The sequence below is a fragment of the Microtus pennsylvanicus genome, chromosome 5 (genome assembly GCF_037038515.1).
Source record: "Microtus pennsylvanicus isolate mMicPen1 chromosome 5, mMicPen1.hap1, whole genome shotgun sequence".
Taxonomy (NCBI): Eukaryota; Metazoa; Chordata; class Mammalia; order Rodentia; family Cricetidae; genus Microtus; species Microtus pennsylvanicus.
In genome coordinates, this window is record NC_134583.1 from 72232922 (window position 1) to 72304775 (window position 71854).

Consider the following 71854-nt stretch of genomic DNA (forward strand, 5'->3'; position numbering starts at 1 on the left):
GCAATCTGGGAGTCTTTCAAGTTTAAAATGTTTCTCAGAGAGTCACAGGGGATGATGCCGGTGACACTCTCAGAGTCAAGCCTTAGTGTCTCTTAGGCGGATGTGCTTATTTGTGTGGTTGTGATAGCAGGGTGCACCTGAGAAGACAAACCAGAATCCCTGGTATCTGGAGTCCTTCCCCGTCCTCCAGCACTGCTTCTACTTGGCCCTGCTCTCTAGACGTGCTAAATAACCCCAGGGCAGAGCTGCCAATCCCATGTCAGTCTCCCTGTTAACTGTAGCAGCCTAAGAAACTGGAGTAAACTACTTAACTTAATGGTTCACAGTGATGGGGCCAGTCTGTGGGCCAGACTTTACCTGTGTTATTTCATTTAAGACTCCCTAGGAAACCATAAAAAGAAGAGCTATTATCCCCTCCATTTACAAAGAAGCAATGTTAACACTCAGAGAAGTCAGGTAATGGGCCAAGATGGCCCAGCTGGTCAGTGCGGATGGACTGTAGACCCAGGTTCCTTGTGGTCCTTTCCTGGGGTGGGATAAGGCAGCCATGGGATTGCGATAAAAGCTGTGTTTTTCATGTTCTCTTTATTGGGAAGCAGATCATAGCATGCATTTACCCCTCTGGTTTTACTGCATTTACTCGAGGTCTTAGTTCTCATTGTTGCTGAATTCTAATGATCACTTCTGGTAAATGGTGAGACAGATGGGAAAAGCCGGCGACCTCTGACTGCAGCTGGGGTGTGGTTGTAGTGGGGGCAAGCACGTGGCAGTGATCTAAGGAGGATTTCCTACAGGCTGAAAAGCCTATGATACCAAGATAGAACTGTTCCCAGTTCCCCGAGTCTCTCTCAATTTTCTCTGACAAGAGCCTTCACCTTCAAGAATGTTCTTTACCTTAACATAGCAATGAGCAATTGAGACATAGCTGTATGGTGAGCTTGAACTCAGAAAACCTTGCTTTTCAGGTCTGAATGACACATTGGAGCAAGAGGCCACATGCTTGGCTAACACACAACAGTCTGAGTGCCTCAATTTTCGGGCTTACCTGCATCCTAGAATCACCAAGTGTGGTTAGGAGGATTAGACTATGTCATAACCAGATGTCTCATGTGGCTAGAAGCTCCTAGACCCCAGAGATCACAGAGTGACTGGGCACTTTGGGCACTCTGGTGGCACTAGGTGATTTTACGTCACACTGATCCAGATGTGGAGGGCTATGTTCTTTCCTGGTTGCCTGACTGTCAGCAATCTGGAAAGACTTAACTCTGCTCTCTCCAGGTGTCTGAGCTGGTCACCTGCGCATGCTCTCTCTTCTCTGTGGGCCTGGGATTCTGGCTGGTTGCGGACCCACTTGGAAATTTGACTATTCTCACTGGCACCAGAGCAGGCACCAACCCAGGATAGTCCATCACATTCATTCTCAGAGCAGGGCTGTGCTGAGCAAGACGTGGCTTCTGAAGGAGACTCCAGCCACCTCATTTGTAGTCTAGGCAAGTCCCTTAGCCCGAGCAGCCCTGGGTAATTACCAGGAACCTTCCTCCCTATCACTAGCTTGTTGCCAGGTGTGTGGGTGTGGCGGCGAGCCAGGAGCCAGCTTCACCACTGGAACTGCAGAGACAAAACCCCGATTCTCTCCTGCCTCTACTTCTACGTTTCTACTGAACATTAAGGAAAAGTTGTGTTCTTTGTTTTTTTTGTTTGTTGGTTTATTTTTGTTTTTTAACTCTCTGATTCCGAGTTTCCAGAGGGAACACAGGACAGAGCTGGGTTCAGAGAGCGTTCCATCCCTGTCTAATCCTTGCCCCACCTTGGCCCTGACTTCTGGCTAGACAGGGATTTACTTCAGGAATTGTTTCTGTGGTTTGACTTGGAATTCTGACTCCAGCAGGAAAGGCTTGTGACATTGTTTAGCACACGTTTCTGTTCAAGACACTCAGAGGACAGCATTGAATTAAACATGGTCAGGGGAGGGCTTCTACTCTAGTGGGACGGGAGACAAATATGACCAGTGAGGTATGTATGCAATGGTCTTCTCAGGTTTGTAGAAATAATACATGAGCACCGCAAAGGAGAGGAAGTAAAGGCAAAGAAGTGAGGTGTGAAGTGCTCCCGGGAAAGGAAGTCAGAGATTGTCAAAGAGGGGATGGCATCCAGTCACACCATCTGCAATGGGACCAGTTTCCTGGCTTCTCTACTCCAGTCTCCTTGGCTTTATCAGAGGGGCCAAAGTCTTGCCCTAAGTGTGTGGAGAAAGAAGCCAAGGCGTATTTGGAAGAAAAGGCCCAAGGGCGTTATCCATTTGCAGTGTGGTGATGACGGGCCAGCGATGCTTCAGAGGGGAATTACAGAGCCTTGGATGGAGACTGGATCTATGAGGTATCTCGGCATGCCTCGGTTCTTTCACTGGGCCCACTTTCAGACTCTAAGCTTGCTCTAATCTTGGCGGAGGAGTAGTTCACATACTTATGCTTTTTTTTTCTTTAAATAACACTGAAAGTACTGTTATGTAATGAACTGAAAAATGGGGGGCAGTGGAAGAGCAGAGAACCTTCTATTACCTACACTTGCTTCCCCCCTCCACCTTAATCTTTGCACTTAGAGGCAGATCAGGAGTTACCAGGTTTTGGCTGGCTCCCAGTCTCGAAGTAGCCCTGGGACTACTCTGCTGTGTGTCATGGGGCAAATTGAGTCACTTCTCTGGTTCCTGTCATTGTGTGTGTGTGTATCTCAAAGCCAATGAGCTTTAGGGTTCATTATGCCATGCACACTACTTAGTTAAATGGTAATAACAATCAGGAGAATAGCTCTCTGGTGGATAACAGAGGAACAGAGGGACTGAGAACCTTACTGCTATGATGCCAATCTGATCTCCGGGTTAGGGTTTTCATGAAAAGACACCGAACTTGTATTTGATTTTCAGATTGTGTTGGTTGATCTTAATTGCTAACTTATGGGGGAGAGAGAGAGAATACTACCTTAGGGCATATCTATGAGGGAATTTCCAGAGAAATGTAACTGAGGCGAGAAGACACACCCTGAATATAGGCCACCTCATTCCACGGGCTGAGGTCCCAGAAGGAAGATGAAGTAGAAAGAGAGCCGAGCACCGGCGCGCATCTCTTTCGGCTTCCTGATCATAGACACAGCGTGGTGAACCATCTCATTCTTCTGCTGCCATACCCTTCCCCGTGACCATACCTCCAAACTGGGAACCAGAATAAGCCCTTCCTAACTTAGCGGCCTCTCTCGGGTATTTTATTACGGAAGTGCAAACAAGCGTTCTGTTGGATATGTCCTAATGACTCCCAATGGAATCTTCTAAGGCTCCAAGAGCTGAAAAGTCAGAGATTTCTTTCAGATCTTTGAGAAACCAAGGAAGGTGGTCTCAAAAGTCTGGACAAATCAGATAGGTGATGTCTGGATTCCTATGTGAAAACTTTTTAAAAATGTCGTCTACACATTCAGTTAAATCAGCAAAAGTCCTGTGCACGGACCAAATAAAAGTGTCGGCTCTGGCTACTTTATAGATTCTCTCTGCCATTATGTAGATGAGGAAGGGAATCCTCTGCTTCCACCCTAAGAAGAGACATATGGCCCTCAGCAAGGCTGTGCAGCTGAGACTTCTCAGAAGGTAACAGGCTGACTCTTGGATGGTCAGCAGCTGGTGATGAGGAGCCAGAGAGTCAGCAAGGGGCAGTTTGCCAGTTCTTTCTCACCTCCACCTCTCAGCCCACTCTGAGACGAGCACATCCTAAGGGTTGTCTCATGTACACCACGGAGGAAGGCTGTCATGAGAAGCCTTGAGAAAGATTTCTTACTGAGAGGGCATGATCCACAGCTGTGCAGAGAGGGGATACGAAGGACATAGAACCCATGAACGTTTATCGAGAGTCTAGAGTGTGTCACTCACTGTGAAAGGGGGGGACATGTAATTCTCTCCCAGTTCTTTGCATATTTGAATATTTCTCCTCCTTCAGGTTTCAGCTCAAATATCTCTTCCTCGGAGAACTTTGCTGGATAGGACATCCTTTCTGAGGAAGCCCGACTCCCCTGTCTCTGAACCTCACTCTTCTCTCCCACGTATAAATATAAGGACTGTATTTTTGACAGGTCTACTTTTCCTTATGAAACAAAGGCTTCATGAGGGCAGAGACCTCATACACTGTAGCTGCTCAACAAATATGCTGACTATTTCTAACTATGTCCCTGAAAGGGTTTTGAGCAAACCTTAAATTTCCTTTGGCCTTTTGCACTATTAACACCATTATAAAGATGAGTTGAAATTGTATTTCGAGAAAGAAATGGTTATGATTGAAAAGCTGATGTGCAACCGGTGAATTTTATGCTTCTTAGACCCACTGTGGGACAGCCTGAAAATTATCTGCAAAGGAACCAAACCTATTTTTAAGGATCCCTGCGCCTTGCAGCTCTAGGCGATGACATCAGAGAACCCGGAGTTCCACGTCCCAAGCCAAGCCTCGTGATCCTCGAAAACTGCAAGCCCCAGGATGCAGCGCGGCGCAGGGACCCAGCGCCCCGCGCGGGCCCGCGAGCCACCGCCCTGAAACTAGGAAGACGCCCGATTCCTTTGCCCGCCACGCCGCCGGGCGTGCGCGGAGCCTGCCGGGACTTGTAGTGTCCTTGGCTGGGAGTGCCCGCTCCGGAATCTCAGTCGCCGTCTGGTGGGGTAGAGGCGGCGCGTGCACGCGTGCGCAGTGCGCGGGCGGGCCGTCGTGGGCGCCGCTCCCGGCAGCTGAGTGCCTGAAGGAGCCGGGTCCGCGTCGGCGCGGGTGCTCCGGGCGGAGGCCGCGGTAACGTGGGGCGTGAGGCGCGCAGCTCGGGTGTGGGTGTGTGGAAGGGGAAAGCGGGGTGAGGGACGCGAAGCTGAGGCGAGTGGGAGGCGGCCGCCGGCTGCTGAGGGAGCGCGGGGCCGCGCCTCCTCGCGCGTCCGCGGGCGCGCGTGCACCTGGGCGAGGCCGGGCTCACCTGTGCGCGGGCTCCTTCGCGCCCCGCGGCCCGCCCTGGGGGTCCCCTCCAAGGCCCACGGCCCCGCGTGTCCTCGCTGTCGCCTCCGCGGCTCGGCCCCTCTCCGGGATCCCGGTGGCGACGCCTGTCGGAGCGGCACGGCTCCTGGGCCGTGTCCGCCTCATCATCCCCGCCGCTCGCTCCCGCACAGTCCGGCTTCCCCGCGTGTGCGGACGGCGGGTGGCACGATTGGGAGTGCCTCGGCCAAGGTCACGCGGGTGGGACCCGGGAGGTGCCCGGAACCGGGGCTGGGGACTCGCAGGAGGACAGCGTCGGGGGGCGGCCCTGCCCGGCTTGTGGTTCCTTTCTGATGCTTTCTATTGACCCTCCCGGGAGAGCGTCCGGGAAGAAAGTGGTGTCAGGTTGAAAGCGCCCTGCTGTGCGTGCTGCTCTGCCTTTGCTAGAATCCCCGTGCTGCCTGCTGCGACACCCCAGCGGAGCCTCGACCGAGGGCCAAGTCAGTTCAGAAAGTGACTTGCTGGTTGGGGTCAGATCCCGGGGACAGGTTTAAGGAACAGATACCCAGGTAGTTGATGGCATTTAGGTTTCTAGTTCGCCTTCCCATTCTTTCTAATACTTGCTTGGATAAGTCGGTCGTTATCTATTGTAATGGGATTTTCTGTACTGTAATGAAGTCGTTGCCCTTTGTAAATTAGTTTTCTACCTAGAAAAGCTTGTTTCCTGTGTGTTTAATGACCGGAACAAATAGCCCACTCCAAGGTTTATACCATTGTCTTATCTTAAAACTGTAGAGCAGTTTGCTTTATTTCCCTCCGAGGAGCTAGCGTCTATGCTTTTCTTCGCTGACTACCACTGGAAGAATCTACTGCAAAGTTTATGAGAACGTTAAGTGACTCAAGCTTTGGAGGCAAAACTGAAAAACCATTTTTAGTTTACTGCTGGACTTGAGGAACTATTACTTCAAAAATAGTAACATGCATTTTGAATGCAATGCGTGCGTCTTAATTTTTTTTCTTGCCGACACACTTGTGGCAAAGCATTTTTCCTCAAAATTTAATATTCCATATTTTGTACTAACTCTCTTCTTAGGGAAAGTTAATTTTTTTTTAAGAGCAGAGGTACGTTTAAACTGGAATACTAAATCAGACAGAATTCAAATTAATAGTTTATTTTATAGTGTTATAAACCACACAGTGTGCCAAGTGACAGATTTCTCCTGAGAAGTAACCCTGTGTCAGGGGATGTACGGTGAATCTGGGCTTGTAGTAAAGGGTCAATAGCTTGCCACAGCAGGGAAGTGGTATATACATGTTGCTTTCTATCTCCCTTATCCTGTTCGCCAATAGTTTCACTGTTGCTGTTGCGGGGAAAGGAGCAGGTTTGTATCTTTTTTTTTTTTCTGTCTGGGTTTAGCAATGTAGCAAAATAGGAAAGAGGTCTTGTATACATCTGTTTGGCGGAGACTGAGACAGCGGGACAGGATAAGTATACAATTGTGAGGAAGCGGCGGTGAGTTCATAAGCAGGAAGGACCTTTTTAGAAGTATTTAAGGATGTTAAGAATAGCAGTGGATTCTTTCTAAACAGTTATTGTGGGCAGTGTTCAGAGATGGGATAAGATATTGTGGGCAATGCCCAGGAAGACACTTGAGAAAGGTGGAAGCTTCCATCTCTGTGGACTTTTCTACTGATAACATGACTTCTGGGCCTAAGGCTGAGCGAAAGTTCTTTACTGTTATGCGCCTAGTTAGATTGCAGACCCCCCTCCCCCCCATATTTCCTAAGCCAGAAGGAAATGTAAGAAATAGTTAATTAGTATGATTCAAATCAGACTTTTATCATGGTCATGTTGTGTGGTGTGCACGTGTCTTGTTCTTGTTTAGAAGCTGTCATGTAAGAATGAGGAAGATGGCTTTTGGTAGATTGTAGTGACCGTACAGATGTGCCAGTAGCTACTCTACTCTGACTAAGAAGTTTCAAGACTGTGGTAGTGATGCTTTTAAGCATCTACTGAATGCCAGCTGTGAGCTGAGCATACATGAATAATCACTTTCCATATGCCCAAGCAAAAAATTGCTTCGGATCTGTAATAATAAAATAAGATGGGTCCAGTAGGAAATAAACATCAAATTTTAGTTTTATTAATTTACTCATTTATTTCGACTATTTATGAGTATGCAGTATTTGAGAATGGATTGAAATTACTTCATGTGGGAGAAATAGTCAGTAGCTTTAGATGCCTGCCTGTAATACTCAGTTGTTTTAAGAAATGCTTGTATGAATGTTTTCATACAAGAAAAAGACATCCCCTTGAGGCTGCCTTTAAACTCAGCACTTGGGAGGCAGAGGCAGGTGGATCTCTGTGATCAGGCCAGCCTGATCTACATAGTGAGTTCCAGGACCCAGGACAACCAGAGTCACATAATAGAACTTGTCAAATAAATAAATAAATAAATAAATAACTGACATCCTGTGGATAACTTGCCACATAACTAGGGCTCTGTAACAGTTAAAGAGTAACTAAGCAGTAGAAGGGTTAATAGTTTTCCTTGTAGTTTCTCTATGATAAAGAATATGTACATTTGTGATTCCTAGAATATATTTAAGTGAACATTTGTTTGATGAGCCATTGGACAAATTGAATAGCTTTGATTTTTAAATGATAGTGCTTTGGCAAATTTTATACCATACTTTCTTTGAACATGGAATTTTTCTTGCATGTAAAAGAAAATTAGAGTCATTTAGGATTTGAATGCCTTTTAGAATAAAATACTGTTTGAAAATGAAACTCTTAATTTGACTTGTCAGTCTGAAAGCTTTACACTCCAAAAGTTGTGGTAATGCCTTTAGGCAACTGTGCTTTTTATAGTTTAACCAGTGAGTTCTTGGTTCTGGATTCTGTTTATCCTTTTCTTGAAGAAAAGATAGTCGTTAGCAGTGCCAGAGTTAGGGGTGATCTCAGAGTGCTTCTGATGCAGCTTTTTAGCAGGTATAGTAAACGCTCCCTGAGAATTTCCATGTCGGGTGTTCCCTTCCATTACTAAGGGTGGTTATGCAGGTCCATAGGCTATTGTATTATTGAGAAGTCTGAGCTAGTGACAGTAAACGTAAGACAGTTTTAATGTTCATTGGTTTCAGTCGTGCTTGAAGGATCTTTCTTTTTTTTTCTCATACCCCAAGATTAAGGCTAGCTTTTCTATCATTTACAGCTATTAAAAGCTCAAGTCAGACAGAGCTGGGCGTAGTGGCTTACTCCTTTAATCCCAGCACTTGGGAAACAGAGTCAGACAGATCTCTGTGAGTTACAGAACAGTCTGTTCTACATAGTGAGTTCCAGGACAGCCAGAACTACATAGTGAGACCCTATCTAGGACCCCCCCCCCCCCAAAAAAAAAAGCTCTAGTCCAATCTATTCCAATTTAAAGCATCTGTCCGATATTTAATTTAGAACTACTTTCCTCTCTTACCCAGAGTCTGGCCACTTACTGCCTGAAGCTCTTGGGATACAGAGGGATTGCTATTTATTATTATGTAGCTTTTGCTGTACCTCTTTGGGGATCTGCTTGGATAGGGACTGGTCAGAAGAATGGAAAAATGCACTTATTCCTTATCTGTTCCTCCTTAATTAATGGTGGCGGGTCTGACACACAAGCTGATATTACTGGTGAGTTTTTGCATGGTGACTCCCTGCTGCACAGTTCCTGCATATGAAATTTCTCTGGCCAGGCCTTTTCCATTTCTCACACCACCAGCTTGTTCCTTTTAGTGTGTAGGGGTGAAGAGGGTTAAGGATCTTTTTCTTTATAGTCAAGTTTTTTGATGATGCCAAGACTGCTTGAGTACCACTATGCCTGCCATTGCTGTTCAAGCCACTGGAAACTCACTTCTTTGCTTGCGGGCTGCTTAAGACTGCCTTTCTGTGCCTGCTGCTTTCTTGGAGGCAGAGCCTGTTGCATAGTCTGCTGTGCAGGCTGAAAGTGAATTGGAACATGCAGTGCCAGTCTCCCTGTCTCCTAGGCATTCCAAGTTTTAGTGAATAGAATGTCTATTTGCTGGTGAACACTTTCTGTCTTCTCCCTGAAGACATGGGACACTTCCCTCTCTCTCTGTCAGTTACTTCTACTGAGGAAAAGGATGTTAAGGAGGTACTTGGAGTGCCAGAGCCTTGAGAGCTGTATGTGGCAGGTAGGTGAAGGCCATGCCTAATTGCACAGCTGTCTGTACAGTGTAGATGCTATCCCCCAAATGAGCTACCTATAGTTTAAAAAGATTTCATCATATTTCATGCATGTACAGGTTTTTTCTTGTCATATTGTTGCATTAGCAATCGTGTATATATATTTACTTGTATGTGTTCAGTGTTGTAAGTAATCTAGGGGTGCTGTGCAGCAGAAGGAGAAGGCCTGAGTTATATGAAAATACTGTAGGTTGTTGAGCAGCACAGACCTTGGTATCAGTGGGAGTCCTGAAACCAATCCCCATGGGTAAGGGAGAACAACTGAATGTTCTCTGCTCCGTCTGTGTGGGTTTCTGGTCCATACAGCATCTGATTAACAAATAGTATGACATTCTGTGGCCTGAGGTCTTTCAGTGTAAAATTCACATTTTCCTTCCTTTTTCTTCTGTCTGTTTTTTGTTTTGTGTCTTAAGAGCCTTGCTTCTTTCTACCCAGCTGATGAGATGGCAACTGAATGTTAATTTGTGACTGAGTTTTAAATCCATCTATGCCTCAGTACATAAATCTAGCTGAAGAGTAGATGTGAGGCCGTGGGCTGATCTTGGAATTTTATGTTTTTTTTTTCTGATGCTTTCTTTACTGAGAATATAAATTCAAATGGGAATCTAGTACCAGGGCCTTTTTTTTTCTGTCATCTAAACAAACCAGTTAAATCTGCTACATGACTTTTTATCTGATAAAGGAAAAGCAGCTTTGTATCTGGAAATGCAGTAATTATGGGTAGTGACTTCACACTTCATTCAGAAGGTAGTTTGTGAACACCTTCCACCATGCTGTTGTAGGTTTTGGAGAAATGGAAGTGAGTTAGCAAAACAAAAGTCCTGCCCTCAGGAAGCTCGCACTGTTAGGTGTTGGATGTGCTAGAGTGCAGCAGGGAGAGAAGACGAGAGGTGGGCTTGGGAGGTTCTGCAACTTTAGCTAAGGTCGTAGGGAGGTCTCCACTGAAGGAAGCGAAGAGGCCCTGCCCTGCACTGCACGGGGAGCTTGTTTGGTTAGTCTGCTGACAGATGATTGAGTGGGTGGGTGGGGGTGTACTGGGATGGCAGGGAGTAGGGAGGTGGTGAAGCCTTATAGATCTTTGTAAAGGCCGTCCCTGGTTTTTACTGAGTGGCATGGGATCCTGTTGAAATGACAGTGTTTCAGCCTTGGATGAACAGGAAGGTACTGGTCACTGGGTTCAATCCCAGAATTTCCTCTAGAGTTGGTCTTGAGAAGGGGTGGAGTGGGGCGTCATCTGACCATCCAAAGCGTCAGAGTTTTCAGAAACTCAGAGTAATTCTACTGAACAGCTGGGGTTGGCATCCACTTTACTGCAGGTTTTTGAGTAGTAGGAGATTCTGTGTAGTGTTAGGGGACACGGGCTCCCCTCATTTGAATTCCGGCTCTGTCTCTTCCCAACCCTGTGCTTTGGGCTTTGATTCTTCTCATCTGTAGTATTGTTGTTATAAAGATTAAATTAATATTTAGAACAGCATCTAAAAAGAAGTAAATGTCTTTGTTTTTATTGAGTAAACTCTTTTGAGTTGTGTTTATTCAATTATGGGATTGCTTTGATTGTAGTGTTGAGAACGGGTTGCAGTGGGGCAAATACTGAAAAAGCAAGGCAGTCCGTGCAGCAATCCAGGGAGCAGCAAGAATGGAAAGTGGAAGGAATCTTTATATATTTAAAACACAGAACCAACAGGATTTATTGATGTATTGGACATGGAGTGAGAAAGGAGAACTTTATTCAAGCATGACTCTGTGAGGTACTTTGCTGGAACTATTGAAAGGAGGACATGGTGGTTTTCTTAGATGGACAAGACACGAGAGTCAGGTTTATGAGGGGAGTGTCTGGGTTTAGTTCTGTGAGTTGCAGATGTATGTTAGGGAAGTAAGTGGATTATATATTGTGGGCCGTGCATCCATGAGTCTATAGAGTTCAAGGATGTTTAAGACTGAAGGTTCCAGGCTGGCGCTCTACTGTTTTAGACATGTGAAAGTGAGCTCACCAAGAGACCAGGTTTAAATAGAAGTGAAGCCTTAGACCTTCATTCATAGATCTGGGAGAGGAAATGCCCCTGAGTATTTCTGATACTCTTTAGGATGAAAGACAATTATAATTATTTCATTTTAAAAAGAGACTTTATTGAGAGATAGCCCAGTATAATTCATCTGCTTAAAGTTAGTTCATTGATTTTTAGTGTATTTGCAGCTGTATAGCTGTTACCAAAATTTTGAATATTTGTATCATTGCCCCCCCCAAAACCCCACATACTTCCCATCCTCATGTCTTCATTTCCTACCTACCCTCCTGTAAGTAGACAGCTGCTGATCTACATGATTTACATGTTTATTCTGGATATTTCATACCAGTAGAATCCTATAGTGTGCTTTACTAAGAGAGAAGCCATATCCATTAAGACCAAGTGTCTGAATTCATTAGATTTTAAAACACTTGGTAAAGGTGGGGCTAGACGATCTCTTCATTGAAAAGATACATTTTCCTCTTTGTGATTAGTAAGAAAATTGTGAGGTAGTATTTTGAGGCTATTTGATTTTTTTTTCTCCGTTTCATTTGGTGGTTGTAATATCCGTTGGGATGTTTGCATCTGATCACTCAGTGGTGGCATTACATACAGTGATGATTTGCTGTTGCTGTCATGTTTCCAAAGATCTAGAGTTCACAGAATTTCAGATTCAGATACATTTGTGCAGAGGTTTCTTTTTTCTGTTTGCCCTTTTTTAGGCTCTCAGGCTATAGTACTTTTCTGTGAGGAAGCACACAAAGTCTGATTGTATCTTTTTCTGTGCATTATCTATTCATGTCTGAGTCATTTTTTGTTGAATTTTTGATATTTTTTTTATATTTCTTGGCAATGGAAAATAGCCCTTTGTGGAATAAGTTGCAAACATACTCTGTTAACTTTGATTATGCACGTTAATTTTTGCCATCCAAATTTTTAAAAAACATTTATTTATTTGTTTATTATGTATATAGTATTCTTCCAAATTCTTTTAAAATTATTTGTGGTTATTTATCAGTGATTTCTTGAATTGTTACTATTTTATTTATTTGTTTATTTATTTATATATTTAAGATTTATTTATTTATTATGTATACAACATTCTGCCTCCATGTATGCTCACACGTCAGAGCAGGGTGCCAGATCTCAGTACAGATGGTTGTGAGCCACCATGTGGTTGCTGGGAATTGAACTCAGGACCTCTGGAAGAGCAGACAGTGCTCTTAACCTTTGAGCCATCTCTCCAGCCCTTATTTATTTATTTTTGAGACAGTGTCTCTCTCATAGCCCTGGCTGTCCTGGAACTCACTTTGTAGATGAGTTTAGTCTTTAACTTAGATCTGCCTGCCTCAGCCTCCCAAGTGCTGGGATTAAAGACAAGTGCCACCACACCAGGCTCAAGATTGCTGTTAACCTTTAAATTTGCTTTTTGATGTTAATCTTCCCCCTTTTGCCCAGTTCCAAGTAACTGGAGTTGTGTTGTTTATTGTGCAGCTTTTTGTGCCTGCCTTTTTTCTACTTGGTATAATAATGATTTTGAGATTAATCCAGACTGTTACATGTCAGTAACTACTTTGTACTATAAACCAGTGTTCCATCATTTAGCTGTGCTGCATTTATTGTCTGTTCATTTGCTGAGGAGCATCTTTGTCTCTAGTTTATAGCCTGTAAATGAAGCTGCTCTGAGCATTGTCAGTCTTTCTATGCTTGTTTTCATTTCTCTTGGGTTGATATGTGGGATGAGATGGGTAGGCTACAGGGTAGAATGATGTCTGAAGTGGCTTATTATTTTATATTTCTCATCAACAGTGTATACATAAATTATGAATGTTTTATGTTCTTGATACATTGTAATGTCAGTCTGCTTCATTTTAGCTGTTCTCTGGAGTATATGTGCTACTATTTATTTAAGCTCGGGATAACTGAAATGTTATTTACATGCAACCAATTTTACCCATTTTAGCATACAGTTCTGTGAATTTTGGCATAAGAATGCAACTGTGTAACTAGCACAATCAAAACGTGCCCCTCAAAAAAATCCTGAAAGTGTTTGTAGTTGGTCCTTTCCCTAGCCGTGTATCTTTCCTACATGGTGGGGTGGCTGCTTTCCTCTTTACTTTGCAAGAAGTTTATTCTTTTACTATCTTTTTTTTATCTTTTACAGTTTCATACATATATACAGTGTATTGTGATTATATTCACCCCCATTACCCTCTATGATCCACTTTCTTTTCTCTTTCAACTCCTTATTCTCCTCAGCTAGTCTCCTAGTGGCTGCAGGAAAGCTTGTCAGGAAAGGATGGAGCCCCATAGGTACTTCCTGTGTCTGTGATGGAATGTTGAAGGGCCCAGTTTGTGAAGGTAACCATAGCTGCTGTTTGTAATTGCAGTGGCAGTGTCATGTCTTGATGGCAGTATTTTGTGGCACTTCCCCTACTCCCTCCAGTTCTTTAATTCCCTCTTCACTTCTTCAATGGACCTGGAGAGGTGATGGTGATGTATATATCCTGTTTAGGACTGAGTTCTCAACAGTCACTGTTTCTTGACATTTTGATCAGATATGAGCCTCTACATACGAGAGATGAGCCTTCTGAAAAAGAAACTTCTTGGTCCTAGGCTTCCAGTGGCACTAGTCTGTAAGTTTATGGTAGTTTGACAGCATGTCCATTTAGGGCAACAGTGGTGAGGTAAGCTCTCCCTTTGGGTCTCTGGCTTTGATCGGGCTGTAATACCAGATGTATATTCCTTCCTGTGGAGCAGGCCTCCAATCCAATCACAAAATGGTTGGTTATCCCCAATACCAATTTAGCTACTGTCGCTGCAGGGGGCGTAGCTTGCCTGGTGCCTAGTATTATAGCACACAGGTCTACAGGTGGGTAAAATTATTGATTGTGTTTTTCCTTAGCAGCCTTTATAGCACCTTCCAGCACTGTGAACTTAATCAAGCTGGTGGGGAAGGACCCTCCAGCTCAGTTCCAGCTTGTTTTCTCTGTCCTGTAGCATGTAGACTTCATAGCTTTGATAAGCGCCTAGTTCACCACAAGTAAGGTATAAGACATTTCATCACACCCAAAATTTACCATTTTGAAGTCAGCCTTTTCTTTACCTGGTAATCTGTTCTGACTCCACAGCATGTTTAGTTTGCCTTCTTTCACTTAGCACATACAGATGAGATTTCCGTTGCTCTGTGTGTCAGTAGTTCAGCCCTTTCCAAGTAAAGCTCCATTGCACTGTGCTCACTCGGCCGCCGGTCAGCGGGTTGCTTCTGATTCTTGACACTTAGGAGTAATGCTGCCGTAAACAGTTGCTTACAGGATTTTGAGTGAACAGACCTTCATTTGATTTGGATAAATACCCAGAAGTGGAATTTCTGGTTTATATTGTGTGTATTTTTAACTTTATTAGAATCTGTTGCTAACTTGTTTTTCAGAGTTGCTAAACCATTTTGCACCCCGGCAGTGTATATGAAAGTTTGCTTGTCTCTACTAGGATGAGGGGTCCCCGCAGTGATGGGACTGTTGTGTTTCTGGACCCTATCATGGTTCTAATACTTGTCTCTCATCCCCAACAGTGGGTATTAGGTGCTTTGTTAGTTCTCTTCTAAGAATAATTGTAATCTTCAAAGCAACCCTATGAATAGTCATCAGCATTTCCACTTCTCAGAAGTCAACAGTGACTTCTGAACTTGGCACCTGCCCTGCTCTTCCATGTGCACATCCCCATACCCAGATACAGGCACACACACAATTAAAAATAATATCAGTCGAGCGTGGTGGCACATGACTCTAATCCCAATACTCAGGAGGCAGAAGCAGGAAGATCTCTGTTAACAGGAGGCCAGCCTGGCTATATATTGAGTTTTAGGCCAGCCAGAAATACATAGTGAGACTTTGTCTTAAACAAAAAATCAATCTTTTTATTTACTTATTTTTTTTTCTTTTTAAAATTTATTTATTTAACTTTATTATGTTTGTTGGTGTGAAGGTGTCAGATCTCATGGAACTGCATTTTCAGACAGTTGTGAGCTGCCATGTAGGTGCTGGGAATCGAACCCGGGTCCTCTGGAAGAGCAGTCAGTGCTCTTAACCGCTGAGCCCTCTCTCCATCCCCTATTTACTTATTTTTTAAATTGATTTTATTCAGCTGTGTTTTTTTTGCTCCCCTCACTTCCTCTCCCGTTCCCTTCAGTCTTCTCCCATGGTCCCCATACTCCCAATTTACTCAGGAGATCTTGTCTTTTTCTACTTCCCATGTAGATTAGATCCATGTGTGTCTCTCTTAGGGTCCTCATTGTTGTCTAGGTTCTCTGGGATTGTGATTTGTAGGCTGGTTTTCTTTGCTTTATTTTTAAAAACCACTTATGAGTAAGTACATGTGATAATGTCTGTCTGGGTCGGGTCTGGGTTACCTCACTCAATATGATGTTTTCTAGATCCATCCACTTGCCTGCAAATTTCAAGATTTTTTTTTTCTGCTGTGCAGTACTCCATTGTGTAAATGTACCACATTTTCCTTATCCACCATTAGTCGAGGAGCATTTAGGTTATTCCCAGGTTCTGGCTATGACAAACAATGCTGCTATGAACATAGTTGAGCACATGTCCTTGTGGTACAACTGAGCATCCTTTGGATATATACCCAAAAGTGGTATTGCTGGGACTTGAGGAAGGTTGTTTCCTAATTTTCTGAGAAATCGCCATACTGATATCCAAAGGGGCTGTACCAGTTTTGCAGCCAAAAAAATAAATCTTTAAAAAAATTAAAACCATGAATAATCTTAAAAGGTAGTTTATCTTGATTTATGAGGAAATTAAAGTTTGAATGGGTAATTTTTAGCACACTTGATTTTATTTTAGAAGGAAATCAAGTGAGTTATTTAATTGAGTAGATGGCTCTTCTTGGTCCACACCAGTTTGAAGTTGGATTTAGTGGCACATTTGTGGCAAACTTAAGTCCTAAATACTTTCTGCCAGTGCGTCCAATGTTGGTGTGAGCTCCTGTTAACTGGTCTCATCTGTAGTGGGGTTTGTGCTGCTTGTGGAATAGACTGAACTGTCGTCCAAGTTTAATCTTGATGTTTGCTTAGAAATTACTCTTCCTAGGGCTTACTGTTGCTGTTTTCATTCTACAGTGTAATGTTCAAGCCCAGAAATGCCTTATGTGGATCGGCAGAATCGCATTTGTGGTTTTCTAGACATTGAAGAAAATGAGAACAGTGGGAAATTTCTTCGACGGTATTTCATCCTGGATACCAGAGAGGACAGCTTCGTATGGTACATGGATAATCCACAGGTTTGTAAGAGCCCAAATCACCTTATAACAGCATAAAGAGTTGTATTTATTAGTGTTTGATGTAGATTGTGAGTTTGTCTTCCTGAACAGTTCATATTTAGATTTATTTCCACTGGTTTAACTTTCTCCCCCTGTTGGTACCTGTGACCTCTACTCCTATTTGAACTTCAGAGGATAAAATTAAGTTTATTTGATTGAAATTAAAATTTATCCTTGTACATGTATTTTCTCCCTCTTGTGAGGGAAGTACTCTTTTTGTAGAAAAATGTTGACTAATCACAGATTTAAGATACTCTGCCTAAGATTGTGAGTGTTCCTGTTTGGAAAACCCACTGGAATTCTTTGACACTCCTGGGCTCATGCAGTTCTTTCATCGTGTGCTGCCCCTTTGAGTGTCAGTCACCGCGATGAGTCTGTGACGGAAGTTGACTTTAATTTTGTTGTTTTCTTGAAAACTTTTGGCTAGATGTAAGAAGTTGAAAAATAGAATACTACTTTTAATTACTGAGAGATGGCTCAGTGAATCAAGGCACTGTGGCCAAGTCTGAGGACCTAGAATCCATATGGTAAAAGTAGAGAACAGACTCCCAAAACTGTTCTCTGACCTCCGCATTTGAGCATGATGTGCACGCCCTCCCTCCTGCCTCAATAAATATAAATAGAATATAAATTTAAAAAATCCCAGTTTCAAGATCAGTGAGAGATCTGGAATTAAAAATTTTCTGCTGAATAGTTGAAAACTTCTTGCCTGTGGAGCTCTTCATTTCAAATCAAAATTATTTTAAAAGCTAAAAATGGAGGTGTGTGTCATGGTGAAGTGAAGTATGTGGAAAGTGAGGAATGGGTCTGGCCAGCTTCCTACCCAGGGCGTTGATTGTATGGCCTGGATAGAGCAGGAATTTTAGAAAGGTCACCATAACCAGAAACAGGTCCCCTGTAACTAGTCTTTAGTTTTCATTATCTGTACTGATGTGATAAAATGTAAGTATTCATTTATATAGATTGGGGGTTACAGATGACCTTAGTATTAATTCAGTCTCCTCAATTTCTTCAATTTAGATATAGCTTGAATGACACACAGCTAAAAAGTATGTATCATATTTGAAATTGTCAATTATTATTTTTGCCAGAGCTAAAATCCAGTTCCTTGACTTTTCTCACCAGTCTTGACTTTACTCTCTGATTCTCTACCATGTAGGTTTAGCCCTTTATTTACAGGTAATCTTAGAAATTTGGGTGCATGGGATGGGTTATATTTTAATTCAGCTTACATTAGCTGTGTACTCGCTTTGTATGGTGAGACGTTTTAGCAGGCGGTAGCATCCTCTGTCAGTGTCCATGCAGAGCTTACTGACACTGTGTTACTCTTTTATCCCTGAGTCTAAGGACCGTCCTCAGGAGGCAGTTACCTGGCCGAGCAGGCAGCTGCATTGTTATTATCTTCATCTCCTTGGTCTGAGTCAGTGAGAAATAACAGGGCAGCAGGAATCAAAAGTTCATGTTGATTCCTTTTCCTCAACATATGAATCAGATTCTTGTCTTTTATGGTCTTGTGTGTTTAGCTGGAACATGATTCCCTCAGAAATAACATTGAATCTTCTTCGCAAGATCTCAGCTATTGGATCCTGCAGAGCCAGGGTGTAGGTTGTCAGCGTTTTACCCTGATTGACCTCTTTACAGAGGACCTTACATATGGTTCTTCTGAATTCCCCATAAAACCCTTTGTTATTTTTTTTTTTAATTCTTCTGCAGATTTTTCTTAAAATTCTCCCTTTTACCAAAACTTCTCAGTTAACAGATATATACAAAGCTAGATAAAAAAGGAAGTGTATTTGTTATCATGTATGAAACACAGACTTAGAATCAGAAAAAGGCATAGTTATAAAAAGCAGAGGGAGCTGACATTATACTGGAGATGGTGACATTTAAGATTGGATTTGACTTTGGCCCAGAAGTGGAGAAGAGATGATCCCTGGATTCAGGGTAGCAATGGCAAAGGAGTCACTGTAGGTCTCTACAGAGTGTTTGGATTAGTAATCCATCTTGGTAGGGAGGGGTCTTCTAAACTTCGCACTCAGCTAGGTCTTTTCACACTTTTTGTGCCTATGGGGGTGGTTGTAAGGCATGTGCTGGTGATTGCCCCCATTTGTACTAAGCTCAGGCTATCCCACTGAGAGCTAAACTTTTAGCCTTTCGTTTGTTGTTGCTGTGTTTTTTAAACAGGGGCACATAAAGCCCAAGCTGGCCTTAAACCCTTGATCCTCCTTCCTCTACCTCCTGTGCATTGGAATTACAGGTGTGGAACACCACACCCAACTCACATGAACTTTTTAAAAGACATTTGTTTTTTTTTTGTAATTAGTATATTGAGTTTTCTGAATATTGTATAGAATTCAAAGTCTTTTTTCAGTCCTTTTTTTTTTTTTTGAGTTTTTCAAGATAAGATTTCTCTATGTAACAGTCCTAGCTGTCCTGGAACTCACTCTGTAGACCAGACTGGCCTCAAACTCACAGAGATCCACCTACCTCTGCCTCCCAAGTGCTGGGATTAAAGTTGTGCGCCACCACCTCCTGGCTCCTTACAGTTTTTTTCTAGCTTAAGTGAACTTTTTAAAATCTTGTTTCAGTCAGTCAGTATAGTAGTCATTAATACCAAGTTTGTTTCACCTTTAAATATAAGGACTAAGCCATATGAGATTGTCAATTTAGAGCCATTTTGAATGACTGAGAAGTAGTAGCAACTTCAAATGGTTCCATTTCATCGTATATGTCCAAGTGCTTAAGAGCTTTGGTCAATAAGCAGTTTGTTTCGCCTCTCCTTGGAGAGCCACTTCCTTTTTTCTACTGCTTTCTTTGTCACTAGACTTCAGTCTACAAATCCACTCGAGTCTATTACAAGGACTCATTTTATGGCGATGTTTTGCTGAGGAAGTTGATAACGATACAGAATTAATGAAGTATCTATCTGTACTAGGAAGTGAATTTGAAGAGACTTGAAAAGTTTGGTATTTGGCTGAGGACTTCAAAGTATACACAGCACATTTCCATCAAAAAGGGAATGAGTTAATATTTTTGAAAGATAAAAAGCATTACAGTAGTTTATAGCATAGCACTTAAACCATTTAAATGATGTGTCCTCTGGCTGTTACACTCTTTCTACCTACTCTTCTTTTGGGTTCCCTGAGAGGAGGGATTTGATGGAGCCATCTTGTTTATGGCTGAGTTTCCAAGGTCTCTCACTGTGCACAGTGTCTGGCTGAGGGTCTCTATATATGTTCCCATCTGCTACAGGAGGAAACTTCTCTCAGAATGGCTGAGCAAGGCTTGGATCTACTTCCTGCTTGGGGTCAAGAGGCCAATATTCTTAAAGAGATATATTTGATAAGTTTTACTAGATCAATGTTAAATGGATAGTTTTTAAAAACTAATTAAAACTATATTGCTTTGTGTCTCTAAATATTCTCCCATTGCTTACATAAACAAAATTTGATCTTATAAATCTTTAAGCTCACAAAAGAATATTAGTTGAGCTACAATGAAAAAGACATCTCTTTAGCTCTAGGCTATACCATGATGGAGCATGGAGACTCACTTCCTTATCCCAGTTGTCATCTTTTCATTTTGTTTCACTTTTTTGCCTGCAGGGATTAGAACCTGTGGCCTCACAAATGCTAGGCTACCACAGAGCCACACCCACAGTCCTGTTCTGTTATCTTGATATCAGGTCTAGTAAATGTGTAAACCAAATGAAGTATATTTATAAAATGTTATTTAAAAATTTTCAAATGTTTTTAGTACATTTGAACTATATTATACAATACATAAATAATGTTGGGTAATAATTGTATTTTAATATTTATTTTTAGAACTTGCCTTCGGGATCATCACGGGTTGGAGCCATTAAACTTACCTACATTTCAAAGGTAGACTATATATTATTTTTAAAATTTAACTTTTTTGTTCTTTGGTGTTTCTGAGAAAGCCTCTTAACTATGTAGCCCAGGCTAGCCTTGAATTCTCCATCTTCCTGAGTGCTGGGATTATAGGGGTGTGTCATCCTGTGCAGTTTTCATTGCATTATTCTCATGTGAATTCCTGTCCCCAGGTGGGAGTGTGAACAGATCAAAATAGCTTCTCTCTGTCATTTAGCAGCGATGCTCAGGTTCCAGTAATATTGAAGATTGCCCCTGCTTACTGTGACTAGTTCTTTAAGTTGATGAAACTGGAATAAATATGAGAGTAATTTATAGAATATGACAAATTAGACAAGTAATATTAATTTTTATGATCGGTACGTGGATGTCACAAAAGGGAGAAATTGCTGAGGACAGAGGCGGAGTTGTACTGCTGGCAGCAGCAGAAGTGGAGGCAGGATTGCTAGTTTAAGGCCAGCTTTGGTTACCAGCAAGACACTGTCTGAAAATTAAATAATGAACAAAAAGACCGTAGAAAAGTCAGCTAACGGGTTCTGTCTTGAAGTTCTAGGAAAGAGTTGTTAAGTTTATATTACTTTTTAAAGGTTTTTTTCCCCCCAATTTAAAAAATTTCATTGCCCGACATTTTTAAGATTTTATTATTTGTATGTGTATGTACATACACATATTGTGTATGTGGGTGCCTGCAGATTTCAGAAGAGGGCATCAGATCCCCTGGAGCTGAAGTTAGATGGTTTTGAGCCACCTGACATGGTATTAGGAACTGAAATTGGGGCCTCTGAAAGAGCAGCAAGTGCTTTTAACCTCTGAACTCTCTCCACCCCCTATGTTTTATTTTGAGAAAAATGTGCACTGTCATCATGTTGAAGGAATGATGATGGTTTCTCCTTTTTATTTTGCTTTTACTGATTTCTGTTTCTTAAAATTGATTTTATGCCAGGCAGTAGTGGCACATGCCTTTGAGTTCAAAGCCAGCCTGCTCTACAGAGCAAGTTCCAGGACAGCCAGGACTGCTACACAGAGGACAGCCAGGACTGCTACACAGAGTAACCCTGTCTTGAGAAACCAAAATGAATGAATGAAATAGATTATGTAGTACTAAATTTTAGTTTTCAAAAATTTAGGTTGTATGTTTGTTTAATAACCTTTTTGTTTGTTTTTTACTTTTTTAGACAGGGTCTCATCATATAATCTTGGTTGTCTGTGAATTCACAATGTAGTCCGGGCTGGCCTTGAATTCAAAGATCTCCTTGACTCTGCCTTTAGAGTACTGGGATTCAAGGTGTAGTAAACCATGCCAGGGTACTTTTTTGGGGAGGTGAGGGACAGGGTCTTTTTGTAGTTTTGACTGTTTCAAAGATTACTATGCAGTAATCTAGACCAGGCTGGCCTTAGACTCACAGAGATCCATCTGTCTCCCAAGTGCAGGATTAAAGAAGACCACCACTGTCCCTTTTTTTTTTTTTAAAATTAATGTTTTGTAGAGTTAAGATTAAGTTACCAAGGTGCTATGCTAGCCCTATGGGTTTGTTTGTGTGTGTAACTGTTTTACACAGAAGTTTGAGCATCTGTTGATAATTTAAAATATGAGGTGCAAATGTTAGTACTATTGACTCTTTTAGTACTTTTGATGGTAGTGACACACTTAGTACTTCTGAGCATATGCCATTGTCTTGTGGCAGGTGTGGATTGCTTTAACAGGACACTAGTCTGCCTTGTTTTAGGGTTTCTATTGCTGTGAAGAGACATCATGACCACAACAGCTCTTCTAAGGAAAATATTTAATTGAAGGGACTTGCTTATAGTTTTCAGAGGTTGAATCCTTTATCATCATGGTGGGGAACATGGCAGTGTGCAGGCAGAAATGGTGCTGGCTACATATTGAAATGTAGGCCACAGGAAGTCGACTGAGACACTGGATAGTATCCTGAGCACAGAAAAGCTCAAAACCTGCCCCCACAGTGACATACTTCCTCCAGACAAGGCCATACAACAACAAACCCACTCCTCCTAATAGTGCCACTCCCTGTGAGATTATTGGAGCCAATTACATTCAAACTACTATAGCCTCTATTTAAGATAACCATCTTTATACGTAAAATACTTGGTTATCAGTTTTATAATACAGCATTTGTTCTTATTGGCAAAATATATCTGTATTGTTCCTGGACAGTATTTTTAAACAGAAACATTTCTGCTCAAGCCAAACTGTAAAATTTCAGAAGACAAATAATTTTCTGTAAATTGAGACATTGAAAATGTATTTCAGAGCTGGGTGGTGGTGGTGTACGCCTTTAATCCCAGCACTTGGGAGACAGAGGCAGGCGGATCTCTGTGAGTTTGAGGCTAGCCTGGTCTAGTTCCAGGGCAGGCACCAAAGCTACAGAGAAACCCTGTCTCGAAAAAACAAAGCAAAACAAAACAAAATTGTAGAAAATGTTTTTCAGAATGACTTGCAACCTACCTCTGTGGAGATGGAGATGGTTATTGGAAGAAGTAGGATTCCATTGTAAGAATGGAATTTTGACCCCCAATTTCCTTGTTACCCATGGTACATGTACACTACAATGCAAACGTACTGCCAAGTGTTTTTCACTGTCCACAGAGTGACACACAAGGATTAGTTGTAATAAACTGCTGAGAATGGAGTACTGCCTACCAACCTGTATCTCATTTGTTGCCTTGTAGTTTTTAAAATGGAGATTGTTCTTGAAATGAAGTATTAGTTACCTCAGCGAGGCAGGCAGGGAGTGGCCACTGTTTCCCCTGCTTCACTATTCCGAGTTAAAATGTAACCCTGTTTGTGTAGTGCCTCTCCTTCAACTCTGTAGTTTGGACTATACAATTTTATTGCTCCACTTTAGGCATGCGATTTTCCCTAGGATTTATTCCTGAAACAAACTTCATCGTGACTGGGCTGTGAATTGGGATTTGTCAGGAATTCATTTTGAAATGCCAAATATGAGTCCTGTCACTGGGAACAGCCCAGCAGAGGTCACGAATAGGGTCTGAGGGAACTTACTCAGAGGAACAGCACTGCGGTAGTGTGGCTAGTTGTATCAGCTTATGAGACGAGCTGTTCTGCACCTCATGACCTCCAACAGGAGGAGGGTGAGTGCCATGCTGACTCCTCAAAGAGATGAAGGCCTTCTGGGCTTTGGACTTGAGATAAACAAGCTTGCAGTCTACCATCTTCACTTCAGTTGACTGCCAACATAGAAACAAGTTTGGGATATCCATAGTTTTTTTTTTTTTTTTTTTTTGGTTTTTCGAGACAGGGTTTCTCTGTGGCTTTGGAGCCTGTCCTGGCACTAGCTCTGTAGACCAGGACCATAGTTTTTTGTATTCATTGAGGGCATGCTGTAGATTATGTTATAAAAGTGTGTGTGACAACGCCTACAGGTACACTTTCAACTTCACATTTTCTGGAAAAAAGAAGTTATTCAAAGAAACTGTAGAAGTATCATTTGTCTTATATTACAATTGGGACCCAGATTATTCTGCATCTAATTTGCTATCTTTAGATTGCTTTTAAATTTTAATTTCAGATTGGTATGCTAAGTGGGAAATTGTGCATGTGGAAGATTGTATAGTATTTGAAGCTGAGTATTGTATGTAACGTGGAGAAGGAGTAACTCAGACCTCTTTTTTTTTTTTACTAGGTTAGTGATGCAACTAAGTTAAGGCCAAAGGCAGAGTTCTGTTTTGGTAAGTAGCCATATTTACATTATTTTATTTTCTAAATGATAATCATTTTACCAACCTCCTCTTAGTTCTTAAAAAACAATTATTTATTTATTTATTTGTGTGTGTCACAACATTCGTGTGGAGATGAGAGAACAACTTCCAGGAGTCAGTTCTCTCCTGTTACCATGTGGGCTCAAGGGGTTGAACTATGCTTGTTATTTTAAATTAGGCTGAAAAAAAGTAATACAGTCACAAGAAACAAACCTATGGCTGAATAAATTTATATGAAATTCCTTTACACCTATCATCCAGGTGAGGGAATAAAACTTTGACCCTGGCTACCAACCCCACGTGTCTTTACTCTTCTCATTCTAGTCATAACCCCCCCACATTCATATGTAACTGTCGTGATCTCACCCAGCAGAATTTCAGGTAGTTTTTAGTTGTACCTTTTTTTCTCTGTTGACCACAGAAATAATGCAAAGGATGTTGTCTTTTGCAAGGGAATGAGATATTCACACCTTGGAGGCAGGAGGAGTTGAGGATGTTACATAGGCTGTGAATAGGTGTGCAGTGAATGCCTAGGACACATTGGGCTGTGGGAGAATAAGGAGGATTGGTGCCTCAAGGATCTCAGGCTAACTGACAGATATAATATCTGTCGTTATCATTCCAGCCGTCAGTAGACAGGGATATAGAGTCAAAGGTGCCACCATGGGTGAGGACACCCCATGCTGGGGGCCAGGTAAATCACGGACCACTTTTTACCACCAGTCACAAGAAAGAAGACCTCATGGGAAGATGTGTGCAGGGGAGGAGAACGTGATGTAGGAACTGGAGACAGGTGCTGGAGGCAGAGGTGTGCAGGGGAGGAGAACGTGATGTAGGAACTGGAGGCAGGTGCTGGAGGCAGAGGTCAGGGTGTGGTATGTTGACAAGCAGCACAGTTCATTTTGAAACAGGGAAGAAAGTAGAGAGTGCCTGAAGGTGAATGAGCTGCTGGCTCCACGCAAGGGACTTAAGCAGATGGGTGAGTCATGTGACTTAAGGTCTTAACCAGGATGGAACTGATGGGGTGTGAGAAGCTAGAAGAACGTTAGAAGTACAGAGACTTGGAGATTTGGCCTCTACCCAGGCAGATTCCATATCCTGACTGACTGGTTTGCAGTTCACTCTCTCTTGTATGCTGATTTCATTTCCTTTAGGCATATACCAAGAAGTGGCCTTTTTTTTTTTCTAATATGTAGAAATTAGATGTAAAAATGGTCTAAAAGTAGAAAGGGTCAGGGAAAGAGAAGAGAACCTTCTCTTCTGTGGAACAGTGTGGAGCAGGATGCTAGGGTGTGGTACCTAATCTTGTTTGTCATCTTATAGAATTTAGAACCATCATGAAAACAACCCTGTGGAGAAACAAGTCTGTGAGGGAGTTAATCTGACCTAGAGATTAGATTAACAGAGGTGGGAAGAACTTCCTAAATGTGAGTAGTACCAATACATGGGTTTGGGGAGGAAGTAAGCGGAGCACAGAGGTTCATCATTTTCTGCTTCCTGACTGTGGACGCAGTGTGACCTGCCACCTGCTGTGAGGGCTGTGTCATCTGGAACTGTAAGCGAGAATGGACCCTTCCTTCCTTAAACTGCTTCTGTCAGATGTTTTGTTATAGCAGTGAGGCAAGGAACTAAAACACGAGCAAGAGAGGATCCAGGGAGCAGGGGGACAGAATGGCTCAGTGAAACCTCTTGGCTTTTACAATTAGTGTGCATTAATATATGGAGAAATCTAGAGTGTGTTAAGAGAATGAGTGGTAGCTCAAACTGAGGAAATTGGTGCCTCCCAGTCTGTTAACGTGGGAAGGGACAGAAATTAAGACTGGGTACTTTTCGGGCAATGTTAATGTTAAAGTTCTTTGCTTTCTTCCGAGTGTAGAGGGTGCCTTTCTCCTGCAGGTTGGTATTCAGAGCAGAATCTGATAGCAGCCACATATGTCCAGTAAGTTAAAAGCCATTGTGAACAGATTGAAGTTAGCTGCTCAGGGAAGCCTGCTGTGTTTGTCCTTATTAAGAAACTTTTGTAAAAGTTATACATTGCTGCAGATTAGAATTATGGTTACTAAATAAGAGGATGTTCAGAGCCTTGGAATTGAAGGCTATTAGGGTTCATCACCTAACAGAGAATTCTGTTAGAATATATGATCACATGCTTATTTTTAGTGCTGGATTTTGAACCTAGGACTTGGGCACACTAGGCAAATGCTCTACCACTGAGCTAAATACACCTCCAACCCAAACACACATCCTTTTAACACTTAAAATATCTCCGCTTTGTTAGTTTGAGGATATTGTTTAAAGTGTTCAAGTCTGCCTTGCCCTCTCCTCCCCACTTCAAACCCTTCCCAGTCTCAGAAAGCACAAGAAATGGTGGCTCTTCCTCACGACCACACCCACAGGGTATTTAAAGGCCTCCTAAGGAAAGGCCAGGTGGTTTTCCTGTTCCCTCTTCCCTTCTTCTCTCTTGGAAGACCATCCTGGTGTGTTTTATTCATTAAGTCTGGTCTTTTAATTCTTAATTCAGTTTGATTGTGTTTGCTACATCGGCAGAGATACTTAATATCGGGGTATAGAAACTTTTTATATAGTAATAAACTCAACATTCATAGTTATTGGGCCTAATTAGAGTAGGTGATTTTATTTGGGATCAAGGAATAAGATGAACTTCTTGTTCGTTTTTCTGTAGTCCGCTGCATCTGGCAGGAATAGAGATTCATAAAACAGTTGCCTTCAGAGAGATACTAGAACCCCAACTACATTCTAAAATGGCAGGCTATCTCTAATTAGCCTGAAACAGGGGAAACAAGAAACATTCAAACCTTTTCTTTGATAAAGGTAGGAGACATGAGCAGGTGGCCCTCAGTGTATAAATATGGAAGCAGATGGAAGAATAGCAACTCTTTTCGCAGAGCAGAGAAAGAGGCCAATAGAAGAGCTAACCATTTCAGTGCCCTGCCCCATCCCTCTCTAACAGGCTTAGGTAATGGCGCCTGTTGGGGGATGGAGAAGCTACAGTGAAGGGGGACTGAGAACAGGTTCTTTGTTTGGATGTCTTTTAAAAAAAAACCAACAAAAACCAAAACTGTAGTCTCTGTCTCCCTTTGGCTCACGTCGTTGGCAGCAACCCTTCCCCCAGCCCAGCAGGGAATGGGATGTGTGGTGTGTCCAGAAATAGAAACTAGCACTAATCCCAGAGAAGGGAAGGAATGAGGCACAAACTGAAAAGGAGGATTAAAAGAGAATCTGAATACTGAACTAGCCCTGTCCTATGCAGCCCCAGGGAACCTGCAGCCAGCTGCAGCCAGCAATAGGTGGGTAGCGCCTGAGTACCCTCAAAAACTGAAGAGTGGTACTGACATCTGGATGTTTTCGCTAGGCAATATGTGCCACCCTCACAACCCAAGAGGGTACAACCGGCCTTTTAGTCCCTCTTAAAAATAGTAACAGACAGCCCGAATTACTTAGTATTTGAGAAGACTTATCAGATAGAAAAAGAAACAAGTAATGCAAAACGCAGAAGAAAACCTTTTTCTCTTTTCTCCCCAAGACATAGTTTCTCTGTGTATCCCTGGATGTTCTGGAACTCTCTGTAGACCAGACTGGCTTCAAGCTCAAGAGACCTCACTGCCTCTCTAGAGCTGGGATTAAAGGCATGAACCACCACCACCAGGCTAACTTTTTTTTTTAAAGGCAAATCAGCAAAAGTTAAAAAGAGGTAATAGAGAAATTGATGTGACAATCTCACTTATAAATTTGTAATCTCAGCATTTCAAGAGGATGGCAGATCACAGGCCACCAGCCACTTTTTCCCGAGGTGGGGGGCGGGGGAAGCGAAAACCAGAGAAATGAGAAAGGACCTCATCACCACTAAATCTGTGGCCACACTAACACATTTGAGTCATGGCCGTTTAGTCCTGGATCATGAGAGGGTTTTTGTTGCAGTTACATCAATGCCTGTGCTGTAGTTTTTATGCATTTGTTTTATTTCCTCTGTTGTAAAGATTTGAATAAAAATGGACTCAGGTGAAAAGGTAGGAAGCAAACAAGCCTCTGAGGACTGCTTAAAAGGCTTGGCAACCCAGAGGTGTCCTAGTTTTGTGTTTGTGGGAGTCACAGCTTTTTCTTCCTTTCCATGTCCACTCCTCCCTGCACTGCATACACACCACTTTTCAGTAATTCCCTCTCTGGAAGCCTGAGGACGACGATGGAGAGGATCACCGTGTCCACGTCTTCACATGCATTGCCACTTTTTCTCTGGGAAAGGATGCATGACATTGCTGATGGGGAGGTGAGGAGAGCAGGGCTCAGATTAGACAGTGCTCGGGAGCCCTGCATATGTTTATCAGCCTTGCTAATTCCTGACTTCCTAGTTTGTAGCAGATGGCTTTGCTCCCCTTGCCATGAAATAAAAGCATGCGAGTTTTTTATTCCAATGACAAGGTATACCAAGAGTTGTGTTATTTTGTTTGTTTTAGTTTTTTGTTTTGGGGGTTAGGGGCTAGGGATGAAACCCAGAGCCTGCGTGTGGTAAACAAACACTGAGCTACATCTCAAACTGCAAGGAGTCTTTTTAGTTTAGTTATATTGGCCTCCTTTTTTCCTTCAAAAAAGTCTTATATAAACATTACACTTTTAGAAGTATGTTTATTATATACATTTGCTTTGTGCTAGCTGTTGTAGTCCACTGTTAGATTCTATTTATTTTTAAACTTAGTATTTTATTTTGTGTGTATGGATGTTTTGCTTTCATGTATGCTTGGGCACCAGGTGTGTGTCTGGTGGTACCTGTCAGATTTCCCTGGGACTGGAGTTATAGACAGTTGTACATGGCCACATGGGTTCTGGAGTCGTACTTGTATCCTCTGGAAGAACTAAGTAAGCCGTGCCTCTTAGATCATAAACTTCTTCAGTGTTCTGAGCTGATGCCCTAAACATTATTTTGGAGAGGAAGACCATTGAGTTGACAGTGGACAAGGTCTGGAGGAATACTGTGCTGACTACTGTATGTTAGCAGCAGATCTGTCCTAGGGAGTTCCTGGTTATGCTGAAATACATGTTCTCTAGTGCTTCCGCGCCTTCCTAGTGCTGTGACCCTTCAGAACAGTTCCTCATGTTGTGGTGACTCCCAACCATCAAATTATTTTCGTTACTACTTCGTAACTGTAATTTTGCTACAGTTATGAATCACAATGCAAAATCTGTGTTTTTTTGGTGGTCTAGGCGACCCCTGTGAAAGGATTGCTCAACCCCCAAGGGATTCAAGACCCACAGATTGAAAACCACCGTTCTAGAAACAAACAAAAGTATAAAATGTGGTGTATTACAGTTTTTTACTTTTCAGATGAATTTTTTGTAGCACATCATAAGATAGGCTTTGACTTCTGTGATCTTCAACTTATTCTAGGGAGCTCTGTTTTAGAGTAGTTTGTTCTCAGGCCCAATTTCAAAATCATGTGTGTTTGAGAAATAACTTTTCTTTTCCCTTGAGGGTTTTCATTTCCTTCTTCTCTTAGTCATATTCAACTCAGTGCTAGTACATTAATAATTCAGCGTTGTGGTGGAGATTTTTGGAAGTTTTTTTTTATTTGTTTTTTTATTGGTTGGTTGGTTTTGAGGCAGGGTCTCACTCTGCAGCCTTGGCTTTCCTAGAATTCACTGTGTAGATTGGGCTGACTCACAGAGATAGGCCTACCTCTGCCTTTCAGAGGGTTAGTATTAAAGATGTGTGCTGCCACTCCTGGCCTTGGAAGTTGATTTTATATTTGAACAATTTCAACAGTGTGGCTGTTAAGGTGCATTAGATGCATTAGCTTCTACAGTAGTCTTTGATTTTCTAAACACATGCATATGATATAAGTAGGTGTAATTAAAGAGCCCCTTATGACTTGTAGACAGCTGTCTGCAGATGTATTTTATGAAGTTCCAGTCCCTAAGGAGGCATTTGTAAATTTCATTGAAAATATGCCTTTAATCTCAGCACTTGGGAGGCAGAGGCAGGTGGATCTCCATGAGTTCAAAGCCAGCCTGGTCTACAAGAGCTAGTTCTGGGACAACAAGAACGGTTACACAGAGAAATCTTGTCTCGAAAAACCAAAGGAAACAAAAGAAAAAAGAAAGTAAAAAGGGTTGGTATTTTATTTTCTTTGGCGAAAGCTTCAAGTATAACAATATTTGTATTTAAGGTTAAATGCAAATATTATTTTGGGCTAAAAATATTATCAGAGGCTAAATAAATATGTGTATAAGCTTAAATTATGGAGATTTTCAAATACATAAAGTCTATAGGATTAAAAGGAAAATTGATAGAATATTTGTTTTGTCAAGGATGCCATGAGAATTAACAGGGAAAATGAGAATTAACAGGGAAAGTACTTATGATAAAGTAACTGGTTAATAGGAAAGCTCCTGCAGATCAGTAAATTACAGATGAGCAGCTCAAGAGAAATGAGCAAAAGAATATATAAAGCTCATGAAGCAAATGCAGGTGCCTAATACCCATATAAAACTTACTTTCTCAATAATTAAATTCAAATTCAAGCAAGGTGTAGTTATCTACTAATTAGCAACTATAATTAGGTTGTTAATAGAGTGCTATATCAGCTAGGCTTCATTGAATGAAATAATATTTGAGGCGTTTCTCCATCCCAAGGTAATTGTTACAGGGGATTATTCTCACATATGTCAGAAGACAGAAAGAGTGCAGTGGAGATGTTGCAGTAACTTAGACATTAGGGACAGCATGAAGCTGCTCCACTTGGGCTAGGAGAGAGAGAGGAATCATCCGTAGTGGAGGAGCAGCTACCAGGAAGCTATGCAATAATGAACTGTTCAGACTCTGAGCCTCTAAGCTTAAAGACTTTAAAGCCAGGGTGAATATGTAGCACAGATGCTAGTAACAGTACAGGTGAGATGTGTTAGAGGTCTTGTGCACACAATTGGGAAGACGCTTCTGGATAGGGATTCAGTATTAGGGAAGGCAATTTTCTAATGCAGAAGTTGGTTTTCTTTTTTCTTTTGGTTTTTAGTTTGAGACAGTGTCTCGTTATATAGCTCTAGCTGACCTGGAACTCCTTTGTAGTCCAGGCTGATAGTGAACACAAAGAGATCCACCTGCCTCTGTCTCCCGAGTCCTAGGATTAAAGGCATATGCCACCATGCCTGACCCAAAACAAAATTTTTAAAAATTACTTTTAAAATGATTTTATTAGTATGGGTATTTTGCTGTCAGGTCTGTACACCACTTGTATGCAGTATGCAGTACTCTCAGAGGTCAGAAGAGGGTATTGGATACCCTGGAAGAGGAGTTACAGACAATTGTGAGCTATTATGTGGGTGCTAGGAATTGAACCCAGGTCCCCTGGAAGTGTAGCCAGTGCTCTTAATCTCCGAGCTATCTCTCCAGTCCCCCAAAGCAAAATATTTAAATGTTAATACTCTGTGACTTATTTCTGTATCAAGAAAATTATTCCACAGAAATGCTGGTCAAAGTTTGGAGGCACATGTCCAAGTGATGTTTCATTGTGATGTTCTTTTTGTTTAGCTTTTTCGAGATAAGGTTTCTCTGTGTGATAGCCCTGGCTCTTGGAACTCTTTGTGTAGGCCAGGCTGGCCTTGAACTCACAGAGATCTACCCGCCTCCTGATTGTTGGGATTGAAGTATACCTGACTGGAGAACTGACTCACTATTTAGCAATATATGCATTTAATGAAAACTGGTCATGAAAGAGTTTTGCCTGTATAGCTCATTGAAAGCAGTATTTTATATGGCCTAATGTATTTTGTGAAATCCAAGAGTTGCAGTGTTGAATCTGGAAAGACATTTGCAGCTGTCCTAAACATAATTTAGAGGTAACAACTTTATTTCATGTACTTTTATTTTGACAGTTATGAATGCAGGGATGAGAAAATACTTCCTACAAGCCAATGATCAGCAAGACTTAGTGGAGTGGGTCAATGTCTTGAACAAAGCTATAAAAATTACAGTAAGTATGTATTTAAAATTTTCCCTTTACAGAAGTAATCTTTACATTTTTAAAATGTGTCTAATATCCTCAGATTACCAGCAGGTTACACATTCAAGCTTGGTTTAAAAGATGTGTTCTGAATGTGAGCCATTTGCTTGTGCGTGGGGTGGTCAGCCTCTGAATGCCTTTCACTGTGTCTCCAGTAAGGATCCATCACTGTGCATGCTGATTGTGTTTTTGTTGTATATCTAGAGTAGGATGAAAGGCTTTGGACCTCTTACTCTGGGGATGGGCATAGCATTACCCTTTTCTAAGCCATGGCAGGCAAAGGAGATGGGTGTGCACAAGGGGAGAAGGCTCAGCTCTAGAGATTGAGTCTGAAGAGTTATGGTGCCCAGAGGGTCCTGCCTGTGTGCTCTAGGGATGTCTGAAGCTCTAAACTTCTTCTATCACCTGCCCTTTTCCCTGGAGTTTCAGGTCCTGCTGCTCTTCCCTCCTGTTGATGCTACAACTCTCTGCTGTTAAACTTTTCTTCTGTTTGGTTTTAAAATGAACATCAGTACTTACTGATTATTTACACCATACCAGCAGGAAGGCTTTAGATGAAGGTTTTCCCTCAGTTTTCCAGAAAGGTTGAGTGACTTGTATAGACTTCAGCACTGGTAAGCTATGAGGCTGAAACCCAGGCAAGCCTGTTGGTTGGTCCTGGACCCAGAATTCTGCAGTGCAATGAGCAAAGAACCCCTTCCTAAAGTCAGACAAGCCTTTCTGAGCAAGTTCCCCTGCTGCTGCTGCTGCTGCTGCTGCGCCTTTTCTCCTTAAAAGTAGGCTGCCTAGAAGGGTTGAGGAAGGAGCTCCTCCTGTGTGGGGTTGTATCAGTTAAAACTTTTTTTCAGTGGAGTATAGTTATTTATTGATCCTAATCTTGGTCAAAGAGCATGTTCCAGGAAATGAATGCATATATTCCTCATCTCAAGTAAATGATTCTCTGTCTGTGCCACACAGCAGCAGAGTTAAGATAGCCAACCAAGGCTGTTCTTAGATCATTTTTTTTGTCTTGCATCAGAACAGCTTGTTACCACATGACAGAAAACGCCCACACACCACATCTGAGCTGTATGCGAAGCAGAAGTTATTTTGGGGCTTGTGCAGTTTCATGATAGCAATATTTTGAGCAGATTCAGAAGTTTACATTCTTAAAAGTTTTAGCTGATCATTTTGAGCTCCTAATAAATATTCCCTGCCTGGAAGATGTCTTTATAAAGTCTGTATGTAGTACTTTCCTGGATTTGCTTTTATAGTCTACAGCAAATAAGCAGAACTGATTTCTTTTAATGATTTAAAGAAAGGTCTCAGCATTTTACTAAGTTGGAATGCCTTGAATTGCTCTCTTGTTTATTCATGGGACTAAATAGTTTTTTATGTCATTGTAAGCTTTTCAGCAGGAAAGAGAAACTGGTAATATTTAATATTTAATTAGCTTTTGGGATCTTGCAGCTTTATTTTATATGGCATTTTTACTGTTTTTAGAGAAACTTGATAATGATTTTTGTGATTTTATAGTTCATATTTAGAAAATATAAATACAAATACGATACAGTAATTTTAAGTGCAGTGATGTTAATATAGAACTGGTAACTGACTGGAATCAGTTTTAGGTAAACGTAGGAAAAGGAGAGAATTCCCAGGCTTTAATAAGATGTATTTTGCTGGGTCTGGTTAAGAGCACTGGCTGCTCTTGCAAAGGATTTGGTTCCCTATACTCATGTAACTGTTCATAATTGTTTATAACCCCAGTGCTGGGACACACAGTACCTTCTTCTGGCCTTCACAGACACCAGGCATGTAGGTGGTACACGACATGCAGGCAAAGCACCCATACAGATAAAATAAAAAAAAAAATAGCTGGGTGCTGGTGGTACACACCTTTAATCCCAGCACTCAGGAGGTAGAGGCATGCTGCTGCTGATCTCTGTGAGTTTGAGGCCAGCCTGGTCTACAAAGCGAGTTCCAGGGCATCCAGGGCTACACAGAGAAACCCTGTCTTGAAAAACCAAATGTATGTGTGTGTATGTAGTTAAAAATAGACATCTTGAGGGACTGGAGAGATGGCTCAGTGGTTAAGAGCACTGACTGCTCTTCCAGAGGTCCTGATTTCAATTCCCAGCAACCACATAATGGCTCACAACCATCTATGAGATCTGCCTCCCTCTTCTGGTCTGTAGGCTTACATACAGACAGAACACTGTATACATAATAAATAAATAAATCGTTTAAAAAAGTTGGTAAAGCAGCATGTATTAGCATGTTTTAAAGTTTCTATGAAAGCCTTTTCTTTGGCAGTCTTTACAAGCAGCAGAACCCTTTCCTAGAGGATAACCACTGCTCCTCTTGTAGGTCACCACAGAGCAGCAGTCTCAGGTCCTCTCTGTGGCTTCAGATTGACAGGTTGACAGGATCACACTTTGTAAAATGACTGAAATAAGTTATGTGATTCTAGAGAATGTACTGGATTTCATCTGCAGATCGTTCTAGGGTGTGGTATCTTAATTTTAGCCTACAACTAACACTTTGTCCTCTATTGTAATCACCTTTAAAAAGCACTCAAGAGTGTGGCCTCTTAGGATTCCACAGGCATTCAGGATTCCTCTCCTTCCTTTCCCTTTCTTTCCCTTTTCTTTTTTCTTTCATTTTCCGCTTTCCTTTCTTTCCCCTCCCTTTCCCCTTTCTCTTTCTCTCTGTTTTGGTTTTTCGAGGTAAGGTTTCTCTGTGTAGCTCTGGCTGTTCTGAAATAGGCTGTTCTGTAGAGCAGGCTGGTATTGATCTCAATGATTCACTTTCCTCTGCCTCCCTAGTACTGAGACTAGAGGCATGCACCACCGGTGCCAGGCTCCCTTTCTCTTTTCTTCCTGTTTCCACCAGTGCTTGATACTGTATTGGGAGTTATAGTGGCATTTCATTTGTATTTCAATAAATAAAGCTTGCCTGAGGATCAGAAAAGCAAAACAGCCACACTGACCAGTCTTACAGACCAGGCAGTGGTGACACACACCTTTAATCCCAGTAGCCACACTTGCTTGCCATGGAAACCAGATGGTAGTGGTGCATACTCTTAATCCTAGAACTAGAGAGGATTATAAAACGGGAGGAGACAGCGCTCAGACACAGTCTCATTCTGAGATTCCTGGAGGCAGAATGGCCATTTTTCTGACCGAGGTTGAGGTAAGAGCCAGTGGCTGACTGCTTTGCTTTTCTGACCTTTAGGTTGAACCCCAATATCTGTCTCTGAGGATTTTTTAAAAATTGTGCTTCATGGAGTATGCATTTGAAGCTGGAGATGCTGCCAGGGCCTGAGAGAAAGCCTGACAAGGGAGGCAGTGCGAGAAATGACTTTACCTAAGATGATAAGCCATTCATATCCATGAACAGTTATGTTTATGAGTATAGATGGGTTGAGGTCTTCTCATGCACACAGCCCTCCAGTGTACCCTAGCTTTCCTCCAGACCTGGTGAGTGCAGTGTGAGGTAGAACGAGAGCACAGTGTGGGGCAGGGTTTCTTAAGTGTGGTTTGTGAAACACCGTCCCTCAAAAGCACCTGTCCCTTCCGAAACTCCAGTTTTCGGGGAATGTTCTAGAGACTCATTCTGGAGATGAAGCCTGGGAATTACAACTTTTAGTGATGTTCCTGTGTGATACCTTTGTACATTCCCTGCCTTGGATGGAATCACATTGGTACATGTAGGGCCTTTGACTACAGTGTTTTCTCTGTAGTTCACAGGTGATGGGCAAATGACTTAATTTTAAATTAAACATTTTTATACCATTATCGTTGTGTTTGTCATTCATGTTGTTGATAATACCTTTGAAAGATTGTGAGGATTCCTAAATAAAATACTTTAAATCATACTCAGTATGTAATTGATGCCAAGTTTGATTTCATTTTATTGCACAAACTTGGCTAGAATGTAGTTCAGCTGGGATCTCAACCTATGTTCCCTGCTGCCTCTAAGCCCTGCTTCCCTCTCCAACTGTGCTGAGAATTGGCCAGGGGAGAGTGGAGGAAGTGTGTGAACTAATGACTGCACAAGCACCAGCAGTAGGTGGTGATGCCTGTGACCTAAAGTGTTACCAGACCAGAGCAATCTGAGATCTTGAATTGCAGTATTGCAAATAGATTGTTTGTCAGTCGTCTATAGATACTAACTAGCTGAAAATTCTGTGATGATGACGAGGGTTGCAAATACAGTTCTGGTTGTATGATAATCCATCTTACTCTTCCAGGTACCAAAGCAGTCAGACTCACAGCCGGCTTCTGAGAGCCTGAGTCGCCAAGGTGACTGTGGCAAGAAGCAAGTGTCTTACAGAACTGATATTGTTGGTGGTGTTCCCATCATCACTCCAACTCAGGTACCAAATCAGTGCTTCTGTTGTATTTTCATCAAAACTGAAACAGAATATCTTTGCTGAATTGATTCAATATTTATTAACTACAAAAGCTTTTAATTTGGTTTTCTATTCCGAAAGTGCTTTGCAAACTTTTGTATGTTATTGTAAAAAAGATCAGAAGTTACACAGATAAACACTTGATCCTTCTTTGAGCTGAATTGTTTGTATTCTCCCTGCAGAAGTTGGGATGGGGGTTACATGTCAGACTTTGTAGCAGCATATCTTACATCAGGTATCAAAAGTTAAGTCTCTATCACTTGTAATGGCTGCAGAGTCCTGCCCTGGATTTGACCATAATTTATAAGCCTCTATTGGTAGACAAATGGAGGGGTTTTCTTTCCTTTATTTTATTTAACAATGTTGTAATGAACATTTTTATATCTAAAATTTTAGAGATTTAATGCTAGAGCCTTACTGCTGAGCTATATCATAGTTCTTTTTAGAGTTGCCCGAGTTGTCCTTTTTTTTTTGACACTAGGTTTCTCTGTAGCTTTGGAGCCTGCTCCCGAGTGCTGGGATTAAAGGCGCGTGCCACCCCGCTGGCCCTGCCCAAGTTGTCCTTGAATCTACTTTTTAGCTCAGACCAGCCTTGCAACTAAGGCTACAGGTCTACACCAAGATAAACTAATGCTTTCAAGTAAAGTTGCTGGGTTAGCATCTGCAAATATGTGTAAATTTTTAAAAAAAAAACCTGTGTGCGTGTGTGTTTTGTATTTTTCCTACAACCTGAGGGCTGCAACTCTGGCTGGATTGTATCCTAAAAGTAATGATGTATCTAGGTATTAGGGAAAATAAATTTATGTAATTTAAATAACGAACTTGAAACTTTTATATGAACTTAAGTTTCTTATATTGCTATTGAGGAAATATACTTCTTTTTATTGCTTTTATTGAGCTGTATATTTTTCTCCACTTCCATCCCTTTCTCTTCCCTGCCCTTCTACTCCCATGGTCCCCATGCTCCCAATTTATTTAGGAACTCTAGTCTTTTTCTACTTCCCATGTAGTTTAGATCCATGTATGTCTCTCTTAGGGTCTTCATTGTTGTCTAGGTTCTCTGGGATTGTGAATTGTAGGCTGGTTTTTCTTTGCTTTATGTCTAAAAGCCATTTGTTGAGTGAGTACATATGATATTTGTCTTTCTGGGTCTGGGTTGCCTCACTCAGTGTGATGTTTTCTAGATCTATCTATTTTTCAGAAAATTTTAAGATGTCATTATTTTTTTCTGCTGTGTGGTACTCTGTTGTGTAACTGTACCATATTTTCCTTATCCATTCTTTAGTCGAGGGGCATTTAGGTTGTTTCCAGGTTCTGGCTATGACAAACAATGCTGCTATGAACATAGTTGAGCACATGTCCTTGTGGTACAATTGAGCATCCTTTGGGTATATATCCAAAAGTGGTATTGATGGGTCTTGAGGAATTGTTTCCTAATTTTCTGAGAAATTGCCATACTGATATCCAAACTAGTTTGCACTCCCACTAGCAATGGAGGAGTGTGAGGAAATGTACTTTTAATGCAAATTAGATTACTAATATTTGAAAAACAAGAATTTAAAGTAATAGCTATTGCCAGTGTTGGATATTCACATTACTTTTTTTAAAAATATTTATTTATTTATTTATTATGTATACAATATTCTGTCTGTATGCCTGAAGGCCAGAAGAGGGTGCCAGACCTCTTTACAGATGGTTGTAAGCCACCATGTGGTTGCTGGGAATTGAACTCAGGACCTTTGGAAGAGCAGGCAATGCTCTTAACCACTGAGCCATCTCTCCAGCCCCACATTACTTTTGATTACTTTTGTCTTTTGGTTTTAAAAGACTTTGATGCTTTGTAGACTGCTCCCTAACTCCCAAGACAGGGTTTCTCTGTGTAGCCCTGACTGTCTTAGAACTCACTCTGTAGACCAGGCTGGCCTTAAACTCACAGAGATCCAAGTACTGGGATTAAAGGAGTGCACCACCACCACCACACGGCATAGACTTTCAAAATTTTAACAGATACCATATTGTTTCAAGCCTTGTGCCAAGTGAGTGTGATTAGTAGGAAGAAATCTTACAACATCAATAAACTAACTTGAATATCTTTTCCTGTGCTTTGTAAAAGATATTTAACAATACCAATCTCTGCTCTAGGGGGAGTTTACAGTTACTTTTGTTGTTGTTCAAAGTTGAATTAAAAAAATTTAGGGAGAAAGGTGTGTGTATGGTGTTGCTTTTTCTAAAAGTAATGATTTTAGCTCGCTAAACTTGTGATTGATGACTAGCTGGGCTGAACTTTCTCCCATGCTGACTGGTGTTGGCTATTGGATAAGTTTGTTAAGACACTATTGCAGTTTGTGTGGCTATTGTAGAATAGATTCTATAGAAGATGGCATTTTTAAAAGATTTAAAATGATGCTACTGTTTTATTGTAATGCAGAATTTAAAATTACAAAGTAGTGAAGGCATTGGTGGTGCCCCATTGTCTTTAATCCCTGTGCTAGTTCCTTTAATGCTCGGGAAGCAGAGGTAGGTGGATCTCTGTGAGTTCCAGGCTAGCCTGGTCTACAGAGTGAGTTCTAGGGTAGCCGGGGCTACACAAAGAAACCCTGTCTTAACAAACAAAAATACAAAGTAACATTTAGACAATATAGAATTGTAGGAGGTGGTCCCACTTGTTAGTCCCAGCTAGCTGGGCCCTGAAATAATCATACAAAACTGTATTATTTAAAACACTGCTTGGCCCATTAGCTCTAACTTTTTATTGGCTAGTTCTTACATTTTAATTTAACATATCTCCATTAATCTGAGTATTACCACGAGGTCGGGGCCTACCAGCAAAGTTTCAGCATGGCTATCTCCGGTGGCTCCATGGCATCTTCCTGACTCTGCCTTCTTTCCCCCAGCATTCAGTCCAATTTTCCCTGCCTACCTAAGTTCTGACCTATCAACAAGCCAAGGCAGTTTCTTTATTCATTAACCAATAAGAGCAACACATAGACAGAAGGACTTCTCACACCATAGAATCAAGAAAATGTTAACTAAATCTCATTTGGATAGTTAATTTATTCAGAGTCTATTGGCTAATTATTAATTATTTTAAATGTAGAACAGGTTGAAAATACCTCATAAGCCTGACAGTTCAGACTTAATTGTTCTTTTGAGTTTTAAAAAAATGTGACTGATTTATTTGTGGTGTTGTAGTTTGTGGATGTTGTAAATAATCAGGAAGTCTTGGTTATGGTTAAGGATTTGTCAACACTGAACTTTAAAACATAAGACAGGGCTGGAGAGATAGTTCAGTGGTTAAGAGCACTGGCTGCTCTTCCAGAGGTCCTGAGTTCAATTCCCAGCAACCACGTGGTGGCTCACAACTATCTGTAATGAGATCTGGCGCCATCTGTAATGAGATCTGGCACCCTCTTCTGACGTGCAGGCATACATGGAGGCAGAATGTTGTATACATAATAAATAAATAAATCTTTAAAAAAGTAATTAATTTAAATTAAAAACTCATAAAACAATAGCACGCACACACACACACACACAAAACAAAACAAAACAAAACAAAACAAAACAAAACAAAAAACCCTATAGCACTTCCAGGAGTGAGCATGGGAAAAACTGCAGGTCAAGGATTAGGCAAAGAGCTGTTAGAGTTGACGTGAAGCCCATTATCTGTAAAAGGAGAAGACTAATAATTGCACATCATCAGTATTTCAAATGCATGTTTTGTGAAAGACCCTGTTCAGAGGATGAATAGAAAAGATAAACTAGCCAGCCAGGTGGTTGTATACACTTTTTTTAATCCCAGCCCTTGGGAGGCGGAAGCAAGTCTCTGAGTTTGAGGCCAAGCCTGGTCTATAGAGTAAGTAAGTTAGCCAGGGCTACATAGAAACTATTTCTCCAATTAAAAAAAAAAGATTAGAAGAAAAGTCTACAAGATACCTACCTATTCAACCAAGGACTTTTATCTACAGAAAGAACTCTCAAAACCCAATAATTAACCAACCAAAAATTCCTTAAAAGTAGATGAAATTCATAAACAAACATTTCACCAAAAAATGATATATGTATTAATAGGCACTAGGAAAGATAGATTGCCACTATATGTAGCCATTAGAAAAGAAATTGAATTAAGAACCTAGTGAAATATTATACCTGAGCAAAGATGCTTGGGCCTTTCATCCATTGCTGGTGGAGATGTAAATAAAACAGTTCAGTCACTCTGAAGAAACAATTTGGTGTGGTTTTCTTGTTGTCATCCTTTATAAATAAACTTGCAGTTGCTCTCTAGGCTAGTATGTATTCTCCGGCGTTTATCCTAAAGAAGTGGGTAATTATGCTCACGCAAAGACCTCTATATGGATACTTATAATAAGCTTATGGATGCTTGGTTTGGGTAATCTACCTTAGAAATACATACTTCCTCTTTGGAAAGAATTCTGTTAAAGGGTATACAAGACCTCTGCTACTTTTTATGTTTATTGTAACTTCCCATAGATCTGTTTAAATGATTTCCATATAAAAAAGCCCACCCCAAGAAAAACCTGAAGTCAGGAGTTTGCAAAACAATAAAAGTGGATGTTTGTGGTTTGATCAAGAAAGTTGTGATTGAGTGTCACCGATTTTAAGATTTTCTAAGATAACATTAAATTAAACTATGTTTTAAAGCAAGAAAATAATTTCTTTGGCTTCATTTTAGAAAGAAGAAGTAAATGAATGTGGTGAAATTATTGACAGAAACAATTTGAAACGGTCCCAAAGCCATCTTCCTTACTTTACTCCTAAGCCACCTCCAGACAGTGCAGTTATCAAAGCTGGATATTGTGTGAAGCAAGGAGCAGTGGTGAGTAGCTTAACCATACCTGTGACGTTGGGGAGGTCATGTGCCAGCAAGCTTGCAAGTCAGAATGAAGTTGTGTGCTTTATGTTTGAAAGGCCCGGAGTGCAGAGCAGTCTGTTGCTAGGAAGGGTAGAAAGGGGTTGCTCCATGTTTATCATACATCACAGTTATTTCCTTGGTCTTTACACTGCTGGGTAAGTTAATGCTTATTTTCTCCTATATTTAGTGTAAGTGAGCTTTCCCAAGTTTAGGTTTGTGATAGAAAGGATTTCTTGTTTGCTTTTTTATTTTAAGAAACTTTAGTTTGTGTGTGTGTGTGCATATATGAGGGAGGGAGGGAGGGAGGGAGGGAGGGAGGGAGGGAGGGAGGGAGGGAGGGAGGAAGGGAGGGAGGGAGGAAGCATGAGCGCAGTGTTTTATGCTTTGAGAGCAGAGGACAGCTTTATCAGTTCTGGTCTTCCACCTTCACTTGGATTCCAAGGCTTAAATTTAGGCAAGTGACTTTACCTGCTGAGCCATCTTAACCCCCAGAAAGTTCTGTTGATTTCCTACATCATCAGAGATGGTCAAGTATAGAGCCTCAGGAGAAGTGGAAGTACCAGGAGTGGCTGTTAGCAGACAGCTCTGAGGTTGGGCTACTTAATCTCCCAGACTTCCAGTTTTATTTTATGTGAGAAAGCTATTTTTATAAAACCTATGGTCTGTGGTTTTTGAAAGGGATAAATGAGAGATGTAGCTTTTCGCACAATTCCAGGTGCTAAAGAAGCATCACAGGTGAGTATAGGTTGTCCCCATAATCAGCGTCATGGGAGGAAATTTCTTTCTTTCTTTTTGTTTTGTTTGTTTGTTTGGTTTTTCGAGACAGGGTTTCTCCATAGCTTTGGAGCCTGTCCTGAAACTCGCTCTGGTAGACCAGGTTGGCCTCAAATTTACGGAGATCTCCCTGTCTCTGCCTCCTGAGTGCTGGGATTAAAGGTGTGCACCACCATTGCCCGGTGTGGGAGGAAATTTCTATAAAATAAACATATCTACTGGTATTCTAAGGCTTCAGATACTTTTCTGCCAGGTGCTGTGATTCACACATAAAATCCTAGCATTTGGGAAACTGAGGAGGGAAGGAAAGAAAGTTCTAGGTTAGCTTGGGCTATATAGCAAAATCTTGGGCGTTTTTGTTTGGTTTTATTTGTTTGTTTTGATTTTTTTGAGACAGGGTTTCTCTGTGTAACCCTGGCTGTCCTGGAACTCTCTGTAGACCAGGCTGCTGGCCTTGAACTCAGAGATCTGCCTCTCAATGCATCCAGATTCTGGGATTAAAGGTGTGCTATACTACCACAATTCAGCTGATGTTTGTTTGGTTTTATCAGTTTATTTATTCTGTATGAACTAAATCTTGAGACTCTCAGGACAAGAAAAATTTGCACATTTTTTTCCTTAATTTTTTTTGAGATTTTTTTAATCTATTTTATTTTATGTGTATATGTGTTTACTTGAATGTCCATCTGCATACCATGTGTATGCAGTGCTAGAGGAGGCCAGAAGAGGGTATAGGATCCCCTGGGACTGGACTTAGAGACAGTTATGAGCTGCTGTGTGGGTGTTAGGAATTGGACCTGGGTCTTTTGGAAAAGCATTCTAACTGTTGAGCCATCTCTCCAACACTATTTACAGATAATTTCAGGTACTAAAAAAATTGACAGAAATATTCATATGAAAGTGTACTAAACATTTTCTGTATGGTTTTGTTCTGCTTTTTATTTATTGCTGACCTGTTATGTATGAAATACTTGAAATGCATGTTATAGATAGAGAAACCTGATGAGTTAATGACATTTCCCATGCTGATCTTTATCTTGTAGGCTGGGCTGGCAAGAAATGAAGGGAGTACTTTTTTTCTTTTCTACTGTTAGTGATCGTGCTGGAGAGATGGCTCAGTAATTAAGAGCACTGACTGCTCTTCCAGAAGTCCAGAGTTCAATTCCCAGCATCCACATGGTAGATCACCATCATCTATAGTGGCATCTGATGCCCTCTTCGGCATAAAGTTATACATGCAGATAGAGTACTCATACATATAAAATAAATAAATATTTTGAAAATCTGAGGGGCTGGAAAGTTGGCTCAGCAGTTAAGAACACTTACTACTCTTCCAGAGAACCTGAGCTCAGTTCTCAGCACCCACATGGGAGCTCACAACTGTCTATAACTCCAGTTCCAGGGGATCTGGCATCCTCACACATACATGCCAGCAAAAACACCAATGCACATATAATAAAAAGAAATACATTTTTAAAAAAATTTGAAATGCCAGAGTCATTCATAAACTCTTGAGAGTGAGCTGCCCAAGGCTGAGACCGTCATTCAGGGGCTGTTTAGCAGGAAGAGGTGCCAATTATCACCTCCCTTGGGGGAAGTCTGTTGTTTCTGTGTGCTTAGTGTTTCTGATTGTGGGTTCTTACTGGTACGATTAGGGGTGATTAACATTGGACATTCTTTGAAGCCTATGTCTGTGTCTTCTCTGGTAGATGAAGAACTGGAAAAGAAGATATTTTCAATTGGATGAAAATACAATAGGCTACTTCAAATCTGAACTGGTATGTAGTTACTTCATAAATATGCTTTCAAATGCTTGGCAAGTTACACTGTAGTGAGTGTATGCTTGTATGCTGTTTTGATTTTCAAATGTTCTGGTTCTGAGGGCATCTGTATTTCAGTCTGCTTGGTTGTAATGCATTTGGTTAGTCACATTTTTCTTTAACGTGTTTTAAATAAAACTGCCATATCTTCAAGGAAACATTACATTTTGATGGATCTAAAATTGTCAGCCCCCTAGATGTAAATCTCTGTCAGAGGATTGGAAGAGGTGGTAAAAGGAATCCTCTAAAAGAAGCATTCAGCCCTCTGCATGTCTGCCTTCCCTGTCCTTTTTCTTATCCCTTTCTTTGCCTGTTTCAGATCAGCTCTTAGGTTGTTTCATTTGAGATATTTTTGTCGTGTTTTAAAGGCAGAATCAAAGATTGAGCCTTCCTCCCTCTATTTGAGTAATGTACTATTTAAGAAGTCATGTAGCCTAAATCTTTCAGTAGATTATTGCATAAATTAATGAAATTCTCTGCCTCTTCTTCAAAAGTGTGGGACTGTTGTATACTCCTTGCTGTATTTGAATGAAGGCATTAAAACAACACTGTCCAGTTGAACTTTCTGTCCTGAGATATGTTCCATACCTGTGTTGTTCTGTGCAGGATACATGTGACTTTCTGTCCTGAGATATGTTCCCTACCTATGTTGTTCTGTGCAGGATACATGTGACTTTTGAGTGCTGGTGATAAACAGTGTATAAGGAGCTGAATTTATTTCATTTTAAAATTAAAACTAATTTTACTTCATTTCAGTAATTTAAATTTATAGCTGTTCATGGACAGTAGCTGCTATATTAGGAATATTTTAAGATTTGTCTTAAGTGTCAGTTCTTTTAGGAAACTGTTGTGGGGTAGAATGGCAGAAGCCGTCTGTATAAGCTGGCGTAGACAGTCAGCCCACATGTGCTGAGGAGGCAGAGAGGACGGAATGCACAGGACGTGGGTAGTGACAGAGATGGGAATGGTCATGCAGTACTCGTTGATAAAATGAGGAAATACATGAAGGATAATAAAACCTAGAAACCAAGGTTCTTGGTATAAAATCATGGATTCTTGCTATAACTCAACAAATATAGTCCCAGACAAGTATTATATCCTCATGTGAGTGCATATGAGTGTACCTTCCCCCTGAAAGAATCCTGGACTCCATGGAGAAATAGCAGATTCTATACCTGGGCAAGAGAAATAAATGCAAGATGAGCCTGGAATATCTTATGTCAGAAAGCAAGGACATGCTGAGAAAATGATAATCACCCAGAAACTACTTTACAAACAATCCCCTCACCAGATTATGGACAGTGAGAGTATCAGAATACATAACGATTATAATATATGACAGCCCATATATCCATATGACTCAATGATTGGGTGGTGACTGAGTTCATGTAATTACAGTGAAGGACAAGATGCCTAAATAGGAGAGAGATCAGTCTGTGAAATACTGAGCCCAGAGGGAAGAGAGCAGCTGTACAGTGAAGGCTGGCAGACACCACTTCCATCAGACAACCAGGTTCAGTGAACTTCATTGGTGGTGAAGATGTTGAAACCACTTATCACCTGACGGGATAGCCTGAAAAAAACACAGCATCAGTTTTGTGCTGCTCCTGTTGAAGGTGTATAGTCTGAGTTTAGTCACCAGGTGACAGTAGCCACATCCGAGGGAGGGGACAATCTACAAAATAAAGTAACTGTTGTGATCTGCAGGATTCTACAGTCCTCATTCTACAGGAGCGAGAACTCTTCATCCTAAAGGAAAAGAGAGACAGCGAGTGAGCATTCTTACCTTGTAAGACAAAGTGGAGTCCACTTGCTGACTGCGATGCCCATAACGTGAGGACTTAGGTAGCAGACTAGAGCAGCAGCTCAGCCTGAAGTGGCCATGTTCTTAGTCTTTTTGTAAAGTTGTGGTTGTCTCATGGTTCAGAGAGAGACAGAAAATTGAGGGAAAATATCTGGTATGGAAAGAAACAGAAAATACAAACGACTCATTTAGAAAGAAATTGAGCTGAGTGTGGAGCTAAATGGTAGCATGTATACCCAGTGTATCCAAGGCCTTGGGGTTAGAGCCTTAGCACTACTGTGTAACAGTATTCAGTGTCGCTCAGGATCAGGGAAATACAGGTGTTCACTGCACTGATAGTGCTCATTAATCACGAGGCTGTGGCTGAGAAAGATCACAGATCTTCCCAGAGAAAATAGTGTTTCTTTAAATTCCAGGTTGATATGTATGTGAGTGATATTAGAAAAAAATCACCATTTGGCAGGCAGTTATGTCATTAATGATTTCAGGTAAGAATCCTCAATATTTGGTAAAACTGGTGGGGAAATTATGTTGGAAAATCGAGTACTGCGTAGGCTCCAAATGTCTCAGTGGTGACCAATATGAGTCATGTACCAGCAGTTGGTCAAGTCCACACCGTGCACCTCCTGGTAGGGATGGCTGAGAAGTAGTCAGTGCTGTGGTTTCCTTCTAGAAGCATGTGGCCTACGCATCAGAATGAATAAACATCAGACAGACCCAGACTGGGACACAGTCTGTGAAATAAGTGGGCGATTTACAGCTCTGCAAGATCACAGAAGACCAAAGAAGTAACTGCTCTGAAGTAAAGGAGACGAAGAGAAGGGACAGTGAAGCAAGTCTGCCATAGACTCTGAATCTTGGACAGAAAATATGTCAGCTTGTCTTCTGCCATGACGGACACCCATGGGATAACTTGTAAGATCAGAATGTGGCCTGTGGATTGTGGTCATACTGCAAAGATGCCGAGGTCCGAGCTTCATAACTGTGCCATGATCATGGAAACTCTGTTTTAGAAGTTAAATGCAAGTACCCAGTAGTATAGATACACCATGTCTTTACCTTACCTGCAGGTGCTCCCTAAGTGTGTATTCAGACACATGTGCACAGGCTTATAGCAAAGCTAGGCTTGCTGCACGGTGCTGTTGATGTCAAGATGGCATTCCAAAAGAGGAAATAGAGCACTTACTGGTCCTCATGGTCCACCATGACCAAGTCTGCTGCTTAGCAACTGTCATTGAGACCAGAGACTGAAACAGCTGTGTGTGTAAGGCCATAGAGCTGTCCTGTTGCTGCGGGTTTCAGAAGTGCAGTTGTGTCTGAGATTGACTTGAAATGTCCTGTGTCTCTTTGCTTTTTTGCCAGGAAAAGGAACCTCTGCGGGTAATACCACTTAAAGAAGTTCATAAAGTCCAAGAGTGTAAGCAAAGGTAAGGGACTGCCTGGCGCTGGCACGGCAGTTTGAAGACCAACGCCTCCCCTGGTTCAACTTACAGCTTATGCTTCTCACTGTGAGAATTTTAAACTGCTTGAGATATGCTGCAGTTTTGTTTTTTAAACTGTAAGGTATTGCGATCTTTTATTTGAGAACTACAAATTACTCATTTATAAATGACATTTCAGAAGTAGCTCATTAATGCAAAGGAAAAATGAGAAATCAATTTTAGTCTTTCAAAGGTGCAGAGAACAGGTTGTCACAAGGAGCTGCACCAGCTGTACCATGCTGAATTGAATAAACTGTAAGCACTTAGACTCTAAAGTTGCTTTATGATTCTTCTCTAAATGAATTGTAATCAAAACTGAGAAAAGATAATATGGCTTTGTTAAGTTAGTGTTTTCTCTCTAAACATTTAATGACACGTATTTGGTATCGAGTAAACAGCTGAAGGAGAAACTGTCAAAACTGATTTTCATGCAACTGGATGATTGTTTTTCATAACAGTGACATAATGATGAGGGACAACCTGTTTGAAATTGTAACGACGTCTCGAACTTTTTATGTGCAGGTAAGACACTTGGAGATTATAGATTGTCTTACAAGCAGTTAATAACATTCATAGGTGAAATAAATATAGATAAATCTTGTTTGTTTTGACAAGTGTAATTTACCAGCTTATTGAAAGATGTCAGGTGGTGGTTGGTGGTGGGGTATATATTTAGAAATGGGGGTTATTGTGTTATGAATTAGTGATATCGATCAAAGTCATATTTGGAAGAAAGGAAGTGCTGTTTTGTTTATATTTTAGCAGTGTGCCTTCAAGTGTATTTTCTTTCTGTGTTTTTAATATTTTTTTAACTTTAAAAGCCTCAAGTATATAAATGAAATTATTGGAAAGAGCATTTGTTTTGGCTCATTGCTTATTGCAGAAAAGTTAAGAAAATGATATTATAAAATACACATACTTCAACATCTAAGCACTGATTCTTACAGCAAGCAAGGCCATATAGTAAATGTATAAAATCTTGCTTGTTTTCCTATTTTGTCGTTTTTCCTGTGTCATTAAAAGTTATTTGGCAATAACTAAGTCTGGTGGCTCTTGCCTTTAATCACAGTTCAAGGCATTTAGGAGGCAGAGGCCTGTGGATCCTGGTGAATCTGTGGCCAGCCAGGGCTGTGTAGTGAGCTCCTGTCTCAAAAATCAATCAGACAAACAAAAAGCCATCTATGCAAACATTTTAGAATTACACTACACTCACTCCATGTGTGACTGTTTCTCAAGTTCTGATCTTTTGTGACTACACATTTATTTACAGAGTTTTCATACATTTACTGTGAAAGTATGATGATGGGAACTTCTGTATTTAAAGTTTGACCTAAATTTCTGATTTTTTAGGCTGTTCTAGGTCAGATTTAACCACCAGAACAGTCTTTCTGTCTTGTCACATTGATTTTGATCATGATGCTCCTACTTGCACTGAGTGAAAGCCTGTGCTGTGGCCATGCCACCCTGAGCATTCTGATCTTAGAATATTTAGATTTAGACTAGCCAGTCTTTATCAAGAAAAGGGACTATAGCCAGGTGTGGTGGTATATGCTTTTAATCCTGGCACTTAGGAGGCAGAGGCGGGTATATCTCTATGAGTTCAAGGCCAGCATGGGCTACAGAGCAAGTTCCAGGAATGACTGGGAAACCCTGTCTAAAAAAAAAAAAAATTGTTTCTAAAATTAATATGTAAAATGGTGCAAGAATGACTTTTAAAATTTAAGCATATACATGTAGCAAGTTCAGACTGTAGCATTTGACAGCAAAATAGGAACTTTCTTTGTTATTTCCTCTTATTTCCTTTTCAAAAACATTCATTATTGACCATTTTACGTGTCTGGGTTTAAAACATGCAGTGGCTGTCATATGTCTCCATATAGTACCTTGCTCAGAAAAACCTGGGTTAAAAACAGTGCTTCTAGATCCGGGTTTGGTGGCATATGCCTGTAACCAAACTCTCAAAAGGCTGAAGCAGGACGTTCAAGGGCAACTTTGATAAAGAATGAGGTGAAGACCAGCCTGAGCAATTTAGTATGAGCTGTGTCAAAACTAAAACACAAATTTTGAAATAAAGGCTCAGTGGCCAAGTGTTTTCCTTGAATGTGGGAGGGCCTTGGTTTGTTCCCAATAACACGTTCTCACACAAAAAGTGCTTTCAGGGGTTGGAAAGATGGCTCAGAGGTTAAGAGCATTTGCTGCTCTTCCAGAGGACCAAGTTTTGTTCCTAGAATCCACATTGGGTGGCTCACAACAGCCTGTAAACTACAACTCCAGTGGGGTCCAATGCCCTCTTGTAGCTGGGGACAGCTGGACCAATGATTCATGAGCTTACTGAACCCCACTACACACACACACACACACACACTCACACACACTCTGAACCTTTTTGAAAAGAGTTTTGAAGCCAGGCATGTTGGTACATACCTTTAATCCCAGCAGTTGGGAGGCAGAAACAGGTGGATCTCTTGAGTTCAAGGCCAGCCTTGTCTACAACGAGAGAGTTTATGACATCCAAGGCTACAGAGAGAAATCTATCTTGAAAAACAAAACAAAAGTAAATAGTTAAAAATTAACAATAGTGCCCTGAAAACTTTTTAAAGAAATTATTGCCTTTGAATGTGTTTGCAGGTGACATTTTATTGCCACGGCATGGAATATATGGAAATAGAAGGTGATTTGGAGAGAAATTTCACTGAGATATCCCTTTTATTTCCTTTAGGCTGATAGCCCTGAAGAAATGCACAGTTGGATTAAAGCAGTCTCTGGCGCCATCGTAGCACAGCGGGGACCTGGCAGATCAGCATCTTCTGTAGGTTTCTCCTTGGGGAGACTCTGCATCCTTTGGTGTTGTTTTCTTCCTCTCCCCTAATCCTTTGGTTTCTATTTTGTTGAGATTATTTGCATGTTGACTTTCATACCAATTGGACTTGCAAAAATAATGCACCCTAATTCAGAGCTTCCTTGTAGTGTCATGTACATAACTTTCTGCACATTGTGTTAGTGCACAGCTGGGCAGCTAAAGAATAGAGCCGTTCTTCCTCTGGTCTTCCAGTTCTAGCAAAACAGTTTTGTGATGTCTTGATTTCCCCTTACTTGCCAATTTTCAGTTAAGATTTTTCCCCCTTAGTGTATTGGAATACCACTGACCAAATTAGAGCCTTAAGTACAGTTTTTTTGTTCCCATTCAGTTTTTTTTCTATTTCATGTTGTTATTTAAAATTTTTAGCAGGTTGATAGAAAAGCTTGTTTATTTTTGCTGTAGTTTGATAGTTACATTGGAACAACTTAATGATCTGTTCAGACATAGCAAGAGAAACATTTGTTGTTCATCTTGTTCAAGTGAATCCTAAGGAATAGTTTGTCGGGAATACTTTGACCATTCATCTCTGTTCTGAAAATGCAAACCCTTTTGAGAAATTATATCTTAAAAGTAGCACTGTTGCCAGCTGTCCCGGTGTGCTGTGTCATAGCCTAGATATCCTGTACTTTCATTATTTTTCCTGGTAGTAATACTGTCTTTTAGTAGTTTCCTGGTAGTGATAATAACAGGTCAGTAGAAAGTAAACCATTTTCCCATTTCTTAACCATTTATCATTATACTAGTATTCCTGTAGGAATCTTGAAGAAGTCTCTTTCATGGGTGTTAGTTTTGTAACTGCCTGCATTTTATGTGACTCTTTCAACAATCAAGTATGAGATTCTCTGCAAAAACAATGTCTGTTGGGAAGAGGGAAAATTGGAGAAGGGTGTTTGTGTTCTGTGCTTTGTGGTGGGGCAAATCGGACTGAGCTGTGACTATCAGCAGAATTCTCTCTTTTCCTCCTCTCCCAATATAGGTTAACTCTAATCTTAGCTTTGCACTGTGTTCCAGATGCGGCAGGCCAGAAGGCTGTCGAACCCTTGTATACAGAGGTATACATCAAGAGCTGGTGAATGCAGCACGTATGTGGGCTCTCATGCAAATGTGCCTTCTTAGTAGAGGGCCTGGACACGCTCCCTACTTACAACTGATCATAGAAGGTTGAGTTAACTGGACTGCCTTTTGCAGTTGTCATCACTAACGCAAACTATTTTACTGTAGTCATCAGATTGAATATGTATAGTAAAAAAAAGACAAAAGCAACCCTACTAATGGAAGCTTCCAGAGCTTCAGTAACTAACTGACTGAATTGCTGCAAGAGTTTTGATTTCCATGTTTTATGTATTTTGAGATTTTTTTTTAATACAACACTTAAATGTGCCTTTTTTCTGATCCAGGCAAACTTCTGCACGCATCCACCTTGGATAAACTTTGTCACCAGAATTGCATGGTATTTTATAGCTCTGATGAAGTTTACCTTATAATGGGAGCCTGTAGTGTTTGCTGATTGTGGTGCTGTTATCAAGGCAGCTAGTATCCTAAAGAGTGCACTCCAGGAGCTGCCCAGCACTCCAGTGTCTTCAGATTTGTTACTAGAAGTACAATAAAATCAGTATTCACGACTGATCTTACGTCATCAGTTTTAAAAGTGATTCAGTTGTACACATTCTTACTTTTAAAATCTTAAACCATATGAATGTGTGACTTACCAAAATAAACAATTAAATCAGCTGCCATAATTAAAGTGAAATTAATAGAAGCAAAAAAAACCAAGTTATCAGACTACTAGACAAAATCATGTCTGAAAAGTCTTGATTCTTGATTAATCTATAGCCTTTCATTTTTGTGTTTTGTCTTTTTTTTTTTTTTAAAGACTTGGGATAACCCCCATTATTCCTAAATACTGGTAGACTCTTCTTTCAACACAATTCAGTTGCAGTTGGAACACTGTATTTCATTTTAGGCTAGCTAGGCCTTCAAAGTGCCATAAGCGGACAAATTCAGCTTTGGTGACAGAATCAGTTTCTTAGTAGAATTGGTTGTTGGCTATCATTGCTTTGAACTCACCCTTAAAATGCATTGCTTTGGGAAGGAACTTGCACATTTACGCTGCATGGCTCATGCTTCTGCTTTGTGTGTGTGCGTGTGTGTGTTGTTTGTTTTTCAGAGAATCAAGTCTCACACTGAGTGAATGACTAACTTCACTGTCAGTGATTAGCTGTGTCTGACCACCATTCCTCTTTCCAGGAGCATTCCGGCTGCCCTTCAGAATCCAAATACACTGTCCGCCCTGCCGGGGCAGCAGCAGGCACCTCACATTCCGCAGCCTCTCGCAGCCACTCTCTGGTCTCAAGCTATACCATGGAGAAGCGAGGATTTTACGAATCTCTTGCCAAGATCAAGCCAGGGAACTTCAAGGTCCAGACTGTCTCTTCAAGAGAATCAGCTTCCAAAGTGACTGAACAAGCTCTGCTTAGACCTCAGAATAAAAATGGCCCTCAGGGAAAAGATGGTGAGCCAGTGGACTTAGATGATGCCAGCCTGCCAGTCAGTGATGTGTAGGGTTGCCTGCCCCACTCATCCCTCAGTGTCCTTTCATGAGGGTTCTAGCCAAAGATGATAGAGAATGGATGGTTTCAGTGCATATATTATGTTGTCTCTTGGGTGTACTCTATAAACTGGCAAACCGAGAATCTAGGGAGTGGCCAAGTCAATGTAATTTCTTTAAGAAAGGAAGGAAAAAAGCTGTCTCCATATCAACTGTCTGAAGCTTTATGTGTTTGGGTGGTAAAAATGTGTGTGTGACTTTTTTTTCTAGTGACTTTGAAATTTTAAATAACAACTTAAAACATTAAAATTTCTTATTATTTGGTCATTTAAAATGCTAATATGACTCCCTATGAAATACTCAACATTTACACATTCTTATCAGTTAACATTATCAAATGGGACATTGCTAGACAAAAATTCTTAAACTCATGATGTCTGTGGTGCTGCAAAATTTATATTGCAATGTGGATTATATAGAAATTCTAACCATTTTTGATATCAGGTGAGTGGTAAATTTTGCATAGAAGATTTGATTAGACTGTTGGTGCAGGTAGGAGTTGAACGGGGGTGGAGCAGCAAAGGTGAGGGATTAGAGCTAAGCTATGGCTAAGGTTTTTTTCTTTTTGTGAGGACTTTTTTTTTGAGACAGGGTTTCTTTGTATCCATGTCTGTCCTGGAACTTGTGGTGATCCTCCTGCCTTTGCTGCCTCCCAAATTATAGGCATGTGTTCCACAGTGTGATACTTGTTTGGAAAAGCTTAGAATTTGCACCTATCAGTATTTTATTTCAGTAAAAATTATTTTGTCATAAATTTTGGGAAGATCTAATTTTTTTTTCCCAAGACAGTTTCTCTATGTAGTCCTTGCTGTTCTGGAACTTGTTCTGTAGACCAGGCTGGCCTAAAACTCACAGAGATCCTCCTGAGTGCTGGGATTAAAGGCATGTACCACAACATCCAGCTGATTTTTTTTTTTTTTGCTGATTTTTTTTTTTTGTAAATCTTATTTTTGAATTTGGATTAGTGAAAGACCTCTCAGTTCGTATGTGAAGTTATAAATGCCCTCAGTCATGAAATTGTTGTGGCCTCTACTTTTTCATCATTAATAACCTATATTCAAGTGCCTGTGTCTTCTCATCTCATTTAGGATGTGCTTCAAGTCCTACATGATTGGCTTTAAATGTTTGAATAAATTAATTTCAATAGCATAGTTTGATATGTTAAATAAGATAGCTTTTTATGTCAGGGACACCAGAATGTTGGTGTTCTACTATCTGTGCAATATTTATGTCTTGAAATAAATTGGAGTATGCATTTAATCGTGGGGATACCCTAAATGGAAGTACCTCTCTAAAGAACCCATAGTTTCTGGTGTTGAGTGATAGACTGGTTTGAGCAAGTACTGTTTTGTGGCAAAGTCTTAAGTGTTTGCTTTCCCCAGGCTGCTGCTCTATAGTATTCCCAGTCCCACACACGTCTGTTTTGGTGACATGGGTGTTAGTGTTTTGCCTTTTTATGTTCTAAGACTACTTGTTGGAGGAGGAGGAGGAGAAAATCGCTTCTGTGTGGGGTCTAGGGGCCGAGATGTGTTATTTAGTTGTCCAGCACAAGAACATACCACTTACCTTTTGTATTCATAAGCTAATATGTTAGAGTTCTATGTAGTTTTCTTTTTTGCAACTGCATTAGAAAACCATAGGACAACGAGGTTTTTAAGCAATCACCACCCTTCTGCTGCTGTGTTCATTATCCAGGCTCTTTGGGAAGTTCCTTTTTCATGAACATACCTAGGAACATACCTAGGAACAGATACTTCGCAGTATTGATGAGCCTGGCGCTGTTTTCTTTGGTACAGCCTCCACAGTGCACGTTTATTTTAGCATATTTTGGTATTGGTAATTTGATATATTTCATGGTGGCAAAATATTAGCTCTATTTTGGGACTTTTTATAGAATTACCCTTATTCAAAAGCATAGGAATATGTTCTTGTGGTTGTCAGAATTTCTTAATATTTATCTCAATTCTTTTGTAAGCTAATGGAAATTATTTAATTATTTTAAAACATACCTTCTTGTAAATATGTCACATCTGAAGTGTCAACAGTTACTTTGAATACCGTAATGTTTGCTGCATTTTTTCCTGTGTGTATATTGTATCTCCTTTCAGAACAGGAATGTGCCTCCTGATGTTTACTGTTACACCTGCTCTCTTTGTATGTCCGATTGGTTGAACACTGTAATGACTTGAGAATAAACTGCTCAGAATTCATTTTCACTTCATTCTCATTTTGTTTGGTTCAGGTCTCATATGAACAAGTCAGTAGAACTGGTAAGAACTGTTTTGGGTTAGTTAATTTGCTTACCTTTGAACAAATAAGAAATTTCACATCAGGTGGTGGTGACCTTTAATCCCAGCACACAGGAGGCAGAGCCCGGCCTAGTCTACAGAGCAAGTCCAGGACAGCCAGGGATACAACAGAGAAACTGTCTCAAAAAAACAAAAGGGAAAAAAAGAAAAGAAAATTCACATTCTTGAATTCTTAGGATTTGTTTTGTGTGTTTTGTTTTTTGAGACAGAGTCTTGCTATATCATCTTAACTGGCCTGAAACTCATTATGTAGACCAAGCTGTCATTGAAATCACAGAGATCCTCCTGGCTCTGCCTCCCGAATGCTGGGCTATAAAAGTGTATACCACCAGGCCCAACAGATCCATGAATTTTGAAGACAGTTGTATATGAAATCCTATGAAGAAAATATCTGTGTGTTTAAAAAACTTGCTTATTTTACTTAAAAAACAAACAACAAGCATATTCTCAAAAGCAACATTAAATGTAAAAATTACCTATGAAGCATGTTTGGATCATCTGTGCTGCGTAGGGCTCTTGATTATTTGTCAGTCTGAGCTGAGGCAAAACTAATTGCAGAAGGCATAGGACCCCCCCCCCCGCCCCCCCCCCCCACACGTTGCCTGCCATGTGGGGAGTGGTGGGGAGAGATTGAGATGTGAGGAGATGCAGTCAAACCCCAAACAAAACAAACCTAAGAACCTTCACCCCTGCTTTTTGCAAATTTTCCTTTTGACCAGCTGTGGCGAACTCTATGTCTAGAGTCTAACTCAGTGCCTGCTTTCCAAAGACAGTTCAAACACTTACCAATTGAGTGAAGGATGGGCCACTAATGTAAAATATATTGAACTGTACACTTATTTGAAATACAAAAAGTTGTCCTTATTATATATTGCTTTGGGATTGGAGAGAGTCTCAGCATTTAAGAGCATGGTAGTGCATGCCTTTAATCTCAGCACTTGGGAGGCAGGGGCAGGCAGAACTCTGTGAATTCGAGGCCAGCCTGACCTACAAAGTGACTTTCAGGACAGCAAGGGCTGTTACATAGAGGAACCCTGTCTCAAAACAAACAAAAACCAAACAAAAAGCAAACATGTATTGCTCTTGCAGAGTTCAGTTCCCAACACCTACCTGTAACTTCAATTCCAGGGAATCCGACCTCCTCTGCTGGTTTGAATGAGATGATTCCCACAGGCCCAATTTTTGCGTGTTTAGTCCCCAGTTGGTGAACTGTTTGAAAAGATTATGAGGTATGGCTTTGTTGAGAGTTCTGTCAATGGTTTCGAAAGCCCACACCATGCCCAGTTTCTTTCTCTCTGCTTATTGCTTTTAGATCAGGATATAAATTCTCAGCTACTTCTCCAGCACCATGCCTGCCTGCATACTACCACACACCCCAGAATGATAATGAACTGACCCTCTGAAACTATAAGCAAGCCCCAATTAAATTTAAAGATATAAGGCTGGATGTGGTGGTGCATTCCTTTAATCCCAGCAGCTGAGAGGCAGAAGCAAGCAGATTTCTTTGAGTTTGAGGCCAATCTGGTCCACATAGAGTTTCAGTCTAGCTGGGGCTGCATAGTGAGACCTTGTCCCTAAAAAAGAAAAATCAGTAAAGTTCTAATAGCTTAATTCTAAATCTCATATAAAAGCTTGGTGTTTGGAAGGGTTTGAAAAATCTATTCAAGACATGATTAGAAGCATTTTTAATTAGATGGTTTTGTATTTTCCATTTGCTAATTTTCATATTACGGAGATTAAAGTTCAGTTTTCCCCATTTTCAAATGATTTGTAAAAATTGTATCTTCCCTAAAATTCCTTGATCCCCTTAGCTTTCAGGTATTATAGGTAGCCCTCAGACCTCTTCAGAAAATAAAAATCCATTGTATACATGTGTGAGATTTTCAAAGAATAAATATACATTTAAAAAGTGTTTTCCCCAACCAAACATGAAGATGTATTTTGGGGCTGGAGAGATGCTTCAGTGGTAAGAACACTTCCACACAGCATGGAAACCAGTGACGTCCCCATGAAAAGCTGGTGTGCTCATCATTTCATGGCCGGAGCCCCAGAGCTGGTAGGGGCAGGGTCATGAGATTCAGTGGGCCTGGCGGCTACAAGGAGAGACCCTGACCCGACCGAGCAGGACACACAAATTCCTCTGGCTTCCATGTGGGTGCTCCTACATCCGCGTATGTGTACACAGACACTCCCATACACACACAAAAATAATAAAAGTAAAAATTTTTACATGACTTGTGTTGAAAAATATTGCTGAACTGGTTAGTGTTTATAATACCAGTTGCTGAAATCTAGTCCACTGCCCGGACATCGAAGTGATTTACTAGTGTCTGTTCGTGAGACAATAGTGCCCCCTTCTGGTATTGGCTGCTACAGTTAAAGTAATTTGACATCTGTTTTATTTCACCCAACAGGAAATGAGAGCTGTGGCAGCATGGGATAACTTGGAAATTCATAGAAATTTGAAATCACCTTTCCTAAATGATTGTCATTAAACTTTTTTAGTAGATAACTGTAGTTTCACCTATATAAGAAATAGTAGAGAGAAGCTGGGCATGTCCACAGGGAGATGCCATCTCATAAAACAATAGAATACAGGCTTATCTTGTATGCCTTTTACTCAGTTTCCCCCCAGTTATCTCTTATAAAGTTACCGTACAGTAGTAGAACCATGATAGAGTCCAGAAACACAACAGTCCCCTCACTGCGGGGACCCCTCGTCCTAGTAGAGACAGTAACCATCTGCTAGCGTACAGTTTGGACACACATTAGGGTTTAAAACAGTCTTCAGGTGCTGAAGTTTGACCCTTAGTCCCTTTGGTATTTTGCTACGTGTGTAGGAGTCTTGAGAACTGCCCTTCCTATCTCCTGATTAGTAAGTGATGGAATTTTCGGCTTGTTATCAGACTCCTATTTCACATGACAGATGTCTTTATGCATTCTTTTCAGTTAACTTGCAGAATAATAGGGAAATACCTTGTTGGTAACCACTGTGAAAAGAGTTCAAACTGATTTTTTTTAAACATATATTTTTAAAGGTTTATTTCTGTGGGTGTGAGCGTGTGAGTGAAAGTCAGGACGACATTCAGGACTCAGTTTTCTCCTACCCTGTGGGTACTGGGGACTGAACTCAGGTTAGGGTTAGGTGCCGTCCTGACGGCTCCTCAGGCTTTGGATGTAGCTGTCGAGTGTGAATATGAAGAGTCATTTTATATATGTGACTGGTGGATGTTTTTCTCCTTTTGATCACTTGGAGTTAAAGTCAGATTCTTGCCTTCCATGTACTGTAGACCTAAGGTAAGAAGCACTGTATCAGAGAGGACTTCTAGAAAGCCCTAGAAGAACGAGGCGCTTCCAGGAAACTTCTGTTTTACATGGCAAGGAATGCATAAATGTTGATTTGCAATCTCCATGGTCCAAATAGGGGTAGAGAATTTAAATCAGTCTCTTCATGGTTCAAGGACCTTTCTCTCTTCCAAGATACGACTCACAAATCTCTCCTTGCCCTAGTTAAAAAAAAAAAAACATTTAAACTGCTTTAAATTCTTAAAGCAGTTTCTGCCAAGAAAAAAATAAAAAAAAAACAAAAAAACCAAAAATTCTTTTCAGCCAATAGAAAAAATATGATACTTCCATACTAATATTGACTATTGTTCAATCTTTTCTTATTTTTGTTAGCAAAGCTAAAAAAGGAGGAACCTAAATTGAAAATCCATTTTGAAACACATAAAATTATCAATACTAATGTGTCCTAGTTCTTATTCTAAATATGACATGCTGAATTGAACATTATTCCTTTTCCCATGAAACTTAAAATATGGAATAAATGTATTTTTTTAAACATTGATAAATTATTGTAACACTTTCTGAATGCTAACCCCAAATAAAATGTTAAAATACCAATGCCTTAAATAAAAAGCCAAGATAAAAAAAAAGGGAGGAAATGTGGGAGAATTTCCATGACTCAGGAACTTGCCCAGTTAAGCCCTCCCACCTGCTACTCACCTTCTTAATTTCCTTGTTTGCACCATGATAAAACACCCTAATAAAAGCAGCATAAGGGGAAAAAGGGTTATTGGGCTCACATTTCCAGGTTGCAGTCCGTCACTGCCAGAAGGTCAAGGTAGCAGGAACTTGAAGCAACAGGCACATCACGTCCACAGTCAAGAGCAGAGAGCAGCGAATTAGTGTATCCATGCTAGCACTGTATCCATTCTATACAATCTAGCGTACCCTTCCCAAGGACTGGCACCACTTGTGGTGGGCAGATCTTCCCATCTCAGCATAGTCAAAACAATCCACATGAGCAAGCCTACATTAGATGCCAACCTGATCTAGGCAGTCTCTCATTGTGCCCAGTTGACAATCCAAGTTAACCATCACCATCAGCCTTTGGTCCCAGGGACATCTGTGTGTGGTAACCATCATATATATCTAGCTTATAATTTTGACTCCTACTGTCAAAATTTTCTCACCTTCCCATTTGCCTGCTTATATTTTGAAGGAGAGAGATTTTCCGGTGGGTCCTGTGTGGCAAGTTAGAGGAAGCAGGGCACCAGCACTAAAGGGGAACAGCCTGTTTGTTGGCTTGAATAACTAGAAGCCTAGAGAAGCTGTGACTGGGGTAGTGGCTCTGCAGGTAGGCAGGCTTGAGGGAGAAGCCCACAGTCTCAGTACTGAACATGGTATGTTTGAGATACTTATCTAGATATCCAAGTAAAAATGGCAGCAGGCAGTTGGATAAACAAATTTGGAACTGAGAAAAGTCAGCTTGACAGAAGTTAGAGTCACTTGGAAAGAGGAACCTCAGTTGAGAAAATGCCTCCATCAGATTACCTGTAGGCAAGAGCAGTGGTTAGTGATTGCTCTAGAGGAATGTGTGGGTGGTCCTGGGTAGTGTAAGGAAGCAGCCTGAGCAAGCCATGAGGAGCAAACCAGTAAGCAGCACTCCTCCATGGCCTTTGCTCCCGTTCCTGCCTTCACATTCCTACCTTGGCCTTCTGTGGTCTATGACCTGCGATATGTAAGTCAAACAAGCCCTTTTCTCCTCAAGTTGTTTTTGTTATGATGTATCTCACACCAATAGAAAGACTAAGACAGAACGCATCACACTTGTGCCTGGTTCCCCAGGAAGGTTGAAGAGGGTGTGCAATCCCCTGGAACTGTGTGCTTTGTCTTTACTGCTGAGCCATCTCTCCAACTCCACGATGTCCTATGTTTTTTTAAATATTTAAGCCAAGCATAGCAATGCACACCTGATGGAGGAAGGTCATTGGCTAATAAAGGAACTGCCTTGGCCCATGTTATTGGTTAGGACATAGGTAGGTGGAATAAACAGAACAGAATGCCGGGAGGAAGAGGAAGTGAGGGCAGACTCCTCAGCTCTCCTCTCTCCTCTCCGGAGCAGACGCTTCAGAGAGACGCCATGCTACCTGCTCCAGGGAAGACGCACGCTATGAAGCTCCGACCCAGGACAGACTTAGGCTAGAATCTTCCCGGTAAGACCGGTGCTATACAGATGATAAGAAATGGGCTAGTCCAGGTGGGAGAGTTAGCCTAGAAGATGCTAGGTAGAAATGAGCCAAGCAGTGTTTAAATGAGTACAGTGTCCGTGTAATTATTTCGGGGCTTAAGCTAGCCGAGCAGGCGGCTGGGGTGTTGGGGATGCAGCCCCGCCGCCGCCGTCCTTATTACTACACACACCTTTATTTCCAGCACCAGGAGGCAAAGGCAGGCAGATCTCAGTGGGTCCCAGGCCAGGAGATCTACATAGGGAATCCCAGGCTAGCCAGGGCTCCATAGGCAGACTTTCAAAAACCAAACAAGCAACACACAATCACAGTCACATCACATTGTCCCTCTACTGCATACACCTCTGACAGCATTCCACAGCTTTGTGTCTCATGGCCTTACTTGGAGTCGTCGTCCTGATTAAGGTGACAGGAAGGCCCCCAGGGAGAGGAACCAGCATTCGCTTACTGAACATTGGGTTCTGTTCTGATTCTGGAAGCTGTTCCAAGACCGCTTTCATGGAGCCTTAATTGTTAGGGGATTTTTTTGCTGACCTAACACAACTTGGCTCATGATTGATTCTTGTCCTTAAGGTTAGAACTAGGACAAGCCTTAATGAACACCGCACAGTGTCTGTGCTTCTGCTCAGCCGATTTCTTTCCAGCGGCAGGAATAATGTCCTTGATTAAAATCGCTCAGCACTCAAGGGCTTCTTACAGGCAGGAAATTCCCTTGGGTCCCAGGGAATAAGGAGGAAGAGAGACAGGTACACAAAGGTCACCTCTGTTACGGGGTACACCAAGACCAAGATAGGTATTGAAGGAACATGCTAGGCTATTCTACAGGAAAAGTCTTAGAGGGGTGTAACTTAGAGGTTTTTGCATCGGTTACTTTCCTGTTGCTGGGCAAAAACACTATAACCAAGGCAAATTATAGAAGTTTACTCGGGTTAACGGTTCTGGAGGGGGGAGTCCATCATGACAGGAAGGCATGGACAGGAAGGCATGGCATGGCAGGTGGCAGAAGCAGGAAGCTAAAGGCTTACATTGAGAGAGAGAGAGAGAGAGAGAGAGAGAGAGAGAGAGAGAGAGAGAGAGAGAGAATGATAGTGGCTTTGAATCCTCAACCCCCATTTCCATACTTCCTCCAGCAAGGCTAGCCTCTAAACTTCCTGTTGTACAATCTCTGAGATTCCTTAAACAGGAAAGTAAGCAACTCAAAATAACTCCAGTAAGTCCCTGAAACAGACCAGATTCACTAGGCCTCTTTCTGCTAGAGTAAGCAGCAAACACTGCAAAGACTCCAAGACAAGACAAACTGCAAAGAAGACTGAGACCAGAACAGCTGCCTGGAAGAAGCAGAGACCGGCTGAGTTTACAGGAAGAGGTTTAGACCAACTGAGGCACCTGCAAAGGACATGCTCAAGCCTGTTGAGCTGCCTGCAGGCTGTGCGGTGTGCTCAGGTTCTCCTCTTTTGTGAGCCATCACCTGATGGGATGAGTTGAGATGTGCTTTGTCTCTGCAGGTGAAGTTTTGTCATACAAAATGTCCCCAAACATCATCAACTGAAGGCCACGTAAACATCTGAGCCTGTGGGAACATTGTCATTCAAACCACCACAGTCTCATTGATCATTAGATGCCCATTGTGGGTCTGTTCTTTGTCATTTTCATCCTGGGACCCAAGCATATTGAGTACCCTTGTCTGAGAACTGTCTAGAAGTCATGGAAGAAGGAAAAGATTTGCCAGGCAAGTTCAAAACTGCTCAGAACTGACACACGCCACCACTTCCTACTTCATTGGCCAGAGAAAATAATACTCAAGCTAGAACAGCAAAGGATCAGGAAGTGTTGGATTGAACCATATGAGATTGGCATTTTATTACATGAAAGAAAATGATAAAAAGCAATTATGTGTGTAGCCTAATATAATATAATCCCACAGTGAGGGCAGCGAAATTGAATTATTTAGTCTACTCCATACAGTAAAATTGCAAAAAACAACAATAAGAAGCTTAGTTTTGTTGTGTATTTGTGGAGGTCAGGTAATCTTAACAAATTAGTTCAGACTATTATGAGTTCTTGCAATGGGCAAGGTGCTAGGGGAGCCAATGACCCAGACTGATAGGATGGCTGTCCGTAAGGGCAGGGGAAGGCTCCACTATTGGGCAGAGACAGACAAGGTCATGGGTGCTTGTCTAACAGGTGCACAGGACTGTGGCCAAATTCAATTCCTTGGTCCTGAGGAAAGACAATCCTGTAAGCACTGCTCAGGGTGACACGGGCCGGCTTCCTCTTGGCCAGCAGGAAAATCTGAGTCAGCTCATGGTAGCCTGTGTTTGTGCGTGTCTGTGTTTACTCTGTTTTGTTTTAGGAGTGTGAATGCCAAAGGGCTATCCTGATCAGAGCAGACAGACACAGAGAACTCTCCCTTTTGATGGACTCCACGTTAAACTCATTTGAGACCTTAATTATGCCTGTAAGGTCCACCCTCCCCCCAGTTAACCTAACGACAGAAGTGACATCCATTATAACCAGGATCCTGTCCCCAAATGAGGTGGGGGGGGGGTTGAGGACTAAATAGGAATGGCCACCAAGAGGCCAGAAACTTTGGGGGCCACCTCAGGATTCTGTCCACTTTGCTCTTTGCTTGTTCATTCTTCTTGTGTGTGTCCATTGTTTAAATCTGTGTCTTCCTGACGGCACTGGATGCATTGTAAGCCCTTTATCCAAGATTTTCCCCCTTTAGTTTTGCCTTTTTTTATAGTTAGTTTATGTGTACGAATCTTTGCCTGCTTGTATGTATGTGTACAATGTGCATGCCTAGTGTCCATGGAAACCAGAAGAGACCATTGTCCCCTAGAATCGGAGTTGAAGATGGTTGTGAACTGCCATGTATATTCTGGGAACAGAACCTGGGTCCTGTGGAAAAGCAGCCAGTGCTCTTAACCACTGAGTCATCTCTCTAGACCCACCCTTTTATTTTTGGGTTGTATATTCTGATTATAATTGCTCTAAAGCCCACTTTTACTGTTGATAGTTTGTCTCCGTTTATGATGAGCAGAAATTCTTTGTTTTCAATCAGGTCACATAAGGGTGTTTTTTTTTTTTACTTTTTCAAGGTTATAATTTTGTGTCCTGTTCACAAAAATCTCTTGGTTCCCAGATCATGCTGTCTTCTTGTGCAGACCCTTTTCACATGGTCTCTTCCCTTGTTTGAGTTTTTCCCATTTAAACCTCTTATCTTCCTAGAATGAGTACTTATGTCCTGTCTGGATATGTCCTATATGCATGGAACTAAAGTTCCCTTTTCCCTACCTGAGTAGCAATTGGTCCAGCATTGAGAAGACCACCCTATGGAATTGCCGCGAGGCCTTTGGTAAATCAGGTGTCTATGGCCTTGCACGGGTCTGACCTGGGCTCCCTTTTGCTCAGTTGGTTTAGGTATCTGTGTGCTGGCACCATACTGCCAGCTTATGTTGTGAGACCCAGGCATCACCTTCAGAGGAAGCCCAGGAGCTGTCACCTCAATGGAGACAGTTTGCCGGCAAGGTGTTTCTTATGCTAGAAGGCAAACATGGCTACGAGGCACAGGGAAGGTGAAAGCGGAAAATGGAGTGAATAAGACACATGTAGCTATGGAAAGAGTTGTTCTGGAGACCCAAGGATGCTGGTGTGTACACGCGTGCCTGTGTGCTTTGTGTGTGCAGGTGCATGTGTGTGCATGTTCCCCACACATGAGATCAAACTTTGGGTGTTGCTCCTCAGATGCCAGTCGCCTTTGATGCTTTGGAGTTATTTCTGTATTGAGATAAGACCTCTTATTAGTCTGGGGCTCTCCTGCTGGCGCTCTGGCCAGTGAGCCCAGGTATTCACCTGTCCCTCCCTCCCCGCACTGGGATTACGTGTACACTCCACTTATGTGCATAAGCTCTTGCTGTTTGAACTCAGGTCCCCATGATCACATGGCAAGTAAACTTTCACCAACAGAGCTACCTCCTCAGCCCCTGAAGCCTCTGTTTTTAAGGATGAGAGGGGATGAGGTCATCAAAAGGAGTGTGAATCCAAAACACATCTCACTGGAAAATGCTGGCAAGAAGCCGCCCATCTCCTCAGGAGCAGTCGTGAGAATACTAAAGTTCAGAAGGCGCCTGTGGTCATCTTCTGGCGCTGGGCACAGGGTGGCCCCTCAGCTGAGGGGCCAACTCAGGGAGCAGAGGTAGGTGGAAGGAGGGGGTCGAGCAGAAGGAGAAGGTGGATGCAGTGCTAAGAGTCGGGCAGGCTGGGTCTGCGGTGCTAGGGGAAGAAGCAGGAGGCAGAAGCAGAGCTCTGGGCCCAGTGGGGCCTCCAAGGGAAGGGGCTGTTGAGGGCCAGCTAGGGTGGGCATGGAGGGGAAAGCAGGCTTGATTGACCTTTCCTTCCTGGTCGTCTTATCAGTAACCTCCTCTAGTGTTAATGGTGAGCGTAGAAAATTAAAAGCAGAGAACACCACCCATTTTGTCTCTCATCCAGGGGCACACCCTTGCCCCCATAAAACCTTCCAGATTTGGGTCTGAGGACAAATTTGTCAAACCGTTGGAGCAGCAACACACACACACTTGCTTCATCTCTTGCATCTTGCCTAGTGGATCAGCAAGGCTCACCCCAGGAATGCGGTTTCCTTTTGAATCTCAAACCGGGGAAGTTCAGCCATTAGGGAGGGGTTCTTGACTTTCCTCCGAGTGACCCAAGTGTCTGGGCTGGGTCTTCCTGAGGCTTAGGATGTAGGTTTTCTCCCTCTTTCTTCCCAAGCTGTAGGTCTTCCTGAAAGGAAGGGGTCATGGCTTCCAGGGTCCTGGTTTCTCAAGCTGGCGACTATTCCTTTTGAAGGAATGAAGAGCGAATTTGAATTTCCTAACTGGTGCCAGGTTGCAGGACCAGGCAGGAACATCCAGACATGGCAGCCAGGCAGGAAGAACACAAATGCCACAAGACAAGGCCTTAGGGCTCTCTGGGAGGATGGAGAAAGCAGGGTGGCAGCTGGCCAAGTGGAAAAGTACCTCAGCCGTGAATCACTGGGGACAATGCTCTGCCGGGGCCATGTCCTTACCCATCTGGCACGCACAGAGCTTTCCGCTGAGAGTCACATCAAAAAATGGAATCAAGTTTGGGGCAAGAAACTAAATGAAAGTCAAGATGAAAATGTGTTGAACCTGGTTGGGGCCACAAAAATCTGTTCACACAGCAGCCTCAGGCCGGAGCCTGCTGTATGACCAGCAGTGTAGACATGTTGGGCAAGTCAGACTTCCGCGTTGGGGGGAGGGCAATGCAGTCACCATCTGGACACAGGCTGACTGAGTAAAAAAGGAGTGCCAATGCAAAACACCAAGTGTTCCAGTGTTTTAGGCCTCTAAGGCCATTACTCTGGTTAAAGAATAACTGGGAAGAGGGATGGCTCAGTGGGTAAGAGTACCTGCTCTGTAAGCATGAGGACCTAAGTTCAAATCCACAGCACACATGTTCAGAAAAAACCTGGGTGTGTCTGGGTGTTCCAGTATCTCTAGCAATAGGAAACAGAGATGGATAGTTTCTGGGAGTTTGCTGGCCGGCTAACCTAACCCAAATGAGAAATTCCAGATCAGTGAGAGACTGCTGTCTCAAGGCAACAATGTAGATAGCACCAAAGGAGGATTTCCCAGTCTGGCCTCTACTGCGCATGTGGGCAACAATGTAGATAGCACCAAAGGAGGATTTCCCAGTCTGGCCTCTACTGCGCATGTGGGCAACAATGTAGATAGCACCAAAGGAGGATTTCCCAGTCTGGCCTCTATGTGCACATGTGCTCACGTGGGCATGTGTACTCATACACACACATGTATTATCAAATATGTACACATACAAAATAAGTGAGTGACTGAATACATATGCGCCTGTTACCCACATGGTATCAGTATGTAGAATGGCCTGTCTGTGACTCTCAGCATCGCTGCTTAGAGTTGATTGAGTCTTCAGAAATATGGGACGGGGCTGGAGAGATGGCTCAGTGGTTAAGAGCATTGCCTGCTCTTCCAAAGGTCCTGAGTTCAATTCCCAGCAACCACATGGTGGCTCACAACCATCTGTAAAGAGGTCTGGCGCCCTCTTCTGGCCTTCAGGCATACACACAGAATATTGTATACATAATAAATAAATAAATATATATATAAAAAAAAAAAGAAATATGGGACGCTCTGTCCCTGCCCCAGCTATTTCTAACAGCTACATTGACAGGCTATTTAAACAGCGTGCAGTTTGCCCATTGAAGTTGTTCAGTTTGATGTGTTCGGTATATTCAGACACACACAACCATCACAATGACTTTTTTTAGTATGATGTTTTGAGGTTTTGAAGCAAGGTGACTTGAGACTGGCCTCAAACTTGACATGTATCAGAGATGATACTCTTTGACACTCCTGCATGCATCTCCCAAGTGCTGAGATTATAGCCTGCCATGTCTGGCAGCCATCATAATCTTCTATCTCTTTCAGCCAGGTGGTGGTGGTGGCAACATCTTTAATCCCAGCACTCATGAGACAGGCAGGCAAATCTCTGTAAGTTTGAGGCTAACCTGGTCTACAGAATAAGTTCTGGAATGACCAGGGTTACAGAGAGAAAACCTGTCTCAAAAAAAAAAAAAGAAAGAAAGAAAAGAAAAAGAAAAGAAAAGAAAGAAAGAAGAAAAAGAAAGGAAGGAAGGACAGAAAGTGGAAGCATCCCACTTTCTGACTGTTATGAATAATGTCACTATGGGTGGTGACCCCAAGCTTCTGTGTGCACATGTTCCTTTTTCTTGGCTATACGTATGCTTAGGTCTAAAAATCTGGGTCACATGGGAGTCCTTCGTTTAACTGAAGAAGGGCCGACTGTCTTCCAGAGCCATGGCACCATTTACATTCCCCCAATCAGGGCTCTGATTTCCCATACCGTTGCAGTATTGCTGTCTGACTTTCTCATCCTTTCATTGGAAGGTTTCGATTTGTCGGCTGCTGATGCTGGGTGTAGCATCTTCTCGTGTGGTGTTGGTGCCCCTCGAGTTTTCCTTCCTTCGTTTGGGTCCTTCCCACTCCCCGACACTCACACGTTTATTTTTTGAGGGACAGGTTTCTCTTTGTAGTCCTGGCTGTCTTGGAACTTGCTTTCTAAACCAGGGTGGCCTCAGATTTAGAGATCTGCCTGCTTCCATTTCCTAAGTGCTGGGATTAAAGGCATGTGCCACCACACCTGACTCCTTTTTTGTCCCCTTAAAAGTTTATTAGTTTGAAATAGTTTCAGGCCTAAATAGAAGTTTCAAAAACATTACCCCAATACAGAATCTCACTGCCTTATGACTTGTCTGTCTGCCTGAAATGTCTATGTGAACATTTGAAACGAATGAGTTGCTGGCCGTGGTGGTACATGCCTACATTCCAAAGAGGAGGATGTGGGAGGAAAAGACAGCAGGATTAATTAAAGTTTGAGACTGGCATGATTTCCATAATGAATTCTGGGCTAGCCAGGGCTACACAGCCTCACTATTCCATCTCAGACAGACAGACAGACAGACAAATGCCCCAAAACAAAATAAGTTATAGACATGTATATATATATTTGTATATATATGCACACACATATACATATATATAGGCCCTTTATATCTAAATACTTCAGCATTTATAAAAAAATCTCATAATGAAACTTATAATTTTATACAATTAACATATGTTAATAATGTCTAAAAATGCTAAACCAAAATTTTCTCTTATGATATGATCAAAATGAGAAAACCAATCTTGACTAAGTACTATGATCTACCAAACTTAGTCAAGTTTGCCAAATTCCTGTGATACGGAACAGAAGGAAAACAAAATTTAAGGGCTATTATATTGCCACTAATCTCTTAAATTTTTGATTTTATTTTGACTTTTTAACAGCTTTTCTTAAGGTATAAGTAATATCTCAAATTTTATAAAATTAATTTCATAAAATTATATAAAACTAATTTATGAGATTAATTTTAAAATTAATATATTTTAAAATTTTTGTTATGATGTTAATAGCCATATAGAGTACTAATTAGTTCTAGAAAAAGACTTCTTTTATCTTCATGTACATGATTTCGGGTTTGAGTCCCTATCAGTTTTCTTCAGTGAACCATGACCATGCCCAACAGTGATTTTTGAAGTCTCCAAAAGGAGGACTCCACAGCGATGTTGTCTCCAGGACTATTATAACACCACTAAGCTGAAGATCGGCTTTGGGCTACAAACTGCTCAGACAATGTTGAGGTGGATAGCTGAGATGATCCAGCCTCACAGACTACTCTCACCAGGACTTGAGACAAGCCCAGCACTTTCCCACTATACAGAGATTGAACAACAGGTGATACAGCTTCCACTCCCAGGACTTGACCATTAACCCATTTTTTTTTTCTTTTCAGGATCCCTTAAAGATGTCATTGCCCCAAGACAGAAGGCAGTAAATTTAAGAATAGGACACCCACATTCCCAAGAGGTAGGGTGCGTGGTTTTTGGTCATTCATTGGGTTATGAATATTTGACATTGTTTAGGGAGATTGGTTACAATTTGTTATTGGTAATGGTCATGGAAAAGAGTAAACAAAAGAGATTAGATTCAAGGTTCTTCTTTTGAAAAGAAAAAAGGGGATATAGATATGATTGGATAAAAGGGTAGATTATTGAATCAATTTTTAAAAAGCAACTACTAATTTTAAATATTTTACATTGGTTTGAACTTTTGTATACTGTATACAAATTTTGTATATTGATACAAATTTGAGACTAATTTTTTAGAACACACTGTACATACATTTCTATTCTTGTTCAAGTTATTGCACCTATACAGCTCATTTAATAATGTAATGTAAATTTTTATCCTTTGAAAGTTATTATTACCAACTAATTAGGATAATAAGGAAATGCACCTATTACAGTTGAATTTGCAGTCACATTAGGTATGTTTACAAGATCGAACAGAGATATATTTTAAATAGATAGGCCATTCTCAAACACTTCAGAGTTCTGTAGAATATGGCATTTAAGATGTTTTAATAATATAGGTTCTTTTTTAGTGACAATGAGACATGTCTGCTCCTGGCAGTACCACTCTACTTCAGAGAAGATGATGGGAATCGAAGACACTCCACATGGAGTTTACTTTCTTTGTGGCAAAAGTAAGCCACTGGGCAAGAAAGCGCTCTTTTCTTGATTGTCGATGGTATGTTGTCCAAACTGGACAAGCAGGACACAAAAGAGAGTGATTCCAAAACCTTGTTAAGACAAGGTGGGACAGTCCTTCAAAAACCCTGTTTCATAGAAAAGTCTGTCTAATGTTCTAGGCCTGTAGGCCAAAGATGGGTCCCCCATTGTTGCAGAGGAATTGTGGGTGACTGTCCAGGCAGCAGCTGTTTCTGTTCTTTCTCACATTTTTTTGGAAGTTACTTGCTCACACTTCCTGCTTACTCAATTCATATTGTTTCCTTCTCAGGTCTCTGAGGAAGTTGAAAAAAATAGTTATAGTTTTCCTTGTTTACCATACTCAGAAAGGAAATTCACTAAAGAAATGTAAAGTATATAAGGTTGAGAGACATAAAAAGATAATTTTGAATTGGTAATTGGTAATGCAAGTTAGAATAGAAAGTGAATTATGTACAACACTTGGGACTCAACAAGATAGGATAGATAATGGAGTATTTTCTCTGAATTTGTCAAGTGCAAATGGACTAGACATTGTTGGTGGATTTATTGCCTGTATATACAGTATATAGTTATTGTACTTGGTGTATATAGTTTTTCTTATATTAGTTATAGCTTTCTTTTTATTTTAGACAAAAGGGGGGAATGTAGTGATATTTTATGTTTTAGCAAATAAAGCTTGTCTGAAGATCAGAGTGCTGAGCTAAGCCACTAGAGGCCAGGGAATGGTGGCATACAACTTTAATCCCAGGACTTGGGGGACAGAGGCAGAGGGATCTCTGTTAGCTTAAGGCCACCCTGGACTACACAAGATTGAATCTGTCTAAAAGAGAAACAGAGCTCACATAAAGGCAGTCCCAGTACTTAGAATCACATGCTGGGATTAGAAGGAGAGGGAGACAGGAGTGATATGGCTGAGTGGAGAGAGGAATATAAGGTGGAAGGAGGCAGGAGCTCAGGGCAGTCTGAGGGTTGGTGGAGACAGATGCAGTCTGGAGATGCAGTCTGAATACAGGATCACCCCTTTGGTCTGAGCATTGGTAGAGGTAAAAGAACTCTCTAGTAGCTGGCCACTGTGCCTCTGCTTTTCAGCATTAACCCCTATACTTGACTCTGGGTTTTTATTAAGACCAACTAGAATTCATGCTACATCTAGTACCCAGCATGGGGCACAAACCTACCACCCTGGGATTAAAAGAAGAGGACGTTTACCCCAAGGTCACCCAAGTCTGGGGCAGAATAGTCAGGGCATCTGACCCTTTTGTCTGTTGTTTCTACTCAGGCTGACTGAGACAGTAAGCTGGCTTGGCGAGAGGACAGTGCCCTTGTCTCTGCCTCATGATTCTGTACCCTGGCACATGGTACCCTTCCCTTCCAGGACCAAGCGGGCTGTGAGAAAGTGGGAGACAGATCAAGGAATCTCTTGGGGACCTGGGATGTTGGGGCATAGCCAAATGTGTACCCTGCATTTTTACCGTGGGAGGGTCTGTGCTCACCACTGAACAGGAGAACAGACGTGGTGACAGGTGGGGGTAACTGTGCCTTTGTTGCATTCTTACCCCAGCTGCTGAAGTCTGCACCTCACCTTCTACATTAGTGACATTTTCCCTTGTGATCTGGCAAAGCAATTTAAGGGAGAACAGATCTGTTTTGACTCTCTATGGTTGTGAGAATGTGTAGCTGGAAACAGAAACGGGCTGTTTCGAAAGGTTGCGAAAGCCTCATTGGAGGAAAACAGGCTACTTAGAGCCTTATGTTCTTACCATCATCTCTGTCATGATGGATTCTAGCCCTTTGGAACTGAAGCCAAAATCAACCCTTTCTCCTTTAAGGTGCTTTGATCAGAGTATTTTCTCGTAGTAACAGAAGCTAAACCAAGACAGGAATAATGTAAAACATTGTATCCTGGACAGATGCTGTGGGGTACCAGCTATCTGTACAAGACTGACTTATCAACACTGTAGCATGGATGGGGAGGTACGGGGTATGGGGGAGTCATTATTCTTCA

The 71854-nt window shown here is 41.5% G+C and overlaps 1 protein-coding gene across 9 annotated transcripts; it reads left to right on the forward strand.

The window, feature by feature from the left end:
- The first annotated feature begins 4671 nt into the window (after window positions 1-4671).
- On the forward strand, window positions 4672-55028 carry Plekha1 (pleckstrin homology domain containing A1). 9 transcript variants are annotated; one of them, XM_075972520.1, is made up of 13 exons: window positions 4672-4811; window positions 16360-16520; window positions 20387-20443; window positions 24118-24163; window positions 32075-32172; window positions 36437-36562; window positions 41292-41435; window positions 43955-44023; window positions 47232-47296; window positions 47809-47872; window positions 50070-50159; window positions 51222-51292; window positions 52458-55028. In XM_075972520.1, exons 2-13 carry the CDS (start codon window positions 16380-16382, stop codon window positions 52666-52668), a joined length of 1182 nt encoding a protein of 393 aa, XP_075828635.1. In that variant the 5' UTR covers window positions 4672-4811; window positions 16360-16379; the 3' UTR covers window positions 52669-55028. The 9 variants fall into 9 exon arrangements, with proteins under 9 accessions (XP_075828635.1, XP_075828636.1, XP_075828631.1 ...); XM_075972521.1 differs by having other exon boundaries at window positions 51222-51262; XM_075972523.1 differs by lacking the exon at window positions 4672-4811 and adding an exon at window positions 4985-5234 and having other exon boundaries at window positions 51222-51262.
- Window positions 55029-71854: the final 16826 nt, after the last annotated feature.

What these genes read in the sequence shown, in the direction of transcription:
- Plekha1 (XM_075972516.1), top strand. Translation starts at nt 16,380, where the DNA reads ATGCCTTATGTGGATCGGCAGAATCGCATTTGTGGTTTTCTAGACATT. An exon ending in AACTTACCTACATTTCAAAG is followed by an intron (nt 20,444 to 24,117) that starts GTAGACTATATA and finishes TTTTTTTACTAG; the next exon opens with GTTAGTGATGCAACTAAGTT. An exon ending in AAAGGCAGAGTTCTGTTTTG is followed by an intron (nt 24,164 to 32,074) that starts GTAAGTAGCCAT and finishes TTATTTTGACAG; the next exon opens with TTATGAATGCAGGGATGAGA.